Source organism: Strix uralensis, chromosome 3 (genome assembly GCF_047716275.1).
Source record: "Strix uralensis isolate ZFMK-TIS-50842 chromosome 3, bStrUra1, whole genome shotgun sequence".
NCBI classification, from domain to species: Eukaryota; Metazoa; Chordata; class Aves; order Strigiformes; family Strigidae; genus Strix; species Strix uralensis.
This window is the reverse complement of record NC_133974.1, coordinates 78,664,203-78,736,291: the sequence shown is the minus strand read 5'-3', so window position 1 is coordinate 78,736,291 and position 72,089 is coordinate 78,664,203. Positions and strand designations below refer to the sequence as shown.

At 40.0% G+C, this 72,089-nt stretch overlaps 1 long non-coding RNA gene across 1 annotated transcript; it reads right to left on the bottom strand.

Annotated features, from left to right (window-relative positions):
• Positions 1-31,601: 31,601 nt before the first annotated feature.
• LOC141941818 (uncharacterized) lies at positions 31,602-59,136 on the bottom strand. The gene is made up of 3 exons (XR_012628432.1): positions 59,007-59,136; positions 41,233-41,431; positions 31,602-31,841 (listed from the first exon to the last, which is right to left on the bottom strand). It is a non-coding gene; the product is annotated as an uncharacterized LOC141941818 (long non-coding RNA).
• Positions 59,137-72,089: the final 12,953 nt, after the last annotated feature.

Here is a 72,089-nt window from a genome sequence, read left to right as displayed (position 1 = left end):
CATAATTGTTCCATCATCTTCTTTCCCCATCTATCCTTGCTCCTCAGGAACAATGAAGAATGGACATCCAACAGCTTATATATTCTTCTGCAGATTCAGCAAAAACTGTTCCTCTGTACTCTGACTGCTTTAACACAAAAGGAAATACCTGTGTTTTTCTTCATTTCCTTCCTTTTACATAGGCTAAGCTTTTGTTACTGACTTAAATGTAAACAGTGTCTGGCTTTTAGAATAAAGGTTTGAGTTTTAAAAGCCATGGTCTGGCTCCACTAAATGAACTCACAAGGCTTTTGAGTTATAGACTTTAACAGAAATGTCTCTCTAAGAAAGAAATGATAAACAAATGGAAATAGAGTGTAACAGTACTGTTGTTAGATTAAGTATGTGTTTGGGATTTCTAAGAATATTTCATAGGGGAAATATCAGGATGGTGGAGCTAGTGGGTGGATAGATGGCCATGAAGCCATTATAAACTCCAAAACTGTACTAGTGAGGCTTAGGTACATTTACTACAGTGTGGTACAGGTGAAGTCAAAGAAACATTCCTACAATTATGGCCTAACCTAAAGGAGTGTCCCATAAATGTCCTTCTTGTTTAGCCCAGTGGATGTCTAATCAGTCATATTAGTGAAAGAAATGATCTGTCTTTAGCCCTTCTGGCAAGAGAGACAGCAACCTTCTGTAGTGCAAGTGCTAATATTTTATTCCAAGATGAACTAGTTCTAGCAAGAAATAGATAAGGCCCACTGGGATGTTTTAGAGTATCAACGTGTGTTCTGTTTTGTCAATTTAATTGTGTATTCTCTGTTATTTTTAGTCCTCAACTTGAACTGAAATTCCAAAAAGTGTTGACATGAGGGAGCAAACAGTGATGAGCAATTAAGGGTCATTAACATAGAGTGACTTTGTGATACCTGTTGTATCCTCAACGTTGTTGCTAAAGTTCAGGAAACACTTTTGTTTTCCATCTTGGATTTCAGACAGGTGGCAAGCATTGCTTTCCTTGGGAATTTTGCTCTTGGCAACTTTTTGCATATGACAATGACAGTTGTGTGGGACAGGTGAGACGAAATTCAGGAATTACAAGATCTGCTCCAGATCACTTGCTCTGCAGCTGGAACAAGAAAACAGGGCTGAGAAAAACAATGAATGTGCTGAAGGAAACTATGGACAAGTGAGACCCCTGAGAGCACCAACATGCCCCATGCAGAGGGAAGAAACTGTTCATCCACTGCATTTTGTCATTTGCTTTACAAGTGCTTTAGCTCTGGAACAAATTTAGGGGATGTTTCCTAAAAATGATATCAACAGTAGTGTTTGTGTCCTGAGGCTTTGGATAGAGCATATTCTACACTGAAGAGTATAAAAGCATATGGTTCCATTTTAGTCCCAACACAGTTGTCTGTACAGTTCCCAAATGAGAGACCACAGCCTACACCAGGACAAAGTCACTGGCTGATTTTTATGTCGGAATCTCTTTAATGACAGCAATTTACCACCAATGACAAGTAGGAACAAATTTGCAGATAATGTCCTGAAATGGGCTCTTGCAGATGACACAGTTTCATATACAAGAGCCATTGCAGTTTGTAAGAACATCCACAAACTGTTCCATAAAATACCTTAGAATATCAGCATACATTGTAAGGTCTATTGCACACTTTCACAATACTCATAAAAACATTTATCTACTCTAATCTTCTTACTCCCTTACACAAATGATTCTAACTGTTAGCAGATGAATACCTAGGGTTTTATCTCATTATCTCTTATAACTGGCTTAAAAAAACTCACACAACAACAAAAACCCCTACCTTTCCTGTTGAGTAGCCATAGCTATGTATAATGTCCTTGTGTGACATCAACATTCCTAATTATTAGCCTGTGTTTTCCAAAGATAAGTCCCTAAAAGAGACCAGTATGGGCTGATTCTTCTGCTTTTGTTACAACCATAAAATCTGGATTCAGTTTTTGGTCAAATAACATGAATATGGAGTGAGAAAAACATGCTCTTCTTCCTCTCACATATCCCACTGGGTGTATAACTATTTTTTAAAATGGAGTCAATTGTTCATATTACTGTGTATCTTGTTAATAAGTAGTCCATGTCAGCTTGAACAGCACTTTTTATTGGAGGATATTGACTCATTGCAGCAAAAACTTTGGAGCCAAATTGTTAAAAGAACAACAAAACCTCCAACTTATAAAACCTTCTTTGGGCCTGAAAATCCTTTCAGTGGTTTTGATTTATTTTGATGTAGTGTAAGTCAATATCCAGAGCTTTTCTGCTTTGTGGTAAAACCCCCTTTATTTTCCAGCCAAAGCTACTATCATGTTTATGGAGGGAGAAGTAGAGTTCCTTCTTATGTTATAGAACAATAATTGGGAAGCTGTTCAGTTTCTGGCTTACTACAAACTCCTTGATGAGAAGAGGAAGTGTAGTCCTTTGGGCCAAGTTGCCTTACTGTTGATTCTTCAGCACTGGAGCAGCTGCATATGATTTAAAGTGAACTTAGAAGGTAGTAGGGGCTGTGAATCTCTGCAAGTCAGATCGTGATTTGTAACTTCACTGTCATTAAGGGGAGAATGATCTGGACCCTTGGATTGTTTGAGGTTCTGAAGCTGTAAAGTCCAGCTAATCCACACCCTCACAGTACGCTACTATGCTAAGCATATTGAGAATGCTTTGGTAGTACATTGATCAAGGGAATAAAACATGCCTGCATCAGTAAAGAATGAAGTCCTATGAAAACACCTTGTTTTCAACACTAGAGCACTGGTAAATGGTTATAGATACAGTGAAAGAGAGGCAGAAAATGTAATATGAGAGACACCAATATTGTATTTGGTCTTTCTATTTTCATCTAGGGTAACTCTAGAAAAAATATGGCTTGTAAACGCAAGATTGAAATAAAAGGGCAATGAATAAATAAGCACTGATTGGACTGACAGTGAGTTCATTTTAAAATAGGAAGGGGAATTTTTAAGTTAGTTAGAAGAGGGCTGAAAATAGTAAGTAGGATAAAACATTTGTGTTTCATTTGAGGTGCTAGATCCTGCCAAATCACAGAAAGAATGAACCAGGAAGGAAGTTTAGGGCATGTTCCTTTAAAGCAAGAGTAGAAAAGTTTACTAATGGCAGAAATAGAAGCTGCAGCTGTGAACATATTCTAAAGAGTGTTAGATAAGTACTTAAGGGGAAAAACACTACAGGGTACAAATGCTAGACTTAATTGACTACATGCCTGCCTTCCATCCTGAAATGTCACTATGCAACCAATGTCAGCTTCTCCACTCATCTTCTCTCCAGGGGATAATAAACCCAGCTTTTGTACATGTCAAAATTGTGTTCCTTACCATTAGTGTTCAGAATAAATCTGCACATGCAGTTTCATTTTTCTTTCCCTTTTGTTTTTGTTTGGAATGCTGAAGTAACCCCTAAGCCCCTGTGCAACCCTTTTGTTCCAGGAAAAAATGGCTTAGTGCTAACGTTGCTCTGCTGTGGTTTTTTCAGACAGATCATACATGTAAAATAAGGACATGTTTTCAGTAACATGAACATGCCTCCTGAACTCTGTAACCTGTCTCCTCCTTCTCAAAAGCACAAGGCAGGGGCATGAAGTTATCTTAGGTCCACAGCAAATGCTTTATTTGCAACATATCACTACTATAATTAAAATCCTTGAGGTACCACAAGAGAACAAAACCAAAAATGAGTGTAGCATGACAACTCAGCTCTGTGAGATGAAGTCATCAACCTACATGAAATCAGTGTATTTATTTTAAAAACATAATTGGTAGCCATAAAAGGTGATAATGTTGATGTTAAGTCCATGTCTTAATGCGATTTCTTTAGGCACTGGAAGTGAGATGGATGTGTATTTACTTTATGAACAATGGTAAATTAGAGCATTAGTTTACAAGAGAGCACAAACTCACCCACATAATGACAAGTTTCCACGGAGAATCCTTTTAGGTATGTGTTAGCACCCTTGAAGAGAAAGTTTATTTCTCAGGAAGAGTATGGCCAGCTAGCCAAGGAGTTTTGGGTTGTTTTCCCACTGACTGACACTGCTTTTGTCAGCAAGGAATAGCTTTCTCAGGGTGACCGTATGTGCCACAATTGCTTAGACAAGCAGCTAAGCTTATGAGACATTATGATGTCTGTGAAATCATGCTTCATGTGAGCAGGATTCACTTTAAAAGAATAATTCTTTCAGTATTACTGATTCCTTCCTTCTTTCATGGTCTTGCTGGCACTTTGACTTTCCTGCAAGGAAGAAAAAATGCAGAGGTTGAGGGACAGGGATGGAAGATGGCAAGAGGAAGAATAGATCCCAGTGTAACTTTCTGCTGATCTCAGAGAGGGGTGAGGGGAGGGAAAGTAATTATTTTTAAGACTGACGTTGAGGTCCAATTTTTCTGCTGGCATATATGGCTGAAAACAAGGGCAGTCAGTTGTGGCCAGGCATCTATGCACAGCAGGTGGTCCTTAAATCTGGTTTGGAACAGTGCTGCAGTTCTGACCAGTGTATCTTTTGCAGAGTTCATCATATTAACTTAATATTTTTCTCATATGAATACTTAAAATATTTGTATTATTAGTTTATGGAGCATCAAGTTCTCATTCCCATAAAAATGTTGTCAGCAACACTACTTAAGTATTTTAGCAGCTGGACCCCAGATCTCATCTTTAATCTGCAATTGCTGTGGTGGCAGCTCGACAGACTCTTCATTCTCCTTGCACAAAGCCCAGAGTATTTGTGAAGGATCCCCTGTACCTGGGCCTTCTCAGATCCGGTTGTCAGAATGGGGATGTGGTGGTAACAGTTGTATCAGAGGTAATAACATCTTTACAAGATCTTGTTTGCCTAATGTCCCAAATACTAATAATGTACATTTGAAAAGCCCTTATGCACTATTATTATGCATCCTATACAATGAATTCCATCGTAATGATCAGATGCTGCCTTTCATCTTCAAAGAGCTGGGTAAATACTAAGTTTTATAAATACTGGTTATGGTTAGGCCATAGCAGACATGACTAAGGAGGCAGTGTGCAGGGCAGTGGTGGTGGGGCATGTGGTGGTGAGGCTTCTGGGAGTGGACTGATTCCCTGTGGGTTCCCACACCCACCTAAATGCCAGGGCTGCATAGGGGAGAGTGGGAACAGTGGTTAAAGTCTCTTTTCCAAATTGCGATGGAGGCTTTGGGAGCTCTAAATACCAGACCTTCTTGGAGAGCCAAGCCACCCCTTCCCATCCCAGATGCACCAGCACAGCCTTTGCAGCAGCTGAGCTCAGGCCAGCAACCAATCCCTTTGAGCACCAGGACTGCTTCTCCTGAGCCCCCCCAGGTCTGACTCTCCCCCTGCCTCCCTGAAGCTTGTTGTGATGAACCTTGCCATGGGAGTTGAGAGAGCACCCGAGCATCCTAGGTGGAGTGAAGGACGAAGATACATGAGATACAGCCCTTCTCTGCCACTCCCTCAGGCCTGTATTTGTTACTTGCCATTGACTTTTGGAGACCAATGTATAACCAATGAATTTTCCAAATCTAAGGATGACTGTTGCCCTTACTCTTTTGGAATAAAGGTTGCCTTTAAGGCTCTTGGAAACACTGAGTAATTGAAGTCAAACTGAGTGCTGCCATACCACAATACTTCAGAGCTAAGCTGTGATCGTCACAGCAGTACAACCCTGCAGTGATTGCTATGGTGTTGACAAAATGAGAATCTGACTTCAAGGTTGTATTTTTAATCCTCTTGGACCCTTGTCTACACAGCAGTTATTTAAACATAATTCTTATTACTTATTCGTGGCCTTAATCTATTATGACATTAATTATACAATTTTTATGGTTTATAAAAAAAATGTCCTCAGTTAGGACATCTTGGTACATACTATTTCATTTACATGGATATTTCTGTATTCACAGCCTTCCGTAGCTCTAACTGATCAAAACCAATAAAAAATTTATAAACTGAAAATACTCCCTTGGCCTTAACTTACACTACTTTTAATTCAATTTTAATTATTAATATTATAGTTGCTCTTTTTGTTTTTGCATTTTACAATGTGTGGAGGCCAGGTTCTTGGCCTTGGTTTTCTGTCTTGGATCTAAATGTTTAGCACTTTCAGCCACTCCTTTACCATTATTTCACCATTTTTCCTTGTGCTTGACTAGGAGATATCTTGCTGGCATTTCTTACAGATGTTGCTGTGTTGTTACCTTCTGTGATTAAGACATGGTGTCAAGAGCTTGAAAAACAGAATTCAGGAATGAGCCAGACAAAATCACGATCCCTGAGGGAGATATTTTCTGCTACAAATTATCAAGGTGCTCTCCTTATTTTTGAGTTACAATTTTATTGGGTGTGCAAGACAGAGATGAGCCAAAGTTTTGGATTGTTTTTTTTTTTTTTTAATCTGTCATTGCCTTACCTATTCACCTGACTTATGAGCACGACTTATCTTTTAGGCTGTGGACATCACTGGTTGCACCTTACTGAGATTTTTATTTGGTGGCTTAGAAGTCTTTTGATTTTTATTTGACTCCCTGATATTTTGAAATGACCAGCCTTACATATGGAAGGGGAGGGGAAAAGAATATGTGACAGAACAACAGATAACTGTGAAAGATACAATACATTAATTTGTATTTTCTGTAGCAGTACAGGTTCTATTTTTAACCCTACCATCCCCATATTCATTGCATGTCCAAAAGATACTGAGTTTCATTCAATGTGGGGTTTTTTTTGTCAGGATGCTTAATGTATGCCCTTAGCACATCCCTTTTTCTGGCCCTGGTTATGGGAGATGTGTAGGTACACACACATATATGTACACACTGTGCATTTGCAGAGCTTCTGATTATTCCTTTTGTCAAATTGCAGATAGATGTAGCAAGTTGTCTGGGGGAAAGAAACAGAATAAAAAAGAGGGAATATAGAAGGGTACAAAAATAATAGAGGCTTTTTTTTTTTTTTTTTTTAAGGCTTAAAGTTGTCACTAGATCACCTAGTTTAATCTTCAACATGCAGTCCAAAGAATTTAATTAAGTTTCTTTTGTATTGGGGCAAAATGCTTGAGTAAGATTGGTATGGACAAGAAAGGCTGGCCCTCATGCATCTTACAGATTTTTCTATCTCTTTCCTAGGGAAAATGGGGTGAAGATAGTTTCATAAGGTCTTTCCCTGGAGTACTAAGTGCCCTCCAGATATCTTGGGTCTGCGTAAGTGGATCGTGTTAAACCTAATGGGGTCTTCTGCTTTTCTGCCTTTCTTGCTGGTAATTTTTCAGTGTGGAAAACATCTTCCTTCTTTGATTATAAGCTGGTTATTACAAAAAGAACTATAAAAATGGAGATTTTACTAAAAACATTGAGGAGGGGAAATCTGATTATTCTGACTGCCCTTCTTGGTCACTGTTTGTAGTGGTACTTTTAATGAAAGTAGTATCCTGCAGCAAATATTCTGACAGCAGCTGAGTTTTACTGTGCCACTTTGACAAGACAGGGGAATTATACCTTGATATCTCTTTCATAGCATGGAATAAACTCACACACATATAAATACATAGAAGAAAGAATGCAGTAGAAGTACTAATGTACCACAAATGAGGAAAAATAAATAGTATTAGACACTCTGCATGTGTTTTGTACAGTACATTCTTGCTGAAATTTCTGGCATCAAGGGTTTTCCTTGGAAGCTCTATAGCCTGCAATATCTAGCCTTTGAAATTCTTCACTGGCTGTGTATTATAACCCATCTTTTTCCCTTGGGAAGGGGAGAAGATACCATAGTGAAACTCATCTTCTAAATAATTTTCAATAACATCTTGTTTTAGTTTTAAGAGCTGCAAGTAAATAGCAGTAAATAATAAACACAATAATAAAAAAAAAAAAGCAGTGATGGCTTTTGGTCCTCTAATCTCTCCTTGTTTACTGATGGGCACCATAGTGAATCCAGAGAAGGATGGGATACAAAATGCTCAGATATTATTTCTTCTTTTCCGGTCTTTATTCTATTCATATTAATAGTCTATTCCTATTTGGGTTACTGTTTAACTAGGGAAAGCAGAGGAAGTGGAAGAATCACCCTACATCTGCTATGCATGAAATTTCTCTGTTGCAATGTCCTACAGAAAGCTGAAATGTCACTAGGACTCTAGAAAGTTCACTTGCTTTTTGCCATTAGTAAACATGGTCATATATATTTGCTATAAGGAAGCTGTATTTTGCAGTTTTACTGCTTTCTTCTGCTGTGTCATTTCTACACCAACCTCTGCTCTCTATGTAGAGCAAAAAATCCTATCTGATCACTGCTCATCACCTTCTCTTTAGAGTCATTAGGATATTCTACTGGGGCCTCTTGGGGTTTTGTACTTCTCTGAGGACACTGATTACATGAAATAGCAGTTTTCCTAAAGGGAAAGTGATAGGAAAAGATCTGATTTTTTTTTTTTTTTTCCCCTCCAAAATGTTTGATGAATGAGCTAATGAAAGCAAATGCAACTTCTGAGTTGTTAACACCACTTACTGTTTTTCTCCCTGGTTTGGAAGAGAGCCTTTCTGTTGATTCCAGGTGGTTTGGGTGTGAGCTGATGGCTCTAGGCCCCCAAAGGATTCACCGAACCAGTCCCTGATATCAACACTAACTGACGACAAGGTGTCAAGAATGTCCTTACTTGTGCTTGTTTTCAGCTCCTTTTATTAACAGTGCGACAAATGTTGATTGTCTATGTATTGTGAATGGTGTAATATGCAATTACTAGCTCAAACATCTGATTGTTAAGAAGTTCTTAATTTTTATAGGTTTAAGATGAAGACATGGATGCAGTTAAAACAGAGGGAGGGGGAGAGAGAGAAATAAAAGCTATCTACAATGTCAACAGCCACTAAAAGTATTTTATATATCACAGCCATCTAGCCCAAGGCACAGCAGGAGGCATTGACCCATTACCAATGAGATCATGTGTACAGCATTCAAGCATTCATGATGGGAAATGTCTTTGCTTCCTTCATCCTGCTTTATTTTCTAGTTTCTCCTTTAAAATGAGACAAAACTGAAAAAACAAAACAAAAACAAAAACAAAAACGTGCCTCCTGATTTTATAGCTTTTTTTTGTTTGTTTGTTTTCATTTTTCTTTGTGACTTAGTCCTCTGTGGGAAGTAGCTCTTTTTATTTACTTTATTACCAGACCTTTGTGTTAATCCAGAACTCAGTGGTGCAAATATCCCAAAGGACAGGTGAGTTGGAACTGCTCTTCTGAAGACAGACAAGGAGAGGTTTCTTTAGGGGGCAGAGGATCACCTGGAGGTTGCCAGCAGAGTTTTTCCCTCCTGAAAGCCAGGCTGCTAGTCAGTGATAAGCCTGACTCCTCCCAGACTTGTTTGGTGTTATGTGTACTGCCAGGGCAATTAGCATTTAACTAATTAAAATATTCTTAATTCTCCACTCTGCGACTCAGTCCTGCTGCCATTAAAATGTTTGTTGGGACAGGACTGCATCCCTCATTTTACAGAATCACAGAATCATCTATAGGTTGGAAAAGACCTTGAAGATCATCTAGTCCAACCTTTAACCTAACACTGACCATTCTCAACTACACCATATCCCTAAGCGCTATTTGCTTCATTGTAACTCAGCTCCCCTCAGAGCAGACCCCAGAAAAGAAATCAGCTGAAGATCACTCACAGCTTTGAAAGAGTTATTTGATCTTTGTTTTTACTAGGCCACAAACTTGAAATTATATAGCCTCTGCCCATTTGGGCAGATAATGAAATTAGACAGTGGGAATCCAAGGTGGGAATGGCACTAGACTCACATCAAAGCTTCTACAGCAATTTGAACCCTAAAATCTTGGGAAAAAATGAAGAAAAAAACCCCAAACTTGCTGTTCTGTAATATACTTGAAGTGATAGTTTCATGGGTATTCAACTGTTGCATATGAGCCTTGAAGAAAACGTAGCAACTAAGAATCAGAGTTTTGCTGTGTGCTCCCAAAGACTGCACTATTTAGCCTTTCATTTAGGCAACGAGGAGTTCAAAATAACTTACGCTGTTTATAGCAGTTAATTTCTTTCTAAATTCTTCCGTCTTTTTCATACTGTGCGTAAAATGTTGCTCCTTGAACAACAGCCTTACTTCATTTGAATAGGTCAGTTCATCAAATAAAGTGCAAGGTGCTGAGCAAACAGGATCAGAAACCAGCTGTGTGGGTAAGAGCTATTAGTGTCTGGTTCTAATTTGCTCTGATGTTTACCCTGAAAAAAGCATACATGTATATGTACAGTATAATCATGTTATCCAAGTTGTTTAAAATATAGCTCTTGCATGTCCTGGTCTTTTAGAATTTCAGCTTCACCCCAGCCTGCGGAGATATGGTTGTCAGTACCCATGTGGGCCCTCCACTGGTACTGCCCAGGTGGGTGCGTCGTTTCTGGTGTTTTACCTGGTGGACTGATCAACAGGAGACAGCCAGCTCAGAAAGGCTGGTGGATGTGGCTGCTGCCCCTGCTCTCCCTCGCCAGCCATCCACCACCCTCTGTTGCTCGCCCTACTCAGACCCCACATGCAGAGGTGTCTGGACAAGGTCAGTGCCTGCCCAGACATTCCTGCAGTTCATGTGAGCACAGGCTGCCACTGATTTTGGTTTCTGTTGAAGGGCTGGGCTGTAACCCCTTGTTGCTGCTTGGGGCTGGAGATAGACCGTTCCCACCACTCTGCTTGTTCACCTTTTGCACAGATCTCCACAGTCCTGGATCTGAGTTTCGATTTCAGGCCCATTCAATAAAGCAGTGGTTTTCCTTGAGAAGGATATATCTGCTATAAACCTGAAAAATCCAATCAAAATCAGAAGTGGTCTGCAAAGAGATATAAGTAAATCCCCCAAACACCACAAATTGTCCAGCCTTTACTGTAGCTATTTCTTGTTGGTTTTATAAAAACCTCTTGATTTTTTGGTTATATGGGTGCTTTCTGTATATAAAATTGGACATCCTTTTGGAATTCTGGGGTATACATTTTTAATTTTCTAATCGATGGACTACAATTTTTTAAAATAAAATTCTTAGCATCAGCATTTTGTGTGATCACATTAGCGATGCTGGCTGCATCCACTGGCAGTTTTACAGAATGCTCACCACTTCTGCAGTTAAAATATTTTCCTGTAGAAACTAGCCTGTGTGTGTTTGGAGCACCACAACATATTCAGCGGCACTTGTAAAGCTGGTTGTAGTCCTGATTGGTTTGTGAGACACCCAAGGTACTTCTTCATCAGTGCTGAGCCAGGGATATTTGGGTGATGGCGTGTCCACCACCCTCTGACCACTGATAGCCAAGGAAGGTAGCACTGCTGCTCCATCCTTCCCTGTGCAGCAGATTTCACTCACTGTCTCTTGAGCTAGTTGCTTTGCTGGCACTGACAGAGCAGCGCTCCTGAGCTGCTAACTGCAAGCACCTGACAAATCTGAATCATAGCGTGAGAGTACAGGATGTTTCTGGTGCCTGGTTCTGAGCGGTGGGATGTTTCATATGTTCCTTGGGCTGAGTGACAGTGTCTGCAGTGCTTCTCCTCCTCCTCGTACTCGCATTCCATTGCGTGGGCTGGGAGGTGGGACTGCTGGGGTTTGCCTCATGGTGCTGACTGAGCCATAAGACAGATTGTGCTGTAAGAAAGTAAGAAATAGGCCTCAAGAAATGAATTGAAGTTTCACCAGAGCACTTGTTAAGTGGGTCATGAATCAAACACAACAGGGGCTACTGGCCATCCTTTTGCTGTGGTTAAAGGCTGTCTTTTAATTCCTTATTAACTGCATATCAGAGGCTGGACAGGTGGGGTGGGTAAGGGGACAGAAATGACCTTATCTGAATTCTTTATTTAACACCTGAAGCTTGAAATCTTACTTACCAAAGAGATGTGACTGTGGCAAGATCTTTGTTAGGGTCTGCAATTGTAGCAAATAAGTGCTCAAAACCACACACACTGAGAAATCTTAATTTCAGAGTGCACCAGACTGAAAATAGAGCAGTCAAGCAGAGCTTTGGAACTACTTGCTGTTGCAGGATTAAAGATGGTCACTTGAAATGTAGTGTTGTAGTCTCATGAGAACATACCTGGCATCCTCTCATTGTTAGTCTGTTATCAATTTGGTTAGCACTTTCATCACAGGTCTAACTTTGTCTCCAACAGACAAGTCAAACCATTTAGTAACTTGAGACCAGAAGGAAGACCTCTAATGAGCTTAAATATGTGATAAAAAATGTAGAGAATTGATGTGTTGGGGTTTTTTTAATGACTCAAAGCAAATTGTTTCTACTCTGTTTTTCTGTAACCTGGTTTACACTCAGAAGAGAGTCATAGGGTGTTGGAGGAGTACATAAAAACAGTAACAAATTACTGCCAGATATGCTAAATGCATAATCAACTTGTGGCAATATAAACCCCATTCTTTTGATTTTGCTTCAGAAGTTTTGTTCTGCAAATAAATTCCAAAGGACAGCTACAAATGCTCACAAGATGGGAATAATCCACCCTGCAATTGTCTGATCCCTAGTTAAGCATGTTATCCATCAGACAATTGACTTTCTGTGGAGTCACAGAAGACCACCATAGTTTAAGGCTGAAAGATGAAGTTGAGCTTTATTTCTAGCTTTCTTTCCACTTTCTTAGGAAACATTCTTTTAAGCTTGAAGTTTCTCAATCTCTCTGCTTAAACCCACAGAAGTCTCTTAATTTCTAAAAACGTATGTGCTTCACCAAAGTGTTCAGAGTTATATATTGTTTGGGGGAAGAAGTATTAAGTGCTTAATTTTATAATACAAAAGTGAGATAAGCCTTTCTTAGAGAGCTGTGTTTGAAGTAGGTGTGGATTTAAAGCAAAAGAAAAGTTTGTTCTATTTTTCTCTTTCCTTGAATTTGTGGGGGAAAAGCCACTTGAAATTTGGTCACATATTATCAACTAGCAAAAAGTATTTGCTAGAGGAAACTAAATATATAAATTAAGCTTGTGTCTTAGACTTTTTTCTGTATTATTTGATACCCAAAACTTTTCTCTTAATCAGTTTAGAAGGGGTTCTGAATTGTTGAGTTTATCTATCTCACTTGTCATCCTCTATTCTGTGTGCACAAGAAAGAGAGTTTTAAAAAATCTTGGCCAAATAGCAAAGTTAATACTTTCAAGGATCTCTCACAAGTTTGACAAATGTAATGATTGCTCTGCTACAGAATACAGTGTATGAGAGAAGTTTCAGAAGCCAGTGCTTAATGAGGTAACCAGCTGAAAATAAGAGAAACCTCTGTCACAGAATGGAGATTGTGCATTTCTGTGGCTAGGGAAATGTCTATGCGCTGGCTAGAGAAGAAATTTAAAATTATTTCTTCACTGTTACTTGCAGATGAAGCAAATGTGGCAATGTTTTTACCTTACTTTAAACTTAGGAGTCTGTGTTGTATGGGTTAAACACTTTACCAGAGATGTGTATTTGACCATTACTGAGCTGCCATTACCAAGCTGCCATATGTGATTTCTTTCTTGGTTAGATCTGACCTTTCCGGTCTGTGCTTTCTTTCATCTCTGTAAGAAACTATGGATGTCTTGCTTCTCAGTCCTTACTTCCCTAAATCTTTGTTTTTTCTTCTATGTTCCCACAGTTACAGATATTAAGTGAGAAATGATGAGAAGAAAACAGCTGTAGAAATGTGAAGTGTCTTTTTCCAATGCAGTGTAAGTATCTGATGTGAGCGTCCTTCCTCCCTTCTTAGCCCAAGCTGTGGTAGGACTCATTATTTATCTTCATGTACTGTCATTGCTGCCATATTTCTTTTGACTTATTTTTTCATCCCTAAATGGCAAGTGGCTGTAGTTCATTGTATGCAGTTTCTGGAGTTTGGAAGGAGAGAGATTTTCTAAAAGCAAGGTCACCTGTTGATCTTTGCATTGAACTCTATATTATCCTTTGTTTCTTCTCATTTGCAAGTTGTTGTTTCCATGATGTGGCTTCATGTTTACCTGAATATGGCTGGGGCTGGGGGAGAAAGAAAGAAAGAGAATACTTCTCTGACTCATCTGAGCTATTTCTGACTTCTGTTTTGAACAGTTTTCTGGAGCTGAGTTTCAGGGGGGATTGGCATTACTGCTTTGATGTGTACTGCTTGTCTTTTTTTTTTTTTTTTTTTCCGTGAGAATCAGTTGTATTTTCTTGAATTACTTTTCAATTATTTACTGTTCCTCTCCCTTACGGTCAAGTATATATCATATCATTTAAAAAAGAGTCGATGATACAAGTGTTGGAATTGTTGCCATATAACGGTAGCTCTCACTGGAATGGAGAACAAGATCTGGAAGATCCTTTTCTTTCCTACTGTTGCTAAATCCATGCAGTTTTGAGGACACTAGTGATGAAGACACTACTTTTTAGACTTGAGAGCTGGAGCAAAGACCTGCTCTCCATTCCTTGAGGAGTAATCCAATTACAGAAAATGGGACAATGAATAAAAGCAGTGGGAGAAGGATTTGGTCTGCTGTAAAGCAGAGGCAGATTGTCGAGTGATCTGTGCAGTGTTCCTTGGAGAGCATTTAACGCATAGTTTAATCTTGTTATAGGATAGTTTACATGTATCTTTATGTGCAAAAACTGAAAAAAAAAAAGTGGTCACTAGATCTCACAAAACAGGGGAAGATCTGACTGCAATAACAAAAATACTAGAATAATGTGTTTTCTGATTTTTGTTGTGTAATTTGGTGCATTACAGCTACAGTTAACTTAAATCAATGTAACTCACCAAAGTCACTGATTTGCTTGGTGTGATTCACTGCCAACTGACTGCCATGCAACAGCTCCAGCACCATTATTCAAGCACAGACAGTGCTGTGTGCAACTGGAGGAGAAATTGCTTACCTTTTTCTAATCCCTGTATCAATTTACAGATTTATCTGAGAGGTAGGAGAGGGAACAGCTGTCTTAAAGTCTTGTTTTAGGTAAGGCACCTGCAGTCCTAACGCCTCTGCAGTCCGACAGCAATCATACAGTTTCCATCAGACGTTGAAAGGCTCAATGACCTTGCCAATTTGGTGTGGCTGCCCTCATCTGATGAACCTGGTGGGCTGGCTGCTTGTTGCATCCAGCTTTCATAACCGAAACAGAGCTTGAAACTGCTGGTTTGTGATGAATTAGTGTGCAACAATTAGCAATGTTGCACTCTGGATTAGAGTCAATGCTGTGGGTTAGAATTTCCTGGGATGACAACAGCTAGATGTCAATGCTTTTCTCATTTTCTCTTCTAGTGTTAGTATAAATAGTGCAATGGCAAAAAAAAAAAAAAAAAAAAAAAAGTATAGACTCCTCCCACACCTATGCTTCCTGCAGCATCACAAGACAAACAGAGGATACCCTGGGCAATTCCAGGGGATAGTATGTGAGCTCCTCACAGAAATTATTTTGAGCTGTTATGAAAGCTTGTTGTGTCCTTTAAGAAGCACTATAAATATTTTATAAAGTATAGCATAGCAGTTGTTTTGGAATCCAGCTGGGTGGGTTGGAAGATGCTTGTTGGTATTCACTGAAATGTTACCTAGGAAAAGAGACCTTGTTCAGAGGTTTCAGACTCAGAGCATCCTCTGACTCTGCCTTGGAATGTATCCAGCTCAAGATTCAGCGACTAAGATAGAAAAGACTATTAAAATAACCAGGAAGCACCTCTGAGCTATTACTGTAATGTCATAAATCAATAAACAGGGTGAGTTTTCAGTCTTAGCATCTGTTTCATTCAGTAAATGGCTATTACTGCATACACAGGAAGAATGCATATACTTCCTCAAGGTACTAATTGTCCTGTGTTGGAAGGCCAAACAAAATTTAAACTGTAGTATGGTCCTATCAGCTGAAAGGTACATTTTTATGCTGGAAACCCAGATTTCCAGTGTGCAAGATGAAGGAGAACTGGATGTTGACAAGTGGCTATGTTCTATGGTTGCATGAAGGCATAAGGTAGGGAAGTGAACCTGAAATCACCTTACTGTTCTGTGAAAAGAATGTAGTTTTGATTAGATATCCTTTTAGAGACACAAACTTATGCGTGTCTACTTTTTCCTTAACGTGCATCTCCTCTAAAAGAGAACTTCTTTATGTTCTTTTGCCATTAACTTGTGAACAGTGTAATTATGCAGTTATGTATGTTCAAGCCTGTACCTTCCTTAGAATAATAACTTGTTTTAAAAGCATGAAGAATCCACAATGTACAGTCACCAATGGAAAGCCAAAATGATGACAAGCCTGCTGAAGAAGTGTACTCAAGTTTATGGAACAAAAATGATGTGCAAGTTAAAAATCGGGCATTTTTCTCCTAAAGTTCTGATCTTGTAGCTGAATTCAAAGTATCAGTCTAATCTGGAGAGATGTATCATGTTATTTATATTCTTTTGATAAACTACCAAAATAACCTTTGAAAATCAGATGGCTTGTGCCTTTAACAGCCTTCTGAGACTTTCCCTAAAAATAGTTTACAAAGCAACAGAGTCAAATTGTTGGGGAATTGCACTCAAATGCATTAGAGTGTCTATTCCTGTGGCACTTAAGCCAGCCAAAGTAATAAATATAAAATGGTAATTTTTCTCCATGAGCTGTGCTTGCTGCTCCCACATGATTTCATTCCCACCCCGGAGTAATATAACACTGCCTGCTCAAACAATCTCCTGGATTCATGGAATAAGGCAGCATGTGGCTGCTACTTTAAGTGTGCTCAGAAAAGTCAACAATTACAATTAATCCCCTTTTGCCTGAGAGCATCCCATCATGATTACCATACCCCAGGTGTCACAGGATTTTTTAAATTGTAAGGAAATTTAGACCAAGCAATGGATTAGAAGAATATATTGGTGTATTAAACAACAAGTGAAAACATTGGCAAAATAGGATATAGCTGCATTTTGGTCCTCAGCCATATATTTTTGGACCAGTTTCTAAATAAATGGGAGTAATAAGCAGAGTAAATATTGTAGGTAGACATTCAATAAAGTGTTTTAACTCATTTCACTTCTTTTTTGTCTGGTTAATTAATCAACCACTTCCTCCCAATAACTGTCAACCATGAGAATTTCTGTTAATTCTGGGATCCGTTCTGCACTCTCCAAATTCTGTGGGCTTCACTCTACTTGCAGGAGGTTAGTCTGCCCCACTCAGGTTTTCCTTCTCAAAGAGATTTTGGTTATGACCTGAAGGTGGCCACAAGCACACTGAAGCCATAGTCCTCCTGTGTTGACCGAATCATCTGTGTGGGCAGCTGGTACATTGTCAGAGCTGGTATTTTGTTTTGAGTGCCAGCTTTTATTTTAAGACATAATTCTCAAACTCTTGAGAATTTCTTGCAGCAGTCATCTCACTGATTAATTTTTATCCTATTTCAGGGTGTCTGGTGATATTTGTCGGTATATGTAAGTACGTATGTTTTCAGGTCAATTTTTCTTCCAGGGGTAATCATCATCCAATCCTTTGAAGTCAGAGATGACTGCAAGTGGTTATCATCTTTTTATTAAGGTGTTTGACAGAGATCTTGGCAGATCAGCCATCACGACATACTCTTTTCTGTTCCTTTTTCATCATTCAACCAGACTGCATCTTTTCTGAAGCCCCTTCTGCTGAAATACATCATAGAGGCCCCATAGCCAGCACCTCATGGGAAATGCAATCCAGTTGGGAAGACAGTATAAGCATAGGAAGTAGAGTACATATATTATTCCACAGGTGTAGTTTAAACATGCATAGTGCAGGGTTGAAAATGAAACATTCTCACCCTAGATGAAAACAAAGAGGAAATACAGGAAAGTGCTTGGGGACAGTAACTCTGGGTTTTGAGCACCTGTAATACTGAATCGAATATCTTAGCCTGGTATCATTTCAATAAACGGATTTTGTTTGGTTGTTTGTATGTTCTACGTATGCTTTGTTTGAAAATTTATTTTGCAGGTATTCTGGCTTTTTTTCTGTTTCTCAAATCTAGTAAAAATCCAAAACACTGTGAGGCTTTCAAGTATAACCAGGTATTCTTCCTTGCTTATTGTCTCTATTGTGATCAAGAGTATGTCTGCACAATGGAGCATCCTTCAGAAACCTGTCAATCAGCTAGCTGAACCCATGAAGCAGTATACTTTTTTTGGATTGTGCTGTGGAAAATGAATTGAACAGCTGAAGAATAAGATACTTGATCTACCCCCATCTCCCTAGGGAGATCTATTCCCTGCCTCCCTGCTTGGAACTGAGCATAGTTTCAAGATTCACACATCTGTGTTTAATTTGATCACCCAAATTAGAGTCCTGGTTCATGTTTGGTGGTAGATTTAACCATAACTCATAGTGCGATTACTGTCAACGGCTGCCTACACCATGTCTTCAAGAAGCTACCAGGAGCAGGAAAGTCTAAACAGTGGGCATGTTAGCTTATGTGCCACTCTGTTTCTCAGCTCAGCACATTATCACAGGTTGTGATTGGTGATGGTTCATATTAATTCAACAGGCTGAAAATTTCAACAGGACAGGAGTTGGATATGTGTCCTATTTGGCCATCTCTGTTCAAGGATGTTAATCTAGGATTTTGGTAGGCAAAGATTTAGAGTATAAGCACTTCATCCAATCCACCTATTGAATATTAGTCATCAAGCTTTCTTTTGTTGTCTGGACCAAATACATGTTACCTCCTTCCAAAGACAGCTGACATGATTAGATAAATTCAAAAGTTAGGTAGTGTGGTGGGTTTTTATTGCTCTGAGTGTTTTTTCAGACACTTGATTCCATTGCAGATTACAAGGACTGAATCTTGTTGATCTGATTATATCATTAGGTACATCAGCAGGATAAATTAATATGCTGCTGAGGGCAAACCACTTCTGGTTCGTAAGCTAGTTCATTTAACAGTGACTCAGATATCTCTGCATCCTGCAATGTACTTCTGTCCTCAGTCCATATGCAGTGCATGGGTTATTTCAGCTAGAATAGATGGGAGAGGTGAATTTTAAAAGTAAGCCATTGTACTGTGATTCTTCATGGAATATCTCATAGCTGAACCACTTTTTACTGTCTGTGCTGCTTTTTGGAAAGAAGTGCTCATGGAGGAAGACCACTGCTGCTTAGAAGAGCGGCAAATTGACACTTTGTCACTGGGGACTTGACATCTCTTGGGGAGTTCCTGTCAAGTCCCCGGGCATCACCTCCATTGCTAAAATATATTTGCTTCTTCACTCTGCAGAAAACTTTCTCACAGCTTGCCCAGAGCAGGGGCTGCACCAAACAGCTGCAGTGTTATTTTCTTATTTTCACGAAGGTGTCATCTCAAAGGGTCTCTGCATCACCTCAGGGGAACACCTTGAGACACCTGGCTCACAGGACCCTTGTTAAAGACCTCCTCTTCTTCTTGAGGATGATGTTGCAGATTGTTTTCTGTTTCTGTCATATCTTATTTTCCTACCCTAATCAGTATAGTCAAAATGTCTGCAGATTTTATACGCCACAACTTGTTTATCTTTTTTTTTTTTTTTTCAAAAAAATGTTTTTGCCCTGGGCATCAGGAGCAGGTTTTTTTCCTTTTTGCCTATCAAATATGTGTGCCTGAGGGTGGCTGAGGTGATAATAGGCCATTCTGAGTAGCTCTGAAAGCTTTTCAACTGCCTTGTCACTTGGAGCGGCTGTTTTTCTTTGCTGGATGAGCAAATAGGGAATAACCTAAAAAGACTCTCCTCAGTTTGTTTTGGTTGTGATTTTCCATGGTGCTGTGAACTACGGTTTACTGTGCATTTCTACATCTGTGTGATTTTGGTGAATGCTATGTGTCTAGTATTAACCCATCTATTGCATTTTTTAAATGTGTATAGAAAAACAAGCCACTTGGTTGCAAGTTTCATTGTGGTTTTTCTTCATGAAACCACAAGGAAGTTGATCAGAAATGAGAAGCAAATGTCTGTGAAACCCTAAAGCATCATTGTTGTCCAAGAAATGTGGTGGCCTTAATTCAGTGACGGTTAATTTTTAATTGTGTGCGTTGACTTCAAACCCCTGTGGAATTTGCCTTGAATGCCTAAGCTTCGTGCATGGCATGCAATTTGCTGAATTTCTCAGTTTCTTGCAGTTGTCTACCGGCAAAGCTACACCCCTAAGGTGCTCCCTAGAACAAAGGCTGAACTGTAATATAATCTCCCCCAAGTAAAGAGGCTCCTGTGATTGGGATGCTCGAGAAGCAGATGTGGGTGTGTTTTCATCAGTTCCTATGCAGACATGAATGAAACCATGTGTCTGGTCATTCCCCAGGTGTGTGTGCCTGCTTGCATGTTTCTGAGAACAGCAGCTCTGACAGGACTGTCTCCATGTCACCTGCCAAACCCCAGGGAGAGTGCAGCCTCCCTACAAGGGAGGTGAGAACATTGCATCTGCCTGATCACCTGTGTGCACAATCAGCATAAGGGCTTGTGCCAATCCAGTTGTGTATTAACAAAAACAACTCATTTGTCTGACATTACAAAACTGATTTACCTTTAGAGGGTGCTTGGAAAGCCCCTAGGCAACTTTTCAGAAAAGAAAAGGGACATCAAAGAAAGGTTTTCAAAGATATCTGTACTTGGGATCCATAAAGTCCTTAATTTTCAAGGAGAAGTCAGACTGGCAATCACTTTGTGTCTTCTGAAGAATTCTGGAAAGTTTAGTGGAAAATTTTCCTTTTATTTTTTTTTTTTAAATTTGTAATTGTCCTCAGAACTTATTTAATTTGGAGATATATCTATTTCTGAGTGATCCTTTCTAAAGCTGACACAATTGACCTGACAAGTGAAAGAAAGCTCTTTCAAAATAGGATGCCACTTTCTCAGCCATACAAACAATAATGCTCCAGAAGCTGATATACTCTCATGTTTCTGTTGACCGCTGCAGGACCTGGCTGTGCTCAGTGCTACTACTTGCTTGGTTTTATCTGTCACTGAAGTGCAAAGGTGGATGTCGGTTATATCAGATTTTTTCCTGAGGAGGGGAGATGTCCCCAGTCCTATTGGCTCTAGAGTCGAGTAAAGCCCCAGTACAGGTTAAGTTGTGCATAAGACTCCATGTCATTTGACTCATTACGTTAAAGACAAAACTTCTTTAGTAAACTGTCAGTTTTGAGAAATCTGCGTGCTTCCTGTGGCATGTGACAGTATTTCAGTAAAAATGCTGTGTTGCTAGAAGGGCATTGCCTGTGGGAAGTAGCTGAAGTGCAAAGAAGTTGCCATGTCTGATCTGACATCTGTAGCTTGGTTCACTGACTTTTTTTAAGAGACTTGGAAGTTCAAGTGAGCAAAACATAGGTAATATCAAATAATTAAAAAATAAACAAATAAAGCCTCCTAAACCTCTCTATGCATCAACATTTTTTTATTGACCTGCTTTACTATTTTTTATTTTAAAATCTGCTGTTTGCTCCCAGAGAAAGCTAATACCGTCTGTAGAGATGGAAGAGATGTCAACAGTCTTGTCTTCAGGATGCCCTCTATGCATCCTAACAAGTCCATAAAGAGTGTAATAAAAACTTTGAGGTATTCACAGTTTTACCTGATGAGAAGTTAAAAAGATAGGGCTTCTGTAAAACCCTTGTCTTCACCATTGTCAGCAGATCTTTCATCAAAGAACTGATTTACAGTGGTACCATAGGCACTGTGCATTCCGGGTTAAAAGTATGTTGCTCATGTACAATACACAGTTTTCAAATATTTCCAAGCTCATTAACATCAATGGATAATAACTCACATCATGGCACTTCTACTCAGAGAGGGCAAAATCAAAGTTAACTTACTGTACCATTCTGTGGCTGTGTTTTCCAGCTCAGCTAGATATGAGCTTGATGCCAAGTCCTCTCTCCAGTTAATGTAATTGGTTTGCTTCACAGTAATGCACTGCAATTGCTTTGCTTCATTATAACCTTTGTGCTCTGCAAATAGTCAGCATCTATAGAGAAACGAAGCCATAGGAACACCTGTAAACCTGCTCTCTGCTACTGAGTTTGTCTTCTGTCATCTTTCTACTTTCTTTTATCTAGAGTTTAATTCCAACTCTGGTTAAGAGTTACAGGTTTTATCCTGGACCCTTGCTCCTGGATGCGAATGGGTTGTGGATCTGCCTGTCTGGCAATATGTATCATGCCAGGTTGCACTTCAAACTAGAGTTTCAGAGATGTGTGAAAGAGCCACTTAGTAAAGCTGTTTCCTTGATCATGGGTTTGTAGAACCTGCCAACATACTTCTATAAAGTTATTTACTATTAAGAAAATCCTGAAATGGATCTTCTGTAAATGCCAGTATATTCATTCAGCTTAAAAACATTTATTTTCCCTAACCTATCCAACCTGTGCCCGCTTGTTTTTCATCTCAGTTTCTCTGCTGTTTGTGATCAAATAGGAAAAACACTGCAGAATCTAGTTCTTCATGATCACCTTTGTTCGGATGCTAGTGCCTCCCCCTTAGTTTTATTATATGGTCCCTGGGTTTCTATATGTGCTGTGAGAGTGCTAGTACAAATATAAGTACCTGGGAAATGTAAATTGACTGCATAGACACAAAAATTCTCTGCTCGAAAATGGGAGAGTGTGAATAGGTACATTCCTCCTCCCTCCCCTCATTATAGAGCTTTCTGCCATAATACTTTCCCCAAGAAAGGTGACTATGCATAGGCTCCCATCAGCAGTATACCATGGGAAAAATGCATTTAACAGCAAGCATTAAAATAAGCAGTGTTTGAGGGAAGAACTGTGGCTTTACACCATTCTTACACTGTCTGAATCACTTTTACCTGTTGAAAGTACCATTTGTTAGTAGCTTACTCATTTCATTTTTAACAGGACTTTCACAATCATAATGAAATGAAAAAATGCAGAGAAGCATGAAAATATTAAGATGTCTTTTTCTGTGTCGTTTGGAACTGCACTGTTGATCTGCCATTACATAGTTGGACAGAAGAAACCTCTTTCTATAAGTTATGGCAAGGTTGTCATTTGCTAATTTTTTTTTTTTTGCCCACCTCCTTGGGGGCTCTGAGATTTGTCTGAGTGAATTGTCAGCTGATACCCAATGCTAAGCACTGAGGCACATGCTGCGTAAAACCTCTGCAAAGAAGCTCATACCTTTCACACTGTTCTAAGTACAGGCTCCTTTTTTTACAGAGGACAACTATTTAAGGCAGGCCATAAAATTGTCATGAGTTATAAATCTCTGGAATTAGTACTGTAGCATATTTAATCTCCAGAGAGCCAGCAACATCTTTAATGGACATAGACATATTCCATAAGCGACTGCATACAAAATTATTTGTGGGATGAGCAGTCCTTTATAGCATGGTTCAGGTAACAATTCACTTCATAAAGACCACCCAGTTTCACTTGAGTTCTTATACAACAGAATCAATAACCTCATTGGAATTTAGATTAGAATGTAACGAGATGTGGGCCTGAAGATACCTATATTTGTCAATCCCAGCCCCATCAGGTACACCTAGACTGCATCTTTTAGAGTCAAATATGACTGTCTCAGTCTCTGTCAATTCCAATAATGTTGTTTTGGTGACTCAGTTGTCATTTCCTCTGTCATCATACTGTATGGCGTGAGCAGCCAAAGGGAGAAAGAAATTGCTGCTTTTCATTGAAGATTACTGTTCTTCCCTTCTTCAGTCTGAGACAAGTATTTTACAGTGCAAAAACCATGATGCCGCACTCATAGTACATCAGAGCACCTTTTATTCAGACTGAGTTGTGGGACAGCTGTAATGATGAGTGAGCTTTAACTGTGAATCCAAAAAATCCTGGGTAAATAAACTGACAGCGATGATTGGGTACAAAAATGTAATATAGATTATTAAGTGACTCAGCTCTAGAAAAGCTCTTTCAGTCAGCTTACTGCTACATCCCCAGTTCTCATTTTTTTTTTCCCCACTTCCATCCCTGTTGTAAATATGTCTGAAATCAAGCACGTGCATCTTGGCAGGATCATGGCTCTATCTTCTTTCTCTGGAATGTTGTCTGTTTCTCTTTAAATAGATTATCATCACATTATGAATGAGCTGTCCTCATAATACAAACCTGATGTTCCTTTTGCTGATAATCCCGGTAGAAAGACTGGCAGTTCAGACTGCCCTGGTACTCAAGAAAACAGATACTTTTTTTTTAAAAAGCACATTTACCCCTGAAAGAGCATTATGGACCAATCCCTAATGTTAAACAGAGCAAAAACCCACAGAATCACAGAATCACAGAATCATCTAGATTGGAAAGGACCTTGAAGATCATCTAGTCCAACCGTTAACCAAGCACTGACAGTTTCCAACTACACCATATCCCTAAGCGCTATGTCGACCCTACTCTTAAACACCTCCAGGGATGGGGACTCCACCACCTCCCTGGGCAATCCATTCCACTGCCTAATAACCTGTTCTGTAAAGAAATGCTTCCTGACATCTAGTCTAAACCATCCCTGGCACAACTTGAGGCCATTACCTCTTCTCCTATCACTTGTTACTTGGTTAAAGAGGCTCATCCCCAGCTCTCTGCAACCTCCTTTCAGGTAGTTGTAGAGGGCGATGAGGTCTCCCCTCAGCCTCCTCTTCTCCAGACTAAACAGCCCCAGTTCCCTCAGCCGCTCCTCGTACGACATGTGCTCCAGACCCTTCACCAGCTTCGTTGCCCTTCTTTGGACACGCTCGAGTAATTCAATGTCCTTTTACTAGTGAGGGGCCCAAAACTGAACACAGTATTCGAGGTGGAGCCTCACCTGTGCCGAGTACAGGGGTAAGATCACTTCCCTGTCCCTGCTGGCCACGCTATTGCTGATACAGGCCAGGATGCCATTGGCCTTCTTGGCCACCTGGGCACACTGCTGGCTCATGTTCAGCCAGCTGTCAATCAACACCCCCAGGTCCCTCTCTGACTGGCAGCTCTCCAGCCACTCCTCCCCAAGCCTGTAGCGCTGCTGGGGGTTGTTGTGACCCAAGTGGAGCACCCCGCATTTGGCCTTATTGAAGCTCATACAGTTGGCCTTAGCCCATCGCTCCAGCCTGTCCAGATCTCTCTGCAGAGCCTCCCTACCCTCGAGCAGATCAACACTCCCACCCAACTTGGTGTTATCTGCAAACTTACTGAGGGTGCATTCGATCCCTTCGTCAAGATCATCAATAAAGATGTTGAACAGGAGTGGCCCCAAAACCGAGGCCTGGGGGACACCACTCGTGACCGGCCGCCAGCTAGATTTAACTCCGTTCACCACAACTCTTTGGGCCCGGCCATCCAGCCAGTTTTTTACCCAGCAAAGTGTGTGCCCATCCAAGCCACGAGCAGCCAGTTTCGCCAGGAGAATGCTGTGGGAAATGGTGTCAAAGGCCTTACTAAAGTCAAGGTAAACTACATCTACAGCCTTTCCCTCATCCAATAAGCAGGTCGCCCTGTCGTAGAAGGAGATCAGGTTTGTCAAGCAGGACCTGCCTTTCATAAACCCATGCTGACTGGGCCTGATCCCCTGGTTGTCCTGCATGTGTCGTAAGATGGTACTCTGGATGAGCTGCTCCATCAGTTTCCTGGGTACCGAAGTCAAGCTGACAGGCCTGTAATTTCCTGGATCATCCTTCTGACCCTTCTTATAGATGGGCGTCTCATTGGCCAATTTCCAATCTGTCAGGACTTCCCAGGTCAGCCAGGACTGCTGGTAAATGATGGAAAGCGGCTTGGCGAGCACCCCAGCCAGCTCCTTCAGCACTCTTGGGTGTATCCCATCCGGTCCCATAGACTTTGTCTGTCTATGTGATGTAGCAGGTCACTGACTGTCTCCTGGATTGCGGGGGGGTCGTTCTCCCAGTCTCTATCATCTGGCTGAGGGGACTGGATTCCCTCAATACAACTAGTCTTGTTATTAAAGACTGAGGCAAAGAAGGCATTAAGCACCTCAGCCTTCCCCTCATCACTTACTACCAAGTTTCCTCCTGTGTCTAGCAGGGGATGGAGACTCTCCCTGGTCTTTCTTTTGCTATTGACATACATATAGAGACATTTCTTGTTATTTTTGATTGCTGAAGCCAGATTAATTTCCAGCTGGGCTTTAGACCTCCTGATTTCCGCCCTGCACAGCCTCACAGCATCTTTGTAATCACTGTGAGTGGCTAGCCCCTTCCTCCAAAGGCCGTAAACTCTCCTTTTCTCCCTGAGTTGCAGCCAAAGCTCCCTGTTCAGCCAGGTTGGTCTTCTCTGCCGCCTGCTCCTCTTACAGCACCTGGGGACTGCCTGCTCCTGAGCCATAAACACTTCCTTCTTAAAGAGTGCCCAGCCTTCCTGGACCCCTATACCCTTCAGGACCATCTCCCAAGGGATCCTGTCAAGCTGGTGCCTAAACAAGACAAAGTCAGCCCTTTGGAATTCCACGATGTCAGTCCTGCTTAGCCCTTTCCTGGCCTCTCTAAGAATAGAGAACTCTATTATTTCATGATCGCTGTGCCCTAGTCGTCCTCCAACCACCACATCATCCACCAGTCCTTCTCTGTTCACAAGGAGGAGATCTAGCAGGGCACCTTCTCTGGTTGGTTCTCTCACCAGCTGTGTTAGGAAGTTGTCCCCCACACATTCCAGGAATCTTCGGGACTGGTCCCACTCTGCTGTGTTGTATTTCCAGCAGATGTCTGGGAAGTTGAAGTCCCCCACAAGAACAAGGGCAAGCGATCGTGAGATTTCACCCAAGTGCCTATAGAATATTTCATCCACCTCTCTGTCCTGGGTGGGTGGCCTATAGTAGACTCCTACTACAACATCTGCCCTGTTGGCCTTCCCCCTGATTCTAACACAAAGACACTCCACCCTGTCTTCACTGCACTTGTATTCAAGGCAATCATAACAGTCCCTAACATACAGTGCTACCCCACTGCCTCTCCTACCTTGTCTATCCCTTCTAAAGAGCTTGTAGCCATCAACTGGTGCTCTCCAGTCATGGGAGGCATCCCACCATGTTTCTGTGATAGCCACAACATCATAATTTTCCTGTTTCATCACGGCTTCAAGCTCCTCCTGTTTGTTACCCATGCTGTGTGCATTGGTATACATGCACTTCACATGGGCTGGTGTTTTGCCCCCTTCCCCCTTCAAATTTAGTTTAAAGCTCTGTCAATGAGCCCAGATAACTCCTGCCCCAAGATCCTCTTCCCCTTCTGGGACAAGTGCATCCCATCTAACGCCCAGAGGTCTGGTGCCCTGTATACCAACCCATGATCGAAAAAACCAAAGCCCTGACGGTGACACCAGTCTTGAAGCCACGAATTCATCTGCTGTATTCTTTGGAGTTCATCCTCATCCATCTCCCCAACTGGAGGGATGGAGGAGAACACAACCTGTGCCCCCGACCCCTTGATCAGTTTCCCCAAGGCCCTGAAATCTCTCTTCATTGATTTAATACTTCTCCTGCTAATGTCGTCGCTACCTACCTGAAAAACCAGAATAGGGTAATAGTCCTTGGGTTTGACTAGAGAGGGGAGTCTTCCTGTGAGGTCCTTGACGTGGGCCCCAGGGAGGCAGCAGCCTTCCCTATGATGCGGGTCTGGTCTGCATATGGGGCCTTCGACACCCTTCAGAATGGAGTCCCCCACTACAATGACTCTTCTGGAGTTCCTTTCAGAGCTGGTTTTAATACCTTTTCTAGAGTGACCTGGCCTTGGTGGTCCTTGGTCTTCCTCATTGTTTGTCTCATTCTCTTCCTCCATGTCTTCATTCAAAAGTTCCAGGGCCCCGAATCTATTGTGAAGGTGCACCATGGAGGATGAGGGAGGTTGGGAGAGAATTTTCTTTGATCTAGTTTTCTGCACCTATATGAAGACTGCTATTGACTTCAGTTGTATGTCAGATAATTTCCCTCTTCCTGCCTGGCCTTGTTGCCTTCAGAGTGACTACACAGGTGTAAAACTGGAAGAGAATTTAATATGTGTTTCTAAAATATGGCAAAGATCGAGAGAAATTAAAATGAGGATTTCCAGCAACATCTTCTACTGCACTGTTTTGGTACCCAAGGTTTGTTCTTGGCCTTGATAATTCGTACCTTTACATTCTTGTTTCTGTTGGTATTTCAACCAAAGGCAATTTTACATCTGCATTAAGAACTAGTCTCCCAAGGACAGGACACAGGAAATGGATAATAGATTATTTTTCCATTAGGATAATGAAAAAAAGAGTTGTTTTGTTTGTTTTGTTTTTTTTTTTTTTAAAAAAACCCAAGATATCCCATTTAGATTTGCAATATTCCCTATGCTTATATAGGCACTAAAAGACTAAACAGATAAAAGAAAATTAAAAACATTAATTTTTTGAATCTGTGGTAAGAAGGAGTGAAAAATAATCCATAATACTTTTTGCACCAATAAGGTCATCTTTACCCTCCCATTTGACTTTCTTCTCTGCTACCTGGTTATTTTCTCCCTGTATTTAACTTTGCTCTTTCATCCATTACTACTCCTAGTTCAAAACCATTTCTTTAAAATATAAACATAATACCAGTAAGGATGAAAAGCCTGCTATAATAACTCCATTTGTCCTGGAGGTGATTACAACCAACAACAAGGAAAGAAAAGGGGGAGGAGATGAAAAGGTATACAGTTTGTTGCCACAATGTAGGGAATGATTGTGAAGGAGATTTAAATTAAAATGTTCCTCTAAATAAGATTCTACATCAATGTGATTCCTGGAATCTCCATATCCTTATATTTTTTTTCTCATAGTCTTGTTGAACATTTGAAACAATGCTAAACGCCTTTTGAGAGAAAAATAGGAGTTTCAGGTACACTTTCAAAATACATCATGGTGGTAAATGGATACCACTGCTTACTAACTGAGGAAACTTATGCAAGCCACTACACTAGTTCTTCTCCCTCCACTCAAGAGATTAATAAAATACGTGAATCACGTCTGTCTAGAGAATGTGATTTAAGCTTCCTATAGAACTACAGAAGAGTCCTATGACCTTTTTCCTTGAGTTTCCTCTTATTTCTTTTTCCCCTGATAGCCAGATGTTCCACCTTCTCTTTTTGCAAGTGCCTTCATTCTGTTTCCTGATCATTCCAATCTCTTTCTGTACAAATCTGGAAGTATTTCACACTTCTAGAACTGGCTTCCAAGGCCCCTTCTAAATCTTAGACAGCAATCTCTGCATTTTAACTTATGTACTTTGCATGAGCCAAAATCAAGAATCCCCTTTAGCTTTTCTGCCTCTTTAGTGCTTCTTTGCCCCATCCAGAATATTGCACTATGTAGTGAATTGATTGGTGTTCTGCAATCTCACCGGATAGGGGAAAGGCAGCATTTCTGGTCAAAAATAGCTCCCTTGTGGGAGGTCTGCATGTACATCATCTGGACAGGGAATCTCTGTCTAGTGGTATTGTAGGTGTATATATCATGTGTACGTGTGTATTCAGAAAAAGTTGATTTTTTAATCCCCTTCTGAAATATTCTTCTTAGCTTTGCTTTTAATTAGCACCTGAAATGCAATTACTGAAATAATAAATCTCAAAGTATATTTAGTTTTCCGTTTAGCAGCGTTCACCTCTATTAAGACATATGAAAGGAATAACCTTGAAAACTGCTGTTTTATACAGACAAATGTATCACAGAGATTTTTCTTGTACTTCATATGGTATCTAAATTATTAACTTTCTTGATGAGGTTCACAGAAATTCTTTTAATAAGTTGCTATGATATTAACCTTTTGTGTAATACAAAAATTACATTTAATGATATAATTACATTTAAATGAAACCATTTTTAATTTCTTTGGTTCTAATTCGATGTTGCTATACTTCAGCCTTGGAATGTGGAAATAGTGAAATATGTTTGTGACCATAGTCATGACTCTTTGAACAAAACAGATAAACCCACCTTTAAAGATCTGAACTTGTCTTCCTCTTGCAGACCAGAGTTCCTTGTCCTCCTTGTCCCTTTGTTTTGTCTTTCATAATGACATATATAAACATTTCCTTTCAGAAAACTGCGTATGCTAACAGTCATTTGAGTGCATAGAAATTTCATATCCAACTACCTCCTACATTAGGTCTCTGTGTGTATGTGCTCATAGGATAATTTACTTATGTCTACATGAAGGAATGATAATTATCACAGTGCTCTGCATATCACAATATCCCTAGGTTGTCGGTTTTGTGCTAACTTGAAAAGCAGCTGCACAAACTCCTGGGAGAAAAGTCTACAGAGGGCTGTGGAAGGCAAAGATGCCACACTGGCTTGAAAGTCCCCAGGTCATTTATGGGTGAGAGTCTATTCTGGAGATGAAATAGTTCTGTACCTGTGCTGTTTCCTGGGCTTATGCTTCTGGCCACCACTGGAAAGAGGCTAGTGTCCTAAATGAACATTTGATATGACCCACTGTGCTTATTCTAACATAGCTTCTAATACACAAGTCAACTCCTTCAAATACAAGTTTAGGTATTTCTCTATGGCACTATGCCAAGTAAATAAGCATTAAGTGAAGCATTCAGGCTGCTAAATCAGGTCACAGGAGGTTACATCATGAGAGATATAATAATGAGAAGAGACCTCTTGTTGCTCATAGGTCCACCTTGTCCTTCACTGAGATGCAAGCGAAAGGCAATCTTTTTATGAAACGTGATCTTAAAATAAAGAATTTGTGTTTTTTGTCCCATGCTGCTTGGCATCTGACACAATTCTGCTTGAGGCGCAGGTTTAGAAAGTAAAACAAATATTTGAGGTTTTTGTCATGATTTTTTATGAGTTTGGGTGTATTTTTGTTTCCTGTTTTTCTTAAGTAATTGCCAATTATATCCATATTCTTTAGAGATGTGTGTGAACCAGCATATTAAAAGCTGTGTAACATTTAGTATATCTGCTGTGTAAGAATGAAAACAAGGAAGGATGGATGATTTCCAGGTTGCCTGGGGCATCCAAACTCCTTAGAGGCCAGTATGATGTCCTAGTTCTTCATGTGCAATTTCTATTGACTTCTGCCTCAGAAGCTAAGGGAATATATAGTTCAGAAACTGAAACAGGAGGGACAGAAGGACTTTTTAGTAAAATATTGTAATATCATGTATATAAATTTGTACTGAAATGATTAGATTGTAATTGCTAATATCAAGTGGATTATAGCTTCTTAGTGCAAGTTTTTAGGACAGCAATTACTTCCTAGGTCTCTCGATCACACAATTCATTTAACAGAATTTCTTCAGACAAAAGAGATATCTAGATGTCAAAGCATATGTACATATTGTTTGTGGAACTTGCAGTAAGGATTTTTATTCTGGAATCCCTCTGTCCATTTTTCAGAGTTTTACCAAGTTTTTACCAGTAGGCCTGGAATTTTCATGGTTATTTCTTCCACCATTTTTTTTAGAAATCCTAAAAAAAAAAAAAAAAGGAATAAGGGAAAGGTTCAATACATAAAAACGAACCTTGTTTGTTTTTAGAATGTGAACTTTAAAGAAACTGTATTGTTCTATTATGAGGTGATGGGAAACAGTCCTGCAATCATTTGAGAAGCTAAACTACCTCTGCACTTAGTGTCAGAAGTATTATTTTGCTTGAGTCTTAGATGTTATTATGAAAACCTACCCACATCTGACAATCCACAAGAGAGGAGAATCATTACTTCTTTGTGTTGTTTGGTGGAAGACTCTGAAATGCAAGCAGCAAAAACTCCAGACACACGGGACTTCTGCCTTGACTGTGTTTTTTTTCCATGCATCTGCTCCTTCTGCCTGGCAGAAGCATCTAGGACCATGGAAGTTGGTCTCAGGAGAGTGGTTCTCCAGTCGTCTTCCCAGTGCCCAGACATCCAGTGAGCAAGTAAGCTGTTTCTGATAAGAAGAGAGGAGATGCAAGGTTTCTTTTGTTAGAAATATTCTGTCAAAAACAGAGCAAGGTTAGATATGCAGGGTGAGATGTGGATTCCTGAGGGAAGCAGCAGAGGATGGTAGTTCAGGAGAGACCTCAGGCTTGAGACCATCACTTTCAATTTAAAATAGAAATGTGCTGAAGTTCTTTCTGAATTAATATAGAAAGAATATTTGACTTGCTTACATCTAAGCACAGGAAGGCAAGCTATGTTCAGGCTGAGTGAAAAGAGAAATTATTTTTGTAGTTGAAGTTTTGTTCAGTTCCCAATTTCTGTGGCAGGATAAGGAACAAAAATTAGTTATATCAACATGTTGTTTGGACACTAAGCACGGCACAAGCCACGATACAGTTTGTGGTTGGGATATGATCATGAAGGGATACTAGAGGGAAGAAGAATTCACAGATTGGAACTCAGTATTGATTCCTCACTGTTTTCCCCAAGTATAGGTGTTTTGTGTGGGTATTACATTACAGCCTATTCTCAAAGTGAACTGCAGGTTAGGAACATCTTAAGTGAATGATTACTTCCCCCCCAAATTTGCCTTTGTTTTGATGCTTCTAGCCACTTCTTTGAAAGCATGTAAAAAGAAACAAACAGAAAAATCCTCCTGCCTCCTAGGAAACTGCTACTACATAGGCAGAATTAGAATGCCACAGGTACAGCCATCCTGCTAGTACACACAGTTGTTTATAGATACTTGGGGGAAAAAAATGAGCCTGGAAGGTAAGTTAAAATTGCTTATAGAATAAACATCAAATCAGTTGCACTGAAGTCTAACAGTGTTAAGTGTATATAACATTAAGTACCACGATAAGGGGCTGATTATTCTCCACAGGTAGAGATAATAGTGTAAGACACAGGAGTTAATAAATGCATAAGAAAAATTCAAAGGAGTGCTCTACGCTGAAGAAGTCAATGCACTGTTTATTGTCCTAGTTTAGCTATTAACACCTTGCTTTTGTCAGTGAGAATAAACTCAAAGCAATTGCAAGAATGTTTCTACCTATCCCTTAGTCAGAAATTAGTCAGAAAAGCAGATACCTTCTGAGGAACAAGAAGTTAAGATACAAAGGTCTGAGCAAAAAACTGTCTGGAAAGTTAAATAGAAGAGAAATTTTCTGGAGTCATTTGTCCATTAATCTATGGCTGTCATGAGAACCCAGATAAAAAATGTGTTTAGTTTTAGCCATTTCCTTAGGTTTGCTATCTAGTTCTCCTCCTTGTTTCAGGGCATGTGGTAAGGTGTCATGAAGGTCATGGAAACCATGATTATGTGCAATGAAGTGGAAAACCAGAGGTCTTTTCGGGACCCTTCAAATGTTACTGAATGTTGGCAGGGCACCTGCCAATTTTGCTTGGGGTATGACAGATTATAGAGAAGAAACCAATAGAACTGTCATAGGGAACTGAAGATGCTGCAACAAATTCTGCAACCCAGAAGAGATGAAGTGAAAAATATTATTACATCTTGTATTAAGCTATTGTTACTATTAGACATACAGAAATGAACTGGTACTATATAAAAAGATTAAGATACTTCATGCATAAAAGAAGATTAAACTGCTTTATAAGGTTTTATGATACAAAGTTATTGCAATCATCTGAGTTGGGAAAGGGATGCTCTTGATATAATACATAATTTTGCAGAGTTGCCAGCATGCTGTAAGGTTAATTCATTGTTCCAGTAACATAAAACAGCTGACAGCAGTCAGATGCATAATTCCATGCCTATTAATGGAAAATTAATATCTTTACTGCACAATTGTTGATACTTTAAAGATAACAGAGATCTCAATTTTTCTACTCAGGAAAGAACAATAGGGATTCTGCTGTTTGAATCTTGGAGTTGATTATGCACTATGATTTCCAATCCAATTGTTCAGTGCTGCTATTGATTGCAAAGCGGAGGTTATTTTGTGTAGGAGTAAATCTCTTTGACTGAAAAAGAAAAAAAAAAATGTTGCCTGTGACCGTTATTGCCTACTGGCTTGAATAAGAATCATCACTATGCACACAATGTAACCAATCAAAAATCCATATTAATGCATTATTTGAATATTAAAAAATGTGTCAAGTTTTCAGACTTGGTGATGACTGACTAGCTGGATTTTCAGCTTTATGAACACTTTCTGAGTACCAGCCCACCAGAAGCTGCATCCCTGGAGATATCTTAAGGTGGGAGGCTCAAGTATTGAGGTATTCAAAATGTTATTTTATAAAACAGTTTCTTTAGGTCATTTAAAGCAACACAACTAATGGAGGTATCACCCTTTATAGCATGTAGAAGGGGCTAGCATGTTCCTCCTCATAAAGTGAGGAAGGTTCTACTCTACTCCCCAGGGAAGGAAATTCTTCAACAATCCCAGAGAAGTTCTGCTGGATATCTCAATATCCAGTCCAAATTTATCTAGCTGTACAGTAACCTAGACATGTCCTCTCCAGACTTTTTTAAATGTGGAGGTTCTCTTCTTACAGAGGACCTCTTTCTAACACCGATGCCTCCTTTTTTCACAACTCTTTAATTATTGGAAGATCATTATTAATTCCTTTGTGCCCTCTTTTTTCTTAGGGAAAGCAAGCCCAATTATTTTACATTTTTGGGCATATTTTTCAAATCTCTTGTTGCTCTTCCTTAGACTCAATGTTTGGAAACTGTATTTCCCAGACTGGATATACTAAACTCGTCTGAGCCTAATGAGCATTGAGAGGAGCTTAAAAAAAGTGAATTTCCTGGGTTGCATGTATGACACCCTGGCTTTAAATGGATGTGCCTTATTTACAAGGCTGTATCACAGTGCTGGTCGATGCATACTTTATAGTGTTCCCAAGCCTTCTGGCTTTCTGCTCTCCTATTGCCTGGCCAGTTGGTTCATACTGTTATGTGTGCCTTGCTGTTTCCTTTCTGAGTATAGTACTTTGCATTCATATTGATTTGAATTTAATCTTGTTGATTCCATAGCTTTTCCACAGTCTGTCAAAATTTTGAATTCTATTCCTGCCCTACAAGTATCCAAGAGTACTTTTGTCCCCTCCAATCTGCTGATCCATGAATTCTACAATTGTATTATCTATTCTATCATCACTCAGAGAAGAACAATTTTAATGTGCATAGTTTCACAATGTGCATAGCTAGATCTCAGTTCTAGCAGACAGGAGAGGGAGAAGAAGAAAAAAGAATTATAGCACCTAGGAATGCTTTCCAAAGTCAGCATCAGACAGTGTAAGCACACCAGTTCATGGAGTTGTTTAGAGCTCAAGAGAACTTTCTGATCTAGGTGGCTCAACAAAATTGGTCTGAAAAGCATCTAAAAAAGGCTCAGTCTTCTGAACGGTTTTCTTTTTCTTTCTAAGGGATTTCTTTTTTAATAACTGTATACACAAGTCCAAAGTACACATGTTGTCAGAAAGTACTGTGGCTCTTCCAGTCATGAAAACAAAACCAGAAGTATTTGTGTAAAATAAGATGTCTCTGAACTTTTACTCCAAACTAGAACTTAAAACGAAAAAGAAAACTTAATTAAGCTTTCTGCAAATCACATAAAGAAATACTATGCTTAAACAAAATTATTTCAACTAAATGACAGTTATCATCTAAAGACATTACCTCAGAAATTAAGATATGGTAGTCAACACTGATTTCATGGATGAGGAAATCAAGAAATAAAGGAAACATGTACCATGCACAATGTATTACCACGTAGAACTACCTAAACTATATCTGCAGTTTTCAGCAGCACTAATTACCCCAGACAAAGCATAGCAGTAAAATAGCTTACACTGCTTTGGATATCTGAAGTCATTTTAGTTTAGCATTAGCTTGGATATCTTTAGCCAAAGCTGCTTTTTTTTTTTTTTTTTTTTTTTTTTTAGTGTACCCAGATGATGAAGGCCAGAAGTTTTTTAAGAACTTCCTTTTTTAAGGTTCTTTCACAGCGATGCCTTAAGTAGCTGAGCGGAAAATGCTGAGTACCTACTAAGCCCACTATCTGTTGTAGTTATTGCAAGCCTCCAAAACTCCTTAAAATATGACTGAGGCTGTGGAAAATTGCTGATGGATGTGGAAGTAGAGAGATTCCAATTTTACACAGCAAAATATAGTTGTCTATGGTTTCAGAGCAGGCAGGTTTCAGGAAGACACATAGGTGTCTCATGCATAATCACTGAGCCCTGAAATACTATGGGTCTTGTATCTTCCAAATGATTGTCTTGCACTTCCAGGGAGACTCCAAATTCTGGGCAATGTTTGCCTGAGCACAGAAAGATAATTAGTAGAAAGTACTGTCTGAAAAATCTACCAGTGCCTTGGCAGAATGGAAGTATCACTTCTGGAATGGTGCTTTTAAGTAATCATTTGCTGTTATAAGTATCTGGCAGAAATATAGGATTTCTATAGTGCCACTGAGTTCTATATCTGTAATTTATTGTTCTTTAATAATTTTCCCCATTGTTTTAATCTGAGAAATGTATCAAAGATGTCAAACAAAGTTTGAGTACATGTCCCCAGATTGCATACAGGGAGTACTAGTGGGGTTTCAAAATGCCAGCTGACAAGGATGAAGAGTAATATATTATTATGGTCTAATTAGGGAAAAACACAAATATAGACCTTATTTTTTGGAGCTGCACAATGTCATCAATTCTTTCTTAAAGACTTCAGAAAAAGGCGTGTCTTTACAAGGTAATGACATGTAAACTGGTGTTGGGATTTTTGCCTAATTTGGCATCCAATTTAAAATTTCCTCATTCCTTTAAGCAGGATGCTAATTTTGAAACTAGTTGTTTGGAGAGAGATAATTTTGTTCCAACACTGGGCAGTGTGGAGTCATGAAGAGCCCTTACTTCTGTTGTTCCAGCCTTGCTGTATTAGGACTGTGGCGGTGTGTGGAAAATATGCAGGCTTCTTTGGGAAGAGGTTGTGTTGATTTTATTCAGAGCCCTCAGAAAGAAATAAGATGGTGGCCTCTTATAAGAAAGGGGTCGTGCAAGGAGGGATATGTTGACTTTTTGAATTGTTGCAAATGGCTCTTCAGTGAGTGCAGAGCGAGAAACATCCCAATTCCAAAACAGCAAGGATCCACTGCATGCAGGAAAGGCATTGGGTTAGTCTGCCTGTGTTGTGAGTTGACAACTTGTCCCTACCACTGATCTAATCACATGCTGCCCATGATGTACAAACTACAGACATATATAATTTGACTTTGCCTAAGAGCCTGTTTTGTAGCTTCTGGAATTCTATTTCAACCTGAATTATGGAGTTTGGCATTGCATTAGATTTTTAATCTGGAAGAAATTTTTTCATACTCCAATGTATTACAGTCTTTAATCTCCCAGGCTTGGCTAATGCTCTTCCAATGGTAATCATTATCTGTGGCTTTATTTATCTTCCTTCTGTATTCTAATCCCTTCATGTTTTATTTTCCCTTTCTTTCTGTGACCTTTTTTCTTTGCTGAATTTATTGCATGCTTTCCCCTGGCAGCCTCTGTAAATATGTGCATTACCATTAGTTTCATCTCAATGTGTATGGGATTTATGCCTATATGGCTTGCCCTGCACTTAATTTAATCACAGGTTAATTAGATCCTCTACTTAATTTGATCAAAATGTTTCTTGAGCCAAATCACTTACATTAAGAAGACTAGCAGTACTTTCTACCCTTTAGTTTGATCAATATCGATCATTTTAAGCAGGTACTTTGGGGTAATTCAATCACTGGCTATGGATATTTTCCATTTAATTAATAATAAAGGACAACATCCTTAATGAGAGAAGAAAATAAACATAGAAAATATCTGCAGACATGTGAAAGCAACTAAGTAAATTTTGGGGTTTTTTGAGGGAACAGTTTTACTTCTGCTTTCTCTTCTATCCTGAAGCAGGTGTTCTGGTGGCAATATGGTCAATTCTAGTGTGTGCATTGTGATGGGAAGGCTTGTACTGGTGGCAATGTTCATGAATACGCACAGAAATAACAGTAAGGAATTTCAGTATGTTATTGCTACATCTGAAAGCTCAGTTAGTTAGACATCAATTTTGCCTTAATTTTGGTGAGAAGAGACTGTACTGAAGCAAAGTTTTGCTTTTTTTTTGAGATATGGCATCATCGGTTCCTTAGTTTTACAATAGCAATTTTTTATATTTACTATTTCCTGTATAGCAGAGGTCCTTTGGGAGGCCTGATATATTGCATTTGGGTGATGACTAATAAAACATTAATTCTAAATGCCAGGGACCAAGGTGTCAATATGATAATTTGTAAACCTCTCATGTGTGTATGGGTATAAGAAAATTAGTGTTGAATGAAGTCACAGATAGCACATTTCTTTCCTGAAGCACAGCGTTTGCTGTGTCTAAAAGAAAATTCTATGCTTAATTTAATTTCTCTAGAGTGGTCATTTAAAGACCTTAAAATAACCATGGAAACTGAAGGAAGACTAAATGCCCAACCTTGCCTTTTAAAGAGCTGTGATTGATGGGTGGCAGCCTTCATGTGTCACATTGTAGATGACTTATTTTAGAAAGCATTTGTTCACATTACCACTGCCACTGTTTTCAGGAAGTGTATTTGCATTAATTTGTATGAGTTTATGCTGCCCAATCTGTCTCAGAAAAATGCGTATTATGAGAGCTGTGAAATATCTTCAGTTGAGCTAGACTTTCAGAGGCCATTGTCAGCAGGATTAACACAATTATTGAAGTGCAAATTCTAGTTCTCCAGAACAGCATGTTGTTTGCATTGTCCGCATCAGATACTGGACCCCTAATCCCTGGGTACATAAAGACTGTAATACCTAAACCAACACTGTTACCTAGTATACTAGTGAAAGTAACACAGGATTCGAAGAAATTGCATATGTAATGATTTTCAGCCTCTTGTAAGACTAACATTTGAAATCTGATTGGGGCAGAAGGAAGGAAAATAGTTAATTTCACCTAACTTTATCCATCTAAAATTTAGTGTCCAGTCTAGTCACCTAGTTTCATCTAAAGGATGTGTGCTCTTAAGTGCACTTTGTTCTAATTTATTTATGTGGGATTCTTTCTCTCTTTTGATGTTGAAGGGAGCTTATATTTCTAGCTTTAACAAGCCATCCTTCATATCAGTTGTTAATATCCAGCACCATTATGGCATGTATTTAAAAAAAATAAAGAAAAGCTAATGTTATTTTAAACTTACAGATGTGACAGCTTGGAGGGGACTGTGGTAAGAAAAGCTGTTTCTGGTAACACCATGAGATAATAATATATACAAGTTACTTAGTTTAGTGTATCATCCAGATTTAGCTCTCTTTTTCATCACACTTTTCAGAGGCTAAGCACCTTTTTTTTTTTTTTTTTTTTTTTTCCCAAAGCATGCAAATACTTATGGTGTGGCTTTGTCTGGATGATTTTGTCTGAAACCATCTGAAGCATAGTTTCAGATGTTGAAGATCTCTTTAATGATGATGTTACTGCTTATGGATTGCTCTTTCTTACATATATCTCAAAACACATAAGTCTCATGAGTTTTGTATTAGATATCAGGAAATCAAGGCAAAGAGAAATAAGGAATTCTAATGCCTGAAGTCATGGCTTTAGACATCTAGGACTAAACTGGATTAAATTGAAGTTGCCATCCATATTTACTTACCTAAATGTTTATGAACTGATTCTTTATGCTGCAAGAAATGTAGCTCACCCACTAGCCTCACTTGGCACTGTGGTGATTTTAGGTATTTCTCAATATGAGGTCCCAAAATTCTATAGGTGAAAATAAAACTATTTCCAAGTTCAGAGAGTACTCTGAGTGGCAATTATAGGTTTTTAAAGCTTTTAAACCACTATATATACTGGATTTTTTTTTTTCCTTTTTGGGCAAGTTTGTTCCAGGTCTGACAATTCTTGCAGAAGATTTTTGTTAGCACAAGTGGTGATCTGCACAAAGGACTATATCCATTTCCCCTATTTTGAGGGAGTCTCCAAATTAGGGTTGTAGTTGCTCCACTCTCCCTTTATAGACAGTAGAGATATATGATCATGACTAAATGAGATTATTTCCTCTAACTGGTGAACCATGGAGATGCTCAGGTCTCTCTGGCTCTAGGGTATAACTATGTACCCAATGCAGAAGTATCACTGAGATGCCCAGAATTACATGGGACTCAGGCTAAAGTACAGTTGTACATGTGCAATTTTATGTATGCATTGACTTCTTGACTGTGATGAGATTTTTTTGCATGTATGAATTGAAGTTTCTTTTGCCATGTCAAATGAACTAAATAGCTTCTTCACAAAGGCAATATTTTTTTCTAAAGCAAGTGACCCTCACTTTTAAATACCTGTTGACCTCATATGAGAGTACTTAAAAAGAGAGAAGGGGAAAAAAACAGCAAAAAAATTTTTCTGCTTTGTCTGGGATGAAGGTGAGGTAGTTTGCAATAAGTACTTCTACATGTTGAACTGCCTTTGATGTGATGGCTTGTTAGATAGCAAATGTAAGAAATGGATCACTGAAAGAGAAACTAAATATTCAGATTATGAGGGATTTTGGCAGTGTCCTGTGATGCTGATTCTTTTGTGTAACTGTTGGTCCATGGCTGAATAATGGTCCCAGATTTCAAAAGATTTTGCCATCACTTTCATTTTCTTTAAAATGAAAACAGTTTTTTTCTGCTGGGAATATGTTTTTACATATATATGGAGAAAATATGTGTCATTCCTATGTTAACAGCTCTGACACAAGTGGTTTGTGATTTTCTGGTTTCCATAGAAACATCAAAAACATTTGTAAATCTTTCATTTTTACGTAAACATGTTCAATTTTATAACAAACCAGATGCTCATACTGTTACCCCTTTTTTAAACATTTTTAAAGATTATGAAAAATGGTACTGGTAAACAGTAATGAAACAAGAAGTAGATTATTGTATTTCAGGCAACACCTTTCAAACAGTTTGTTTTGTGTTTGTAATTATAACATTAAGCTGCAAAAGCCTTGCACTATTAAAAATTCTTGTAAATGTTGTGTGTAGGAAAAAACTCTAGGAAGAAAGCATTTCTGGGTGGATAAGGAACAGGTCTGATATTTAGGTTTCTATCCCCAGTGTTACTACTATCCTTCTGGTTTTGTCAGAGCAACTCTCTCTTCTTTTGTATGCCATCTGAAAGAGTGATCTACTATGATGCTTGGCATTTTACTGAAGTGCTTAGACATCTATTGATGAAAGTGTGATACATAGCAGCTATGTATTTGATCATTATCATCATCATCATCATCTTGCTGCCTAAGTGACCTTGTACTGTTTTAGCACACTAGATGCTCTCATTAAGAATACAGGCCTCCACTCTAGTCAGAGGAAAAATTCTTACTCACCAGAGGGAATGATTAGGCTGGTATGAGGTGCATGTTCTTGTACTTGGCTTCTGGCAAGAATAATATTGAAACCTCTGAAGAGGCAGGAGGGCTGGATGGAGGGGGCTGTTAGCAGGGATGCTGATGGGTCTCTCAGCAGTTGGTTCCACAGGAGGGCACAGACAATGAGTGATAAAGTGTAGCTCAGTTTACAAAGCAGCTGAAATAAAAAAAGTTTTTATAAACTTCTCTTACTGCTTTTTACCATGACTGATATATTTTTCTCCTCCCACCTTATCTTGGGGACAATAGCAACAAATGGTGAGGTATCTCAGGACACTGATATGTGATGGAGAAATGGACAATCAGCAGCTTTCTGTTGTGGCAAGAATGGTGAGATAGTGGCTTCTGAGCTGCAGCCAGTTTCTGTAAGGTCCTGTGCCAGGTTTAGGAGCAAGGCTGTGTCAGGGCCCTGATGGCATTAGCAGGACTAATGACCCTCCACAGCCTCACCTGGGTGCCCACCCACAGGTTTTGCCCATCTCACTTCAGGCCATGGCCATTTGTTCTGCCTGAGTCATGCTGAAGCTGTGCCTGTGCCCAGTCCTGCCTCTAGCCCTATCTCCTGGGTGGACCTCTTGGACACATGCTGCAACCTTGCCTCCTGCCCTGTCTCTGGACTCTTTTTCTGCTGCTCCTGACTGGTGTTCCTGGACCTAGTTGGTCCCCTTGCTGTACCTGGTGCTGTTGATAGACCCTGTTACCAACCCTGGCTCTGCCACCTGTGTTCAGCTCCTGCGGGACAGTGTCCATGGGTGTTAGCATGGCCTGTGCCAGAGTCACCTCAGCTCCCAGCTCACTTACACCTCAGGGGAAGCCAGCCCTCTCTGCCCCAACAAGATGGTCCTCTTGGTGACCACTGTGAGACCTAAAGCCTGCCTAAGCTAGTGTTAGATCTGTACTGTAGTGATGCCATGCTTCATGATGATGTAGTTCATGAAGGTCTTTGGCTAATGAGTTTAGACTCCTGCTTAACAGGTGTCTGCTGAAATGACTGGTCTCAATGGGAGAAAGGCTGGTGCTTTTGCCTCATATTAGTCTCCAGCTGGACAGCAGGACTCCCAGACTATGATGGTGGCTTTGAGCAAAGGCTGGCAAATTTGATGGGAATAGACCACACTTATGACTCTCAACTTGAGGAAAGATTGATAAGTTGAGGAAGTGCAGAGAAGAATGGAAAGGGGGGAGGATGAGAACATTCTGGAAAAGAGATGAGGAAAGATGTTCTAGTTCTAAGACAATAGAAGAAAAGATTATTTTGTCTTTATTCCCCTTTCCTAATAGCGGACTGAATGATACTGGAAGCCACTCTAGAGAAATCAGAATATGAGCTGTTCTGTGGTCTGAGGGATGGAGGCTGGGAGAAAAGGAACAGAAAGTCAGAAAAAGGAAAATGCAGCAAGTATGAATGTGAGGTGCAGTAGGTTACATCAAAAAGAATGTTATTGCATAGCATTGCTTGACAACATGCTACAGATGAATCAAGTATAAGACAAACAAGCCATGGCAGTATTTTTAAATTGTGGGCAGTGTTTTTGGATTAATGTAGCCAAAGGAAGAGATGAAGGTACCTTCAGGAATAACAGCTATTGGTCTCAGACTGATACTTATTTCTGCAGTAGAGTCTACGTAAGGCTAGCAAGGCTTCTTGGTTCAGTAACTCCTGCAATAAAGCCACTTAAATCCAAGTGTGTTTACCTTCCTTTTGCCTTCATAGTTTTTCATGTCAATCATAGCTATTTATTTTTAATGAGTGCTGTCTCCCTTCCAGCCCATCTTCTCCAATTATCACCATACATCATGCAGAGTGAGTATGGTGACAAGGTAAACTTTTTCATTGTGCAAGTCAGTAAGGGTGCAGATAGTAATTTGAAATTTGTAAATATTCTGACAAGTCAGTTGCCCCCCTACCCATTTGATACCCATAATCTGCCAAGGTAGACCTGCCACTGCAGACAACATTATCACTAACCCAGTATGGGCCATCATAGAGCGATATCTGGCAGTATGTTAATAAAAGACCAGAAGAACAACAACAAAAAAGCAGCTCAAAATGACAACTATAAACAACCTGCCAGTTGCAATAAAAAATGTTGCCCCTAGGAAATTAAAAATTGTACACCACGGTGATCATAGCCTATGCCTGACTACACCAATGCATGGCATAAATATAAGATTATGACTTCTCTACAGTTGAGGCAGAGTCTGAGGTGCAACAGAGACATTTTTTCTTAAACATGAATGCCTCTAGTAAAAGAAATGCAAATATGCAGTATTCCTGAGAGTTTTGGGGGTTTTTTTCCTCATGTTGTGTTATATATTTTCAAGTTTGCCTTGGAAGACTTCCCCTCTAATGAAATGTGCAGAAAGACTCAGAAATTCCAAAATACAGAGTGATATTGTGATTATGCATATTCTTGGTGCTTTGGGTAAAGAGAAAACAGAACAGATGCTGTTTGATGTAATCAAAACAAATTGCGATCTTAAAAGATCATAAACATACACTGTATTTTGGTATTATTCACTGATCTTATTGTTGGAAAAGTATTTTAAATGAAATCTCAAATAGTTAACATTTAAAGTACTATGAATAACACAATCTTTGTTCTGGAATTCAGCCTGGATGTTTAAATTTTTAGCTAATGATTTTTAACTAATTTTTGACTTCTGAGCCCTTAAAACTCTTGGCAAACTGAGACCTTCTGCCCCATTTTGTACAGGAGGAGAACTGGTGTTCCCACTTTTCCTTGGGTTAGAGCAGATGCCCTTGCCTCTCCCCAGAGCACTCTTCCTGCTTGGAGGCTTCCCTGGCTCCCCAAATGCCTGTTGTCACTGCTGACAAGTAGTCAATGCGTTTCTTAAATTGGAGGCATGGGCTGGAACGATGATCTGCTGTTCGATTATTTAATCTCTACCTTTGTGAGAATTACACAGGGGAACACTGAGATTTTTTTTTTTTTTTCCTCCTGCTTAAATCTCATGTTCTGCCCAAAACAGCCCAGGCTGTAAAGAGCTGAAGTAATGAGGAATAACTCCTTCCTGCAGGCTAGAACAATAGTGATGTTATTATTTTTGCTTCTGACATACAGGTTAACATCCTGGCAGGTTATTCACAGGCAAGAGATTGGCTCTCTGTCCTCTCCATCACCCTGTACTTTCCCTTGTTTCGGCTGGTTCATGGTGGGAATGGCTCTTTCTCCAGATGGATGCTGAAGTGAGCTTTTTGGTGGCTCCATCTGACATTTACCTGTTTTGAGGAGCTTGTGTAGAGCTTCTGTCCCCTTTCCTTAATACTTAGGGATGGACAGGGCTCCAACTCAGAGAGGGTGAAACTGAACCCAATCGCTGATTTGATGGTTGAGCTATGGGCTGCTCCAGGCACTGGTAACAAGACTAAATGTGGAGGTCCCAAGCCTTGGGTACAGCTGCTAAAGTGGATGGAAGGGAAATAACACTGAGTGAAGAAGTGGTGCTTATGTTCTGAAAGTGCCAGTGTTTCTGAGCTGTGGTGTTTGAGAAATATTTCTGTCTCCAGCTTTTGGACAGTGCATGATATAATCAACATGTACAATGTGAATTTTAGCCCAGATGCATGATAGGTTTTTATCACTGTACATGCTGGAATACAAACTTATTTCACTCTGGCAGGCAGACACTTCTAAATCTAGACCCACTGGGCTGCATCTTGTTTAAAGGCAGCGTTGTGAGGGATTTTCTGCTGTAACAGCAGTTCTGTGTTCCTTGGCTATCTCCACCCAGAAATGCATGGTTAAAACAAAGCCCAGATGTTTCTTTTCCTTTCAAAGTGATACAGCATTCAGTTTGCTAGCAGTACAAGAAACTGAGGCATCCATGCCTGGGCTTGGTTACCATCTGAATCAATGAGTCCTCAGCTTTGTTTTACTGTGGAATTACATTTCAGTATTTGGTATATTTCCTATAACTTCCTTAAAAGGAGGATTTTTCTATGGATGAGGCTGTAGACCACAACTGGGCAGTTATTGCCAGTTCAAGTTGTAATGTTAATAAAAATCCCTGTAATTATCATGTGAACATTGTTCTACTAATGTAGGGGTGTCTTTTTTCCATTTAGCTTATCACTTTAGTTTGCCTTAAACCAATTTAAAGAAAAATATTCTCTTTCTGGGGTAGGTATTCATCCATGGAACTACATCAATAGCCTTTCAACTCTTCCATTCTAACATACTACTAGAAAAATTGCCTATGAATACAGGCCTTCTGGATGAGGAGATCTGAACTAAATTCCCACCTCAACTCTGTGGGCTGACTTCTGAAAAAAAAACAAAACAGGAGAGAATTGCTGTGGTCTGTCATCACAGGGAGCAGCAGCAAACTGCATCAGTCAGGAACCTAGTGAATAACAGAGAAAAACCCAGGGACTGCTTCATCACCTCTCACTTTCATCACTGATGTAGAGAAGGTGCAGGTTCCTAGTTTCCTAATGTAGGTAGATCAGGTAAATGTTTCAAATTATGAGGGAAAAATCAGTATCTTAATCCTTGTGCTTGAATTCTTCTTTATTTCTGCTTCTTCTATCTGCTGTTACATGTATACAGACTGTTGGTGCACTCTCACTCCATGTACAGTGCCTAGCAGAGAGGAGCTGTGTTTTCCATCTCAGGTGTCAAGGAACCATGGCAAATGAGAAATCAATAACATTTAGTAGTCAAATATTATTCTTTTCTACGCTTTTAATTTTTTTCTGCCCTGCTTTTTTTCATGCAGCTAGAGGATTTTCACTCTCCCTGCTTTTCACCTCCAAGCTCAAGGTGATGTGAGCTTTTAATCAGCAGGTTCCCAAACGGTAGCTCTTGAATTCTGTGGCTATCAATCAAGTGTCAGAAACTGTCTTAAAATGGAGAGGTTAAAATTTAAAATCTCTTCCATTGTTTCCTGATCCTATTTGGGAACAGGTAGCAAGATTTTTGAAATGCCCTTTTTGTAAAGGGATAATTTGAAGCTTTTGTAGATGTAAGCATGGTGTGTTTGTTTCCAAAATTCATTGTTATGAATATAAATGGTAATTTTATTCAGAACATTTAATTGCTTTTTTGCGTAGCCTTTTATGATTGTCACACTGCCAGGTATAATGGGTGACCTCTCTGCTATCACTGCAGAAGAAATTACAAGCAGGGAGTGTCTTACTTCATAGCTGGTGAATAATAACCTCCGTTATTTGGCTAAGGACAATGGGACCAAAGATATTGATAAAATTCATGCCTTTGTCAAATGAAAGCAGTGGATGCTGTGGCAGCTGAAGTCATTAACCTGCCTATTGTTCCTCATGGTGGGAGTGTGTTGGAGGTGACTGGAACAACAAAAAGTCAAGACTGGTGTTTTTCTTTCTCCTTCCCTTTCCTATTTACATCCTGAGTAACCTTAGGCAGGATGATTCATGTAGATGCTCTGTGCCTTGGCTGACCAATGCATACAATGACATGGTGGAATTCACTGATCATGCACCTACCTTATGTTCTTTCAACTAGTATTTTTTAAATTCTTGGATCTTTGCATGGGAGGTATTGAGTATGTGTCAAATGACATCATTTATCATTATGAAATAGGAGCTTTCACATTTCTAATGTTCTCAATTTCTCCAACTTATAGTATTGTTAAATTATATATTTAAAGTATTTTTTAAAGTTATAAAGTCTTAAGGAAAACATCACCAGAAATTAATTTGATCTCAAATTAACTTTGTGATCAGCTATTACATACAGGACAAAAAAAGCAAATTCATCTTCCAAAGGATGCTGAAAGTGTCGATATTTGTTAAATCTTTTTGGAGAGTGATGGCTGCTGTATCTAGACCAAAAATAGCATGTCCTTAGGAAGAGAGGGGAAAAAACAACGTGGCCCTAGCATCAAAATTAATAATCATCAAGAAAATACTGTAGGTAGAATCACTGCTAGAACAACACTGGATTTATGTGAATCCCAGGTTTGCTGAGGTTGTGTGTATGAGGAAACTTCACCAAATGAATACCATGAATAAATGTTCTGATGGTGATTGTAGTTTATGATTTATTCTGCCAAAACAATGAATGCAACTATGGATAGCAGCTGTAGTAGGTTTCAGGTTTAGTTTAAAGATAATTAATTATATCTGGGCAAAAAGTAGGCAAGTCTGTGTCCAGACAGGAATGATGTATTCATCTCTCCAACTAAAGGTACAGTAGTTCATCATGATCCATCTCTCATCAGTGCTGGGCAGGTTTCTCTGAAACTGTCTTTCATTTTGGAATAGGTATATGTCTTTCTTATTCTGCTGAAATGTAAAATGGGAAGATTTGCTTCTCTGCCTATTTATGGCCAGGTATAAGTTCAGCTGTGTATGTTGGTGATCTGACCAAATCTATTTGGGGTTTGTTTGTGGGGTTATTTCTTGTCATTTCCCCTTTATAGTGAGGAATATTTTCTCATTTAGCATTTTACTTATTCTGGTCTTCACCAGGCAATACTGGCTATCTGTAGTTTGTGAATGTCTTAGAGAGTATTCATATGTACTGATGCTGTCACAGATCCGTCAGCTCAACCATGTGTGGGGAGTGTATTTATTTTATTTATTTTTATCAGAGCACACAAGAACCCACTTACAGCCATTCTTCCTGAAAGAGAAGTGTCCTAGTGAAGTGATGAGGCTAAAAGAGTCAGGAACCTCACACCTTGCTTATGTTTTGGGGACTGGGAACCCTGTGAACACTGATTGCAAGACAGGCAACAAGGTGAAGCTCACAGAGTTGGATATTTTGGAGATTTGGGTTTCCTAAGGGTATTACACAAGTAGCTTGAAGTTTAAAAGGCCTCCAGTGGAAGCGTCCTAGTGTTTTCACAGAAGCTTCTAAAAACTGAGATGTGGACACATTTCCATGAATTGTATTCCTGATGGAAACCATTTTTGCCATAACGTTCCTCATCAATTCTAATTGTGTGTACCCACTTCCAAATTTCTACTGCAATTAAAATCCACAATGATTGACCTTGCTTAGTTTACAAGACTATAGCTTCCATCTAGCAACTTCAGTGTAGATGGTGTGCAGAAAGAGTCCTTCCTTGTTCTGAGTATTGAGTGATCTGAACTGCCATAAGAAATACAGTTCTGATACCAAGTTTTGGATCACTTGGTCATAAGCCTATGCATTCTCATGTAAAGGAATTCCAAGGGTCAGGACTACAGAATCTGTGTGAGAGGAAAGGGAAATGCTGCAGAACTCATCTCCACAGCTGGAGCCTTGGACTGCCATTAAAGGAGACAAGTGACCTGGCATGTAACAAGTAACCATTCTGCACTGTTAAATAGCACTTCCATGCCTTGCATGTATGCACTTTTTTTACAGAATGACCTATAACATAATTATTTGCTGATGATACTAGATAAGTGTCTGTTGAACTTGGAATTGATTTCTGGAAGCCATGGGACAAGGATGCTTGCAATGACACCCAGTGTCATGAATAGTTTCACTTAGTTCTGTGACACCTAATTAGCTCACCCAAATTTAGACAGTTGTGACATTTACACTGTGAGGTTTGCAGCCTAGCTCAATAGGTGAATCAGCTAGCTGAGACATGAGTAAGTCTCTAATACACTCTATTCTTTCTGAAATGATGCATCTGAATTTCAGGAGGTGTTAGACTAAAGCATCTTTTTCTCCAGGAGCATTGTCAGAAGTGAAGTAACAAACACATATATTATTAAACACTCCATAAAAGCATTATCTGTTTCAAAAAACCCTAAACTCCGAAGTCAACACATCAACAAATGTATGTTCTTTAACTATCAGATACTGTATACTGTAATCTCAGCTACAGATTTGCTACAGGATATTCTGAACACTTGATTAGCATCCCGGATATCTATATTGATTGGCAGAGGGTTGAAATGGGATTTAGTCCTTCCATATTTGTAAGGTTTTTAGCTCCCTCTGTGTTCTTTCCACTTGAACCAGTACTTTCTTAGTGGCTTAAGATAGTGCTCCGTACTAAAGTGCTTGGTACTAAATTCTGGATAAACACACTTCTTCCACATACAGTAACAATTACCTTTTAGGAATAATAATGAATCCCCAGCTAATGACAATTTTCTGTAGTATAAAATTTCTCTTTTAAGTGAAATGAGTGGTAATTCCAGTTTCTGTGCTTTGGTACCAACTCCATACAGAGATCTGCAGCTGTTGGGAGAAGTGGCATAGTGACGTGAAGCAGGCATTTAGGATACATTCTCTTAAACAGCTAATTTCTTAAGGCTTCAAGTGCTGGCACTTCTTTGGGTATAGTTACACTTTTCTGGTCTAGGCTTCTCTTTTCATTATTATGTGAGGCCTCAAGAGACCTGGTCTAGACTTTTTTGTATCTCACTTCCACTGGGACTCAGTCTTCTCAATTTCAGATATCTTTCTTTTTTATTTTTTTATAATCGTCCAAATGCCTCTTTCTCCTCGTTTAGTAACTGGTACTGTTTGGATATCTAACAACATGCTAACTTTCTCTTTAAACATATGTGAATGCAAATAATAATCTGTAGGTCATGAATATACAGATTACTTCTGTTCTCTTTGTGTTTGACCACTAAAGTTCAAGATTTTCAAAATCAACAAACTTCTTTTAACTGGTCTTACCTAAAATGAAAAAAAGGGAGGCTACAGAGGTGCTAAAGAAGGATGATATGTGAAATAACCAAAGAAGTTTAGCTTGTCTGTTATAGCAAAAAGGACTGAATTGAATCAAAAGTTGATGTTGTCAAAGATAATATGAACAGCAGCAAAATTCATAAAGCAAACTAGAGGTTGGTCAAACACTGGTAAACTTCAGCGGTAGCAGAAGTGACAAAGTTTAATCCATTATCTATATGGAGCTGCTGGAGAGCAGTGTCAAGGTAAATTGTAGTCTTACTCTCAAAGAGGAAAAGAAGAGGCTTTGTGGCACATTGCTAGTGCTGGCTGCAGAAGTACCTGTGCAGCTGTTAGATGCGAGACCTTCTGGAGTTGGTATGCAGGAAGCCTGCCTGCAGAGTCATCAATGAAGCAGAAAAAAAAGTGAAATAACAAAGTTGCTACAGAAATGCAGTTATAATTTCCCTATCCCAACTAAACCATCAGCATCTATAAAAAAAGCCAGACTCCCAAAATTCTTTCTTATTATCAAGTTATGCATCCAGCTCTACTGTGTTTTCTCTACTCCTCCTTAAATTTGTATCTACCCAGATCTTCAAGTCCACTAGGGTTCTACTGCCTTCATATTTTGCCTTCAGAGCATGCAAGGGAAAAATATATATTCAGAACATTTTATTTTGTTTGCTATCTTATAGGTCTATGGATTTGTAGGAGCTTCAAGCATTCAGAAGTCCTAGATAGATTAAGTAATAATAAGGCAAGGATGAGAACAATGTATTTTATTTTCAGGAGCTGGCACATAAAAATCTTTGAGGGGAAAATACAGGAGACGGTAATCTTTTGAAATAGGTCATTTAAAAGTAGCTGTAAATACTTTTCTAATGAGGCAAAATATTTCAAGTTGGTAAAAATACTTGAGCTGGATATTCTGCAGTCAGGACTTACCTTATTTAATAAAGACAAACAAGTGTAGTCAGAGCTTTGTCTCATTGCCACTAAATAATAGAGAAAATATTTTTTCCTCTAAACCATATGTGTGGGAACTGCAGCACTAGTATCAGAATACAAACCATCTAGCTTTGTTGCAGGAATGAGGCCAACTGAAAGGAACAGGGAAGTGCAAAGCTGTTCACAGAGATGCAAACTTGCTCAGAGAAAGCATCCGTGCCCAAGCCCAGTAAGCAGCTCAGTGCCCATCCGGGAGCACTAACAGCCGCTACTGCAGCATCTACGCCCTCAAACTCAGAAATCCCCCCTGGTTCTGAACAGAGGGAAGGTCTTCATTTAGCAACCTCTGACTGCATCTATACATGTGTATATATAGTACACAGGTGCACAGTCCTAGAAATAGACATATATGTTGAAAGGATTTGGGGAATTTCCTGTCTGTTCACAGGATCTGAACTTTGATCTCTGTCCCATGTGTGAGCTGGGACCTTGGCAGTCCTTGCCTTGCCTTACTCCTCTCCTTGCCAATGTCAGGTTTTCCCAGACAGATTTTCCCTTCAGAACTTTTTGTCTTCAGTGTTACTGGATGCCAGGCACAATCCATTCGCTGGGTGTTTAAATATCCTGGAGGTGACCCTATGTGACCAATCAAAATAACTGTGCACCTGTACTCAGGTACATGAGGTGTTGCACTGCTTTCTTATTGAATAATCTATGGGGCATGCCAGAGTGGAGGTGGTAGATTTACAACATAAGCAGACTTATTGCCATTTATGTCTGTCTGTAGCAAATATATACATACATAGCTTGTCACAGAGAATATTCAAAGTCAGATATTTCGTAGCTTTGTAGCTCTTGGATGAGGTAATTGATGACATAACCTTATTGTTGCCCTGAGCAAGTGATGTGCTCGTATATGCACAACATGTTTACTTATATGATGCTTTCACAGATGGTGCAGAATGACCACCATTAAGAGAGTGCACAGCTTTTCTGGAACAGTCTTTCTTCTTTCTATTATGGAATTTACGTTTGGGTGATGGGATCTATTGACACTGACTCAGCCACATACACTGAGGTTCACCTAAAATGTCTCTACCTTCTTTTGTGGACTTCCATCTAACATCAGAATTTTACTTATGTTCCATGAAACCCGTATTCTCCCTCACTGCTCGCAGTCCCCTTGCTGGGCAGCCGCCCTGAGCATTTCTGCTTCCAGAACTTACAGAACTCAGTAAGAAAAGGAAATTGTCTGGGCCCCTCAAGCTACATATCTATCTCTTTTATGCATATACAGAAGATGTGGGAAGACAAGAAAGAGAAAGGTGAATAAAATGAGTATTCTTGCCTCCCTGTATTTCAGTGAAGATGACTTCCAATGGTTAATGCCACCTGTAGGGGTCAGAGTCACATTTGCACGTTTGCAGAGTCACCTATTTCCATGTTTTCTGAGGTTTGTGGTCTACTGACAAACACAGGCTGGAAGAGTGTAAAGCTTTACCAGTAATCTTAACTTTGAATTTTAAAATTTTTTCTTAATATTTTTTTATAATTGAATTGACTTTTTGAGATAAATAAGGAAATAAAACCACAGAGATCAGAAAGATCCTGAGGAAGAAGTGAATACAAGAGGACTAACATTCAAACAGCTTCTAATGTCTGTTTGCATAAGAGGAACTTTAATAAAATAGAAAGCTATAGAACTTCTCATGCAAAAGTGATGATTTGGAGCACACTGAGTTGTAGCTGCACTAATGAAGCTACTCAGAGACAGAGGGCAAAAAACCCCGAAAAGCATGGATGTGTTTACAACAGGTTTCAGCATGCTCTGGAGCTGTCTAGCTCCAGCAGAACTCTGAACTTTGGCTCTGTCCTTTCTATCCTGCTCCAGTAATTAAGTGAGAAGATGACCTAGGTCTGACTTGTTCCCTCTCGGCAGTTGTTCTGCCCTGAACTCGATGGAAACTGTTTTCTTACTATGTGTTTCACCAGTGATGGAGAAAATAACAACCTGTTCTTATCTGTTACTCTAGCCAGGTGATAGGAAAGCAAACAGTATTTTGGAAGATGTTAATCCAAGCCATTGCTTTAAGTTATTGAATGAAGGAGTTCAAAGGGTGGTGGTAATTGTCCTTGTTTTCAATTTTAAGAGCTGAAAAGAGGAGGAATTCAGATTATGGATATAAGCAGAGTCTCCTGTCTGATCTGCAGGAGGCATCCTAGTCTGGTAAAAATTCTGCTTTTGAGATGTGAAAAAGAAAGAAAAGCTTTGCCAATAGCAACATAATGTTCTTGCTTAAACCATGCTGAAATAAATCCATTACTTAATGTTGCAGAATTGGAATAAAGTGTGACTGGAGTTCTTATTGTATCAAAAAATTGCCTCAAATTAAAGAACAGTGGGTACAGATACACTTGGATCTGCTCCATCAAATAATTTATTTTTCCTGTATCAACTAAAATGAGGAGGATGCTAATTCTGTTGAATAAAATTGAAATACATTATGTGTCTGTGATGACTAAATGATTTTTTCTGGGATGAATTCTGTTTAGTCTGGCAGAATTAAGACTTTGTTTGTAGCATCTGGTACCCTAATAGTTGATCGATTCAGAATCTCTTCACCTACACAGATCTATGAGGTTGTTTATTTGACAGAAGAATTCCAATTCTCAGGCCATTTAGCAAAAAAGAGAGTATGCATGTGTGTATGCATGTGAGATAGCTTGATTCTTTAAGTATATTATGGATATAGTATCAAGTAAAGATATGTGAGAGGGAATACATTAGTGAAAGACATCTACAAATGGACAGATCAAGCAAAGATTTTCATCAGAAAGCTCCTTCAAGAGGATCTGAAAGATCTAGGTGAGATTATTTGTTTGAGTGGATTCAGGGAGGCCTTTCCAAGTTTACATGCTCAAGCTATGGCAGGGCAGGCCCTGAGGAAGTTAATAATGAATTAAAATCAAAGTTGCCATTGAGGTATCTAGTGTTAAAATAGATTGAAACATGAGGAAACTGTCTTTGCCTGAGAGGAGGATGACAGAAAGTGCTCTTCCCTGCTTTTTTTTACAAGATTTTTTTCCTTTTGTATAATTGATCTCCCAGTTTCTTGCAGTATGATGAACATAATGAAAACAGATCAACCCCTCATTTTCACCTGCTTAGAGACATGGGAAAAAACAGACAGACAATAAAATCAAAGGGTAGTAAATCTAGAGCTAATAAAAGAAAATACTTTTTTGCCTAATGCATAGTCATTGCTTCATGGAAATCAGAGCCTTAGGAGGTCAGCCAGACAAATCTGGTAGATGCATTTGGTAATGTTAAGATCATGGATAATTTATGCAAGCTAAAACAACAACTCAAACTTGAAGCTTCATTGCATAAGGGAAATGCTCACTGAGGGAGCAAGGATTTTCTTATGCATATACAATTTCCAAATATTATTCAGTCTATTATGGGCTTTGTCTTTGAAAACTCAGCTACTGTGAAGTCCAAAGGCCAAATGGAGTAATGATGACATGATCAAGTGTGGTAACCCTGGTGTACCTGTCAAATATCTAGCTCCTTTTCTCAACCACATCTTCCAGGAATCTGCTGAAAGCAAGGACTCCCCGCTCTGTGTCTGACCATGGTACCTCCTGAACTTGAGGCAGTTACACAGTGGCAGAAACACCCAAATCAAAGCTTCTTCCTTCCTTTTCTCCCCACAACACTTCCTGGTTCCCGCACTGACGTTAGTGAAAATGCTAATATGTCAATGAACAATGCCACATCAGAGAGCTCATTTGGAAGAGGAGTTAAAACATAACAACCCCCTGTCCACCTCCCCCTCCATCAACACACATGCATTCCACCACAAACCACTGCATTTTACATTACAGCTACATTAATCCTGTAGCTAACTTCTGGTGGAAAGGCTTTGTGCTCCTCTGTCCTCCTTATTTGCAATGGCTGTGGCACTCACCTGACTGCTGTGACAGTTTTGGTAGCTGAACTGGTAGAGAATGCCATTAGGATAATTTAGCTATGTCATGAAACTGCACCCTGCAGGGCTATTTTGTGTTTCCTCCTCACATTCCCTCATCTAATTGTCAAATTAAGACATGTAAAATGATGCAAGGTACACATCAGTACATTAGTTTAGGGCCTTTACACTTGCTAAGAGATGCTTGATAGCTGTGGGAAGTGTGGGGAAAAAAAAAGATGGTAAAAAAGAATAAGTGGAATGAAGAAGGAATAATTTAAAATCTTTTTTACCCACTCATCTAATCTAACAGTCTGTGCCTTACATCAGCTTAGAAACCTTTGCCTCCAATTCCCAATATATAACATCACTGTCTTACTTAAATGCCTCCAATTTTGTTCTGAATGTGCCTTATCAGTTTCAAGAAATGAGGCATTATGACTTCCCTACAAGTATTGTTCCTCTTATGTACCAGAAAAGCCATTTCAACCTGTTTAAATACATCTCATTGTGAGCTCATTATGAAGTGTATTTCTGATATCCTTCATAATTTTTGTTATATTTTTCTGCATTTTAGCTCAGATTCTTCTGTTATCAACCATAATTTTGCTTAGCACCATCCCCTTGGTGCTTTGTCCTTCCCACAATATGCATTGGATTGACATTATTGAATTTAAACCTGCGTAATTTTTACTTTTCCTGAAGTCACTTCTCAGTTAAGCTCCACAAAGGTCAGAACATCTTCTAGAGTTTAGATCCTTAATCATATTCAAGCAACTTAAAATAAAAAAAAAATCAATTTAATATCCTCCCATGATAGTGTTTGTATTCACTAGTAAAATATTGCAGTCACTAATGAGATGCAATTAATAAAGAGGTTTTCTTATACTAATAATGGCACTGCAATTTATTGTTACTTTTTTTTTTTTTTTTGCAATGGGATATTCATGACTGACAGTCGCAATGTCTTGTTATAAATGTCATTAAGATTGGATGATCTGTGTACACTATCTGTATGTTCAGATTACTCTCTTCAGAACAACGACACTCCCTTTGGAAGCACCATAAATATTTAAGATGCAATTTGGCATGAGGAGGAGTCTATTGAGAATAACATTAAACTATATCTTAAAGCTCCTTATTTCTCATTACCTGTAACACTTGATTTGTACACTCTCCCACAGCTCTCTGCTACCTTCATTTCTATGAGGAGGCAAGTTTAACAAGGATTATGGGGAAAAGAATATCTAATCTCATATATGCTTGCCAGAGTTAAAGCTTGTGTTGCCATCTGCACTGTTTGTAAACCAGCAAATACAGGGGCTTTACAACAATGCGTGCTGATTGTGATACTGCAAATTCTTCCTGTTGCATCTTGGATTACTGCACTTTATTCATCCTAGTACTGCATAACTCGTGTGGCATTTCTTATATGTAGGTGGAATTTGGAAGATGTTACATTGCACTAATCAATTCTGAATCTGTCTGAGCGTTGTGAAAATCAGAGCTTTGAACTAAGGATCAGGCATATAAATACAGAGCAGCAACACCTCTATAGTCGTTATCTGCTAATGTTGCATATGGAAGACAAATTATAGGAATCCACTTCAGAAGTCCTGAAAATTAGGAAAATGTAAAGAGGGAGAAATGCTTGGAATAGATTTATTTAGTTTTAACTGAAGGGAGCCATTCTCTGTACAGAAGAAAGAACTCTATCTGTGACAGTTAACACTTATCCTGTTACCCACTGTGCCAGGTGGTAATTCCCAGTAGTCCAGAATCAATGTACTACATCTACTCAAAAATATCACACCAGCAGCTCCTAAGGGTGGAGAGGTTGATGTCTATTACCCAAGAAATTATCTGTGAATTGAAAAATTGATGAGGACAAAAAACCTAAGAGGTTCTGAAATTCTTGTAATAGCAACTACCCTGCTTTTGTAAAGAAAACAAACCCAGAAACATTCATACCATTAGGTATAGGTAATACCTAAAACGATAAAGGGTTTGGCCTGGTTGAGCTGTTGTTGGATACTGTTCACATTTTCTTTCTTTGCCTTGGACTTTTCATAGTCTGAACTAACAGCTTTGCTTTATAATACTGTTTTCATAGCAGTGGAAGTGCTGCTGTAGCTGTGATGGAAGGGATGGTGTGTCCAAAATGTTGTCATTTTTCTTTTCCAGTTAAGTTGGCCTTGCAAAAGATTAATAGAATTTTTCAGTTGGAAGGAGCCTACAATGACCACCTAGTCCAACTGCCTGACCAATTCAGAGCTGAAAAGTTAAAGCATGTTATTAAGGGCATTGTCCAAATGCCTCTTAAACATTGACAAGCTTGGGGCATCACCCATCTCTCTAGGAAATCTGTTCCAGTGTTTGACCACCCTCTCAGTAAAGAAATGTTTCCTAATGTTCAGTTTAAACCTCCCCTGCTGCAGTTTTGAACCATTCCTATGCATCCAGGTACTGAATACCAGGGAGAAGAGATCAACACCTCCCTCTCCACAATATCAGTTTTACATACAAATCATGCTCTCTCTATTGCTACAGCACTTTCCCACCAGGATCTTCCCAAGCAGCTGTGAGTCCGACCACGCTGTTCTTCTGTGAGGTGGAAATCTATTAATAAGTTAGCAAAGTAGGGTCATTAACCTCAATGTTTCCCCACGCAGTGTCTGTGGGAGAGCTGAGGATGCCTTTTCCAGTAAAGCACATGTTTGTTTGTTTTTTGGGGTTTTTTTTAATTAGATTTGTTAGAAACCTGAGGCAGAGAACAGATACAGATGGATGGGAAAGTGGTCTGATCAGCTGATAGAAAACAAACTCAGCGTAGCTACAGTGAATGGTTCTCTGTCTAATGTGTTTCTTTACAAATGTGTCTTCATTTTTGGGGGGCTTCAGCAGGACTCCTTATGTACATAAAGGAAAAGATAGAGTTAAGGGATCTGTACTCTGGAAAACAGTTTACTTCTATTGCTGCGTCCTCACTCCTAGGGCTCTTCTGAAAACTGCAAATTAGAGCCATACCTACAAAATGTGGGTAGGGATATGTATTTGGGGAAAGTTTACCTATGATTGCATAGTTAAAAATGGTAGCAAATTGTGTATCCTCCCAGTTCACTGAATTCAGAATAAGTAAATTTAGTTTGGGGATTTTCTGATTCTTGAGCATTGGCATTTAAATTTTAACATTCTACTAACTGTGTGGTACCTGTGGCTTCTAGAATTAATGATCAAAATATCTGGAGAAAACCCCATCTGCTCACTATTCACCTGACTCATCACTGGAGGTAACAATGGCCAGGACCCCTGCTAATGGACACAGTCCTGTGGGTGAGCCATACAGGAACAGCGGCTGGTTTCAGAGGGAGAGGTGAGTCTCAGCTCCTTTCCATGCTCTGGAGACAAGTGTTCTTTAATGGACGCAGAACCTCTTTCAGCCTGCTTGAGTCCCTCCATATCTTGTCTCATCTGCCCTGCCTTTCAGTTCTATTTTCCGGCAGATACTGCCTCTCTATCTGTATCCATCCTTTTGGTCAGAAAATGTACCTACTCCTCTTCCTCAGGTTGTCTGCATCCATTCCTGAGTTCCTCCTTTCCCTTTTTCAAGGTTATTTTGTTTGGCATGACCTCCAGAATATGCTTGTTCTTCCTGAAGACTTTGCTCATCAGCCAGCTGCTCCTGAGTATCTAATGCTTGGCTCGTTCAGGCCTGGTGCTCCATGTCAGTGTCTTATTCAGTATGTTCCCCCTGCAGCCCTGGCCCCCATTTCACAGTTGCCTTGTGCAGATGGTCTCAGCTACCTCCCAGTTGCCTTGTGCAGATGGTCTCAGCTACCTCCCAAGACACACTTGGTCTGAAATATATAAATCTATGTCCTTTCCTCTGATCTTCCAGCCTTATTCAGCCAGTCCCCAGATCTCTCTGGCATGGTCCAAGTCACACCTTCTCCACTCCACATCTACTTCCCTCCTTGATTTGTAGCATTGGGTGTTCTCCTATTGTTCTGGTTTGAACTCAGCTGGTAGCAAATCACCATGCGGCCAGTTGTTTACTCCCCGCCCCACAGTAAAATAAGGGAAGGACAAAAGAAGAAATTTGTAGGTTAAATAAAAAAAAAAATTACAAGCAAAACCAACAGTAATAATTGTGGTCCAAAACAGGTAAAATGCAGTAGTGGCTCACCGAGTGGCAACCAGTACAGAGCCCGTCCCCAGCAGCGATCTGACCGCACCAGAGAAACTCCACCCAGCTGATCGGGAAACCGAAACCAAAACAATGCACAAGAGAGAGCTGAGCTTGACGTCACATGACATGGAATGCTTCAATGATCGATCGGGACCCAGCCCTTCAGCTGTGCTCCCTCTCTGCACAAGGAAAGTTAACTCTATCCTGGTCCAAACCAGGACACCTATCCAGTTCCTGGGAAGCTCCTGAGCTCCAGCAGTGATGGAAAGAGAAATGTTCTTGGTTCAGGTGTTTGCAGCTATAGGAAAAACTCCACTGGATCTAAGCTAGAATATCCTGTGTGAGAAAGGACTTTGTTTCTTACGTGGGAGAGAAAGTGTTGTTTCTATATGGTGAGCTTCTACAATGTCAGCTGTAACTTTTAAAATGAATATACAGCTAGACTTTGACGGACTTCCCACAAGAATGTGAAAAGGCTCAGGACTTGACACAGGGAACCCAACCCCAACTGACTTTCAAGAGCAGGGACTGGAAACATAGCCATTTCAGATCCCAGCTTCACCTATTACAAAAGTGGTTTCAGCATGAGTAAAGCAGTCTCTCTGCGTAGGTTAATGTGGGGGTGATATTTCCTTTAAACTGTTCAGTTTTCAGTAAGTACAGGGAAAATTTAGCAAACCAGTGAGCGGTGAAAAGCAGCGTCTCACAAAAGGAGATGTTAAGATATTTCAATTGCTGTATTTTTTCATACAGGCAGTATCTTGGAGCTGGTTGATTACAGAATCATCTAGGTTGAAAAAGACCTTGAAGGTCATCTAGTCCAACCATTAACCTAACACTGACAGTTCCCAACTACACCATATCCCTAAGCCCTATGTCAACCCGACTCTTAAACACCTCCAGGGATGGGGACACCACCACCTCCCTGGGCAGCCCATTCCAACGCCTAACAACCTGTTCTGTAAAGAAATGCTTCCTAATATCCAGTCTAAACCTTCCCTGGCGCAACTTGAGGCCATCCCCTCTTGTTCTATCGCTTGTTATTTGGTTAAAGAGACTCATCCCCAGCTCCCTGCAACCTCCTTTCAGGTAGCTGTAGAGGGCGATGAGGTCTCCCCTCAGCCTCCTCTTCTCCAGACTAAACAACCCCAGTTCCCTCAGCCGCTCCTCGTACGACATGTGCTCCAGACCCTTCACCAGCTTCGTTGCCCTTCTTTGGAAACACTTGAGTAATTCAATGCCCTTTTTGTAGTGAGGGGCCCAAAACTGAACACAGTCATCGAGGTGCAGCCTCACCAGTGCCGAGTACAGGGGTAAGATCACTTCCCTGTCCCTGCTGGCCACGCTATTGCTGATACAGGCCAGGATGCCATTGGCCTTCTTGGCCACCTGGGCACACTGCTGGCTCATGTTCAGCCAGCTGTCAATCAACACCCCCAGGTCCCTCTCTGACTGGCAGCTCTCCAGCCACTCCTCCCCAAGACTGTAGTGCTGCTGGGGGTTGTTGTGGCTGAAGTGCAGCACCTGGCATTTGGCCTTATTGAAACTCCTACAGTTGGCCTTAGCCCATCGCTCCAGCCTGTCCAGATCTCTCTGCAGAGCCTCCCTACCCTCGAGCAGATCAACACTCCCACCCAGCTTGGTGTCATCTGCAAACTTACTGAGGGTGCACTCAATCCCCTCGTCTAGATCATCAATAAAGATGTTGAACAGGAGTGGCCCCAAAACCGAGGCCTGGGGGACACCACTCACGACTGGCCACCAGCTGGATTTAACTCCATTCACCACAACTCTTTGGGCCCGGCCATCCAGCCAGTTTTTTACCCAACAAAGCGTGTGCCCATCCAAGCTGCGAGCAGCCAGTTTCACCAGGAGAATGCTGTGGGAAACGGTGTCAAAAGCCTTAGTAAAGTCAAGGTAGACAACATCCACAGCCTTTCCCTCATCCAATAAGCAGGTCGCCCTGTCGTAGAAGGAGACAAGGTTTGTCAAGCAGGACCTGCCTTTCATAAACCCATGCTGACTGGGCCTGATCATCTGGTTGTCCCACATGTGTTGTGTGATGGTACTCATGATGAGGTGCTCCATCAGCTTCCGGGGCACCAAAGTCAAGCTGACAGGCCTGTAATTTCCTGGATCATCCTTCCAACCCTTCCTATATACGGGCGTCACATTGGCCAATTTCCAATCTGTCAGGATCTCCCCTGTCAGCCAGGACTGCTGGTAAATGATGGAGAGCGGCTTGGCGAGCACCCCAGCCAGCTCCTTCTGCACCCTCGGGTGTATCCTGTCCGGTCCCATAGACTTGTGTATGTCTATGTGATGCAGTAGGTCACTGACTGTCTTCTGGATTGTGGGGGGGTCGTTCTCCCAATCTCTGTCTTTTGACTGAGGAGACTGGATTCCCTCAGTACAACTAGTCTTGTTATTAAAGACTGAGGCAAAGAAGGCATTAAGCACCTCAGCCTTTTCCTCATCACTTGTTACCATGTTTCCTCCTGTGTCTAGCAGGGGATGGAGTCTCTCCCTGGTCTTTCTTTTGCTGTTGACATACTTATAGAAATATTTCTTGTTGTCCTTGATTGCTGAAGCCAGCTTCATTTCTAGCTGGGCTTTAGACCTCCTGATTTCCGCCCTGCATATCCTCATAGTGTCTTTGTAATCATTGTGAGTCACTAGCCACTTCTTCCAAAGGCTGTAAACTCTCCTTTTCTCCCTGAGTTGCAGCCAAAGCTCCCTGTTCAGCCAGGGTGGTCTTCTCTGGCGCCGGCTTCTCTTACAGCACCTGGGGACAGCCTGCTCCTGTGCCATTAAAACTTTCTTCTTAAAGAGTGCCCAGCCTTCCTGGACTCCTATACCCTTCAGGATTGTCTCCCAAGGGGTCCTGTCAAGCAGGTGCCCAAACAAGACAAAGTCAGCCCTTTGGAAGTCCAGGATGTCAGTTCTGCTGCCCCCTCTCCTGGCCTCCCTAAGAATAGAGGACTCTATTATTTCATGATCGCTGTGCCCTAGTCGTCCTCCAACCGCCACATCATCCACCAGTCCTTCTCTGTTCACAAAGAGGATGTCCAGCAGGGCACCTTCTCTGGTTGGTTCACTCACCGTTACTCAGAGGTGGTCTTCCAACCCTTTGCTTCCTTGTTGGCCCATTCTAGAGAGAACAGAAAGGAGAACTTGAAATTTGGTCTGTGTAGCACAGTTCAGAGGAATGTGTTTTCACAATAGACAAAGGAGTGTGAGAGTATCTAGTAGTGATTATAGCACAGAGCCCTTCACATCTGTAATACTGAAAACATGATTGAATCTTGGTCTGGGTAAGGTTCATGTGAGGGGAGTGCACACAGAGCCTGGGCAGTAGGGTTAGTTTCCTTACCTTTGATAGAGTGATCTTAGGGAATTGCCCTTTCCTGAGGATTCTTCGTTTATTTCAGAGGTGGAGATGGTCTCTGAACACAGTACCAGTCGTGCTGAGCATAGGTTGTTCACAAATGAGTGCACAAATTACACCTATTCAATACTTTTTTTTCTTTGGTTTGGTTTGGTCTTAACGTTCAAGGTTCATTCTAACCTATGCTATGTAACCCTCTGCACTGTGCCATCATGCATCCTAGGGTAACCCTGTCTTGCAGAGGATATATATCATTATTTTAGTCATAGGCAGCAAGCTTCATAAACTTAAGTGCAGACAAAGCCACAGAGCACAGATAATAAGGAACATGAACCAGCTATTTGCAGCTCAGATGCACACCTGCTGATGGGTTTGTTGTTTTGTTTTTTTTTTTTCCACTAATGTTTTGTCCATAGTCTTTCTTTCTTTGCTAGGGCTCATACAGTAATTTATAGGTTCTGTTGATGAGATCAGAATCTTCTGGTTTTCAGCAAAATTTGATTTCCCATCTGCTTCTGATAGATCTCTGTATTCAGCAGACTCTGAGGAATAGTCTTGTCATTCTTGACGTATGGGAAGTTATGAGCATAACTCATGCCCTTTTAATGTTCATGGGTGTTATCTGAATAAATCACTGACTGTAACCCTTTTTAGTCTGAAAATTGACATTTTCAGAGCTTAAGCTCCTCTATCCGGCTAATGTTGCACTTGTTGTGCCAGATGTATGCAATGTCACTCATTTCAAAACCATTTGCACTATGCCTTGGAAGCTGTAACATCTTTAAATGGAAGTAATTACAGACTTATTCAGGGGCTGCCACTCTCTGTATGCATCTTTCATCACCGTTACCAGTGGCATAAAGAGGCTAAGCAGACAACATTCTTTTGTTAGGTTTTGCTAGTCTCTTTCCAGATTGAAAAGATCCTTCTTTAATACTGTCCTGGATGTTCAGGTGCTAAGATTCAGCTGATCCAGCCAACACTTTACCTCAGAATATCACTCTGGGTCATCTCTGCTTCACTCAACTCTCATGAATTATCACTGTAAAGATTAACTTTCTCTAATCAGTTCCTCTGACTGTACTTGCTGCTTCAGTTCTCCATCTCTCTTTATATTTTGAAACTGAAGAAGAGCTATGAGATTACTGGACGAACTTTATTCTCTTTATTTTGTCCAATTGCTTCCTTACCATTTTATATCCCAAATTTATATCAAAAATTTTTGTCTCTCCCTACCTCTTTTCCTGCAAATACAGATGGTACTTTCTGTAAGAATTAACCTGCTAAATAAAGCATGTTCATTCAAAATGATTAATTTAAAAGAGTTAAGAGAGTCATCTAAGTTAAATGAACAAACTTATCTGCTATTGATTCTTGTCAAAGCTGTCTGTGAATATGATGAAGCATGATAAGAATTAATTAAGCAATGATTTTGGGAGGTGGGGAAGGTGGGCTGTGTGAGTCCATGTGAGCAGCACTGATGGTGTGTAATCATTTAGGACTATAAATATTGTTAGCAGAGCTTATTTTTAGGTCACTCTCTCTCTTACTCTCTAGTATTTATTATTATTATGATTATTATTATTATTAATGTTAAAGCTGAAGATGTCTCATGTGCTTCTGTGAACACTAAGTTCTAGAACAGAAAGCCTGTTGCTGTGGAGCAACACCAGTTCTAGAAATAAGTCAAGATAACTAAATCAAACTGATATACGGCATATAATTATCCTTGTGAGAGCTTAACGAACAATAAAGCTTTTGGTTTTTTACCTCTTTCTTAAGAATATGGGCTGGTTCTCCACTTTTTTACCTGCTGCTTTAATGCCCATCTTGTAATAGAAAACATTTGGTTCAGAAGTTAAGGTACCAGCCTGGGGATAAGGAAATCTGTATTTAGTTTCCTGTCATGCCAACTGTCCAAAAAGATTTTTAAAGTTTGTGATGCAGATAGGATCCTAGATCTCTTTGCAGTCAGTGAGACCTGGGTTCCTACAGTTTCCTTAAACAGAAACAGGCAATAAAAGAACTCATTAGTCTTTAAAAAAACACACTTCATAATCTGAGAAATGTGAATAGCATCATATCCAGAGGTATGTGAAAATAAAGACATTAAAGATTTTGAGGCACTTAAGAGTTAAAGTAACTGGTGACACATCACTTCTAAAAGAAGAGGACTTATTTTCTCAGAATGAGAAGACAGGAGTCTATTTTTCCAAGAAGAAAACTTTCCTGCATACTAATGTTGGCTTGTTCATTGGAGACCATAACATACAATATAATAAGCAGAGTACGTAATTTAACTGTGCCATCTTCTACTGATACGCTTTCTAGCATTTAAGTCAATATAATATTTCTCTCTCTTTTTACCACTTTATCTTTCCTGTTGTGCTGATACAATATCAAATGCTTTCTTGAAATCCATATAAAATTCTGAACACTCATTTATTTTTATTGTACAGTCATTGCGGGTTATATATTCCATGAAACCTAAACTCTTTTATTGGCAACATTTGATGCTTGAATGATGTAAGGATCTCTGCACTGGGTGCCTGTTTCACAGTGAAGTCAGATTTGTTGGCCAAAGCACTGCTGAATTTATGTTTTTCTAAATTGTTCTGTCACTTTAGTTCTCAATTAACAGTTCTAAGTTCTGTTGTAGTATACTTTGTGTCAAAAATTTGGAAAAATTTCAAATGTAAATAAAAAAGAAAACTCAAAAATGGATGTTTAGAAGAAGGTTTACAATTCTCACTGTTCCATAGCCCTTTGAGGGTTGGTTTGTTTGTTTGAATTTTATTTTGGAGAAGCTTTTTGTTAAATTGCTTTTTTCTTTCTTTGCACTTGTACCGAGTAGATCATATTTTATAGATGCCATGTCCATGTTCTGTGCTCATCTAAAACACTCTTAGCCTTCATTTCACTTCAGGAAGAAAGCATCTCTGCACAGCAAAACTGAAGGAGAGATTGTAGCAAGCACAGTATGTACTAGCAACCCTAGGGAATACATGACATCTGTGTTGGATCGCCACCCTACCACCACATGACAAGGCCAGTGCTAACACCCTTTCACAGTTTTTAGTGCCTGCAGTGTGCCAGGTACCTTGTCACTTGCTTCCATCATACTTTTGTTTTGTGGTAGCTTTTTTTCACACTTGGTTGTGTGAGCTTATGACAGAGGTTAAGGCTGTTCAGAAAAATGTTGCTGCTTAGAGCAAGAGCTGCACACCCATTTGAAAGCAGGGCTTTGTATCATTTTAATAGCTGCAAGAGTGAAAAAGAAACATGTGTGTTACAGTTTAAGAGTTAATGGAAACTGGGGTTGCGATGGAAGTTCCTGGCAGAGTATGTATTTTATAACTGAGGGTTTGATCTGTAGTAGTTAAAATGAGGAAAAAGGAGCGTTATCAGTTTGGTAATCCGTTTTTGGGGTATATGTGAAAGTCTGTACCCAGACAGGAACCTTCTTAGTGCAAATGTTTCCAAACGCCAGCCTCAGACGCATTGATGATCTCATTTTGGGCTTTGCCTGTTGTGATATTTACTGTTGGTCTAAGTGTTGTCCTGAATGAGCTCAAGCTTTCTCATCTTCACCACCCTTCCTAACCAGAATCATTTGTACTGCATCTTCCAGCATGACACTAAGATACCTCCCAAGCTTTGTCGCAGTCCACAAAGTAGTGCAATCGCTCTGCAGGCACCTTGTCTGCTTCCATGAGTTTGTCCTTGCCTAGGGCTGACAGAGACTTCAGGAGTGTGAGAGGAGGACACAGAGGAAGGGAGTCAAGACAGGGAATCATGGGGTTGCTGCTCGCTGATTCCCCATGCTAGAGGCCTGCAGAGGGGTGGAAAGGAGAGGAGAGATTGGAGGTGAAGAAACCTCTGACTGACCTCAGCCTTGAGACTTCTGCAGAACTTCACGGTCTGAGATGAACAGTTGTTTGGGATCGAGCTGAAAGGCTTGCAGGTGACTACAGCCTAGTTAGCAAACAGATACTTCTATAGGTATGGCTCTACTAGGACTGTAAGCACCACGCTGTAACCAGAAATCTCTCTCGGGACTGCTTAGACAAGATTTAACAAGACATTGCATATTGTTCTATATTGTTATAGTTCTGTGGAAAACTATCATAGCATTTACTGGAGAATGCTCACAAGTTATATTCAGTAATTTTGATCGATAGAATTTTACAGCACAGCTACAGTTCTTTACTGAATAACAAGGTTAATTAAAATTCTGTAAAAATCATATCATTCATTTGCAGAAGACTCTTGAACTCCAAGGGAACCATTTTGCTTTCCCCCCCCTATTATGCCTTATAGGCTTTTTTACAAGAACAGTTTCTGTTTGTCTAGTTATTGGTGGTGACTCTCCGTTTCCGGTGGATCAGGTTCAAAGTCCCATGTGTAGTCAGTGAAAGTCTTTGTATTGATTTAAATAAATGTTGGCTCAGGCCCTATAATAGTGGTCAACTTTTTCTCTGCCATAACGGTCATGACAGTGTTTTTAAAAAGTCTGTTTTTTTCTTTCTTGGTAAATGTACCATATGCCAGCATTATAATTAGTTTGGAAAATGCTGTATATATGTTCAAAGGGCATTGAAAGGCTCTGTGTATGGAAAGCTACCAGGCATAGGAGGGTGTTTCTGCTGAGCCATTAGGCACATGCTTAGTGTTGGTATTGCTGCCTCTGCTCTCCACTTCCTGCTGTGGTGATAAGTGCACTGATACATTATTTTTTCAGTGTTGCTGCTTTTTAAAAGTTGTTTCTCCTTTGGAGCTCCAAAACAGCATATCTAAGTTTTTATGTAGGAGATGTTGTGTCTGTGTATAATATACAAAAAATTGGCTACCATCTTCATTATGTTTCCAGTCTTTCTGCTGAACATAGTTGTTTAGTCACTTCCAATAATTCTATTTAATTTATCAAAAGGGAAATGCAGTAAAATTATAATGTCAAATCTCTGATTAGGTGTGTGAAGATTGAAGGCTTGGAGCTTTTCTTTGCTCTCATATGATCTTTATCCCTGAAAATGAATTCATCTGTTATTTTCTGTGCTTGCTTCTAGAGTCTGTGCAAAACATTCTAATGTCAGTCCACCTGGTGTGCACAACCCTACTATCTATGCAACTGTGTGGCTTAAGTATAGGGTTTCTTCTGTAGTGTCCATCATGTTAACTGCTAAAGCCATAGAAGTAATAATGTAACAGTATATCAAGTGGCTTCACAAGCCTCAGTAGTCTGCATTTCCCATGGATGCAAAGTTCAGTGAATCCCTCTTAACTACTCAAAAGGGAGGACTGACATGGCCAGGTATATTTAAATAAGTAACAGTAAGACCATCTAAGGCATGATACAGAAGACCATCTGACCTGGCAAGCGTGGAAAGCTCCCTAATTATTCCTTGGGTCCAAAATTTGGACAGCTTGACATCTCAAAAGAACACTTTTGGACTTTAAATAGACATTGGGTTAAAATATGGATTTAGGCCAGTGTGATGATAAAATATGCTCAGATGGGTAAGGAAGTATGCAATTTACATCTAGCTGGATCTACCTTCTGATATTGCTGCGCACATGCTCATAGTTAATTAAATTACTGTCTGCCTTACTCGGTTACCCTGGAGCACTACAGAGCAGGTAAACTTAGTTCCTGCCCCAGAGAATTTTGCAACCTGAGTGCAATACCTAATTATTTAAACAAAAAAAAAAAAGAAATAGAGAAGAGTAATTTAGGGGATTAAAAGAAACAAGCAGTATTTTGTCAGTATGATCTATGGGGTGACAGTTTCTACAGTATCACAGTCACCAAAATTTTCCTTTAAACATCATGAGAGTTTGAAGGAGGACAGAGAGTTGGTTTTGCAGATGCCTGGGGATCTGTGTATCCCATATGATGGAAAAAGCTAGCTGTAAATTAGGTAGCCTGAGTCCCCAGAATATTATACCATGTTGGTAATGTGCTCTGTCTCAGTTAATTCACCTTGAAAAAGCCTTGGGGGTTTTGGGAGTTCACCCCAAACATTAGAGACAATCTGTGGAAGAGCCGAGGGGTATTTCTTTGGAAGTTTAATGAATGGGTACTGGAGATGGATGCTATGTATGCATTACAAGTGGGTATTTTGGTGGACAGTAAAAGGTGGGTAGAATATAGATTGTGGAGACAGTGCAACAAGTAGCCCCTTAACATGTTGTCCCCCATGCAGCTGGTGGCAGGGAAGAGCTCTTGTGAGCAACATTTTTTGTCTCCAACAAGAGTTGGCCAGCCAGTGATATTGGTGTCTCTAGGGAAAGTGGCTGCTCGTGTGTATGGGACTTGGATGCAGGGTTATTGTCTTTTAGTTATGAGAAGAAAGAAAGAACAGAGGCAGGAAATAAAAAGAAATTAATTAATTGAAAGTTAGAAACCAAATAAGGAATCCACAAAAGTGTGAAATAAGGAATGTAAAATAAGAATAATATTAGATTTTTTTTATTTTTTTTTTTACAGAATTGAGTAACCCCTAGATATGAACTCTTATTGTGTGTCGAGGTTATCATAGAATCACAGAATGGTTTGGGTTGGAAGGGACCTTAAAGATCATCTAGTTCCAACCCCCCTGCCATGGGCAGGGACACCTTCCACTAGACCAGGTTACTCAAAGCCCTGTCCAACCTGGCCTTGAACACTTCCAGGGAGGGGTCATTCACAACTTCCCTGGGCAACCTCTTCCAGTGTCTCACCAACCTCACAGTAAAGAACTTCTTCCATATATCTAATCTAAATCTATCCTCTTTCAGTTTAAAACTGTTACCCCACATCCTATCACTACACTCCCTGATGAAGAGTCCCTCCCCACCTTTCCTGTAGCCCCCTTTAAGTACTGGAAGGCCGCTATAAGGTCTCCCTGGAGCTTTCTCTTTTCCAGGCTGAACAACTCCAACTCTCTCAGCCTGTTCTCATAATGGAGGTGCTCCAGTCCCCTGATCATCTTTGTGGCCTCCTCTGGACCTGCTTGAGGAGGTCCATGTCCTTCTTATGCTGGGGCCCCCAGAGCTGGACACAGGACTCCAGGTGGGGTCTCATGAGAGCAGAGTAGAGGGGGAGAATCCCCTCCCATGATCTGCTGGCCACACTTCTCTTGATGCAGCCCAGGATACAGTTGGTTTTCTGGGCTGCAAGCGCACATTGCTGGCTCATAGTCAGTTTTCCATCCACTACTACTCCCAAGTCCTTCTCCTCAGGGCTGCTCTCAATCCACTCTTTGCCCAGCCTGTATTTGTGCTTGGGATTGCCCTGACCCATGTGCAGGACCTTGCACTTGGCCTTGTTGAACTTCATGAGGTTCACATGGGCCCACCTCTTAAGCCTGTCAAGATCCTTCTGGATGGCATCCCTTCCCTCCAGTGTGTCAACCACACCGCACAGCTTGGTGTCATTGGCAAACTTGCTGAGGGAGCACTCAGTCCCACTGTCCATGTTGCCAGCAAAGATGTTAAACAGCACTGGCCCCAACACTGACCCCTGAGGAACACCACTCATCGTTGCTCTCCACTTGAACATTGAGCTGCAACTCCTTGAGTGCAATCATCCAGCCAATTCCATACCGAGTGGTCTATCCATCAAATCCATGTCTCTCCAATTTAGAGACAAGGATGTTGTGCAGGACAGTGTCAAATGCTTTGCACAAGTCCAGGTAGATGACGTCAGTTATGGTCCAGTTTGATATTAAGTGGTATCCGACTGTGTGTGTGGTGACTGTGCTGGGAAATTCCAACAACTGCAAGCCCAGCTCAGGGGTCGTTTAATGATAATGGGAGTCTGAAACCTGCTTGTTCACAGACAGTGACACCCAATGCATCCTGTCTTCCTGAACATTAGAAGTAGACTGGTTTAATAGTAAATGAAGTTCGTTCCCTAGCAGTTGGCATGTACCACTCAAATCATTGTACATTTTTCACATCTCATTTAAAATGTCAATCAATGAAACCATCTGATAGGGCAGAATGCCTTATCATGGTCATATTATAAACAAAATAAATTAGAAGAATTTCAAAACCTTATTTCCAGAGAAAGATTGAACTAAAAGAAATACATGGTGCAAATGAGGTCCCCCACCCCTTTTTTTCTGAGTTAAATGGCAACAAGAATGGATATGAATACAAAATTAACTTCTGATTACAGTCTTAAGAAGGGTATTTTGCTGGTCTGTTCCTTACATTTGGCTCACTATTTTGGCCTCATGATAAAAGCTGCTATCTTGGAAAAAAGTTCTGTGTGCAGCACTCTTATCAAGTAAACAAGATTGTCATTAGGCTAAAATCGTAGTATTCACTCCCTGCTGTTAACAAAGGTTTGTAGGAAAAGGTTAGATGAGAATACATAAGTATTTACAGTGCTTCTAGTTAGGGTATTACATTAGAGTTTACTGCTCAAAATAAGTATCCTGGTTTTGCACCAAGTATTAGTCATAAATGCTCAGCTTCAGTGTTCTACTATAAAAGAAGGAGAGACATCTGAAAAGGAACAGGTTTTTTCTCAGCACACACTGATAGAGGTAATGTGGTACTCTTTAATCTTTTAAAGGTCATATTCTCCCTCCATCCCTTCATTTCTCTTCTCTTACAGCTTTTCCTCAAATATTAATGCATGACCACTGCATGTCTGTTGCTTCTAATGGGTCAGAGGTGCAGCCATCACATGTAATTACAGTTATCATATGAGGAACTGTGTGAAGCTTCTGCAATAACCCTAGCAAGTGCCATGTGCTGCAATAGCAATAAGGAAACTTCAGGGTAAGCTGATTACTGCAGAGGGGATTCAGCTCCTGATTTCCCTCACTTCCATCACCGTGCCTACCACACAGGCTTTGTTTCCAAGTACTGGGAGTCTGCATCTCTTTCAGAAACCTCCAGTAGTGGCCTAGGAAAGCCCTGAACTCACTGGCTTCATTGATCTGATCTGATACAACAAGTACCGTGTACTCACACCCTACAGCTGCTGAACAGAGACAAACAAAACTGCTTGGAAGATGCTTTAAATTAAGTTGCATTCTTATGTTAGTAGAAAAACAGTGTCGCATATGTGTGCCTTTTGTCAACACACAGCATGGGTCAATGCTGGCTATCAGCATCAGGGTTCTCTAAATTTGGCCCATTAGGCATGAAATACAGGACCACTCTTGAGCATGAATGAATGTTTAGATGAAAGTTTTACACTGACAGCTTTTACAAAAATAGACTTCTTTCCCCTTAAATTGAGCCTGAATAGTAATGGCAGTTGACACATTTTGCTCTCAACTGAGAGAGATTTTTAATGTCTCTTGAAGCAGCAGGGTGCAAAAGTTTGATAGTTTCTTTCCACTGAGTGCACAGAGGAGCAAGAAAACCACTTTTTATTTGCTCTGTTTATTTGTTCAAGCTTTGGAGCTGAGGGTTTCACTGCAGTCTTTTGTCATATAATACCTTACAGTTTGTTTAGACTCCACTTGTTTAGGCTGAGACTTACTTGATATGATAAACTGGTATTGCAATCCCAATACACAGAAAGTTATTAATTAATGATAAAAAAACTGGTCCTGGGGAAAAAAAAAAAAAAAAATCTGTAACATCTTCTAAAAGACTGAGCTGTTAGGAGTTTCTTGGAGCATGATGAATGGTTCTTATTGGGAGAATGAAGAATATGCTAGAAGTGAGTCCACTCCGTTTCTATCTGA